Source organism: Lissotriton vulgaris, chromosome 3_1 (genome assembly GCF_964263255.1).
Source record: "Lissotriton vulgaris chromosome 3_1, aLisVul1.2, whole genome shotgun sequence".
In the NCBI taxonomy this organism is placed as follows: Eukaryota; Metazoa; Chordata; class Amphibia; order Caudata; family Salamandridae; genus Lissotriton; species Lissotriton vulgaris.
The window spans coordinates 538,389,936-538,462,024 of record NC_141689.1 but is presented as its reverse complement, the minus strand read 5'-3'; positions in this window follow the sequence as shown (position 1 = coordinate 538,462,024).

The following is a 72,089-nucleotide window of genomic DNA, read 5'->3' as shown; positions in this document are numbered from 1 at the left end:
CGGACTGGGAACTGAAAGCAGCCCTTGCAAATTTTTCCAGACCACCCCCCGTCCGGCACATAGCGAGCGAGCGTAGCGTGCAAGCCCGACCACTAGTAGCAGGGTTTGGGGGGTTAAGCATGAACTCAAGAGTATTGGAATTGGATTTAAATAGCACTTTTTACCCCTACAAGGTGTTGAGAGGTTTTACAGAAAGGGGTCCGCCAGTCTGGAAAGCAGGGTTAGTGGTTAATGCAGTAGTTATTGAATAAGGTTCATTCATAGGGAGCAACCAGGGACGTCAGACTTTCTCCCAGCATAAGCAAAGTGAAGAACAAAGGAACATTCACTTTTTTTTTTTAATAGGGTGCATAAGGAGAGCAAAACACTTTTCGAACACGGAGTATACATTTCAAGCAGGCAGTAGCAATTGAGGGTACTCACACATTCCCTGGAACCCTTGCTGCCCATCACAGCCCTGGAAACATTCTTGCAAGCATTCCTCACACTGAACAGGTATAACATGAGCAGCAGCAGAAGGTACACACACACACACATCCACTTACCATGACGATGTGCATACCATCAAGGCACATATATGTTGAATTGAGAATAGCAATATGCACTTACCTAGGTTATGTTGGCGATATAGAGCTAGGGAACCTTCTTCCGTCTACATACTTGTAGGTCGCAATTAGTAACTCTATACTGTATTAGAACATCTATTATGTCTATCATCAGCAAGCAACCCCACACTGCAGACCAGAGCTAATATTAGCAAAAGACACCCTGAGCTGCGCATTAGAACTACTGTGCATTGCGCTAGAATCAGCATCAAATATCCTGCAACGCTCAATAGAACTAGCAACAGCATAGGATACCTGCTCTCTGCATTACAACTAGTACCAGCATCAAATACTCTGCAATGTGCTTTAGAGCTGGTACAACAAAAGAGATACTCATTATGTATCAGAACTATTTTCAGGATCAAATGCCCCACACTGTGCATTAGAACTAGCAAGCATCAGTAATAGATACCCAATGAGCGGTGCTGGTTGTAGGGGTGGAAAGGCTCCCCATGGAGGGCAAGCCTTCTGACCAACGGCGACAACGAGACTATGTACCTGATAAGTTATAACCTCAGTCTCGGGCCGAGACAGGCCTGAGATGAGTTTATAACTTAATCAGGTACAAGTCAGTCACGTCCACTGCCACCAGGGCCTGGTCACGTAGCGCTGGAGAAGCAAGCAGCGCAGTGCTGCTTGCTTCTTTACTTTCTCGGGGGGCCGGGCAGAAATTAAAACGGACTGACTCACTCACCTCACTCAAGCGGCGGCCTGCTGTCTAGTGTCTGCTGACTGCTGTTGGTGTGGGTCGGTCAGTGTCGGTCACGGACGGTGGCACAGGCCCTGTGGCAGACACAGGGGGTCGGGCTAGGCCTAGGCGGCGCCTGGCCGGCGCTAGTAGCCAGTCCACTGCCAGTAGCCAGCCACTAAAATAAAATTAATTTATGGGCCTGGCGGGACTCCGACTCCGTGCGCACCAACTGCAGATTGCTCCTCTCGTCAGTCACGCGCAGTAAATTGCCAATGCGCATGCGGGAAGGAGGAGAATTACACCAGCCACAGTGCCGCACCCTAGAGAGGCGCGCCGCGCGCAGACAAGGGGGCAGGCATAATTCTGCGCGCTGCGCACAGGCACCTCCCCCCTCCTCCTCCATTTGTTTATGTTACTTTTAGGTAACGGCTATGGACCCGGTTGCAGCTTGCACACTGCACATACAATCAGGCTTGCAGCGCTTGCTGGGGGGGGGTGGGAGTGGGAGTGTTCGTGCAGGCCTGCATGCTTAGAGTCAGACATGATTGATGTGCGAGTGCGAGTGCGTGCCCCTGCCCTGAACAAAGTGAGTGAGTGACGCACGCTGCCGGGGGCAAAATCGGCCCCCAGACACAAAACCGGCCCCCTTTTCAGAAACCGGCCCCCAAAACCCTCCAGCCGACCGGGGGATTGCCCGGTGCCCGGACTCACCAGTCCGGGGCTGCCCGGCACAACCTCTCCCTCTATTAACCCAACACGGACACATGATCCAGCTGGGCTTTCTACCTTTTAAAAGCTCAAAAGGCGACTTACCTGTCGTTGACTGTAGAGTTAACCAGTACACTCTTACCTTCTCCTTCAACTACTCTACCCAACTTTTACCACAAACCACTGCACTCTGAATGATCTCCTTTAAAACTTTATTAAACCTCTCAATAATCCTATTGGCCTTGGGATGATATTGGGCAGCCTCCCTATGCATTACCCCTTTACTCAACATAAATTCCTCAATTTTTCTTAGTGTGTTGCACCCCATTATCTGTTAGCTAGGAGGATGGATTTCCTTCCCTACCAAACTTTTGTATCCAAAGAAGTACTGTCATGGATAGGTAGACCAGGAGCCAGATATGCAGATAAGTAGATTAGTTCATGTAAGATGGTACAGGGTGCCCCACCGAGAGCAGCATCCTGCTGCTCAGCCCCGCTCAATCTAACTGAGCACTCATTCAAAGCATGCACACACACCCAACATTCTATGACATCACATTCATGCAGGCTGAGCAGCCAGGACTAGGAAGCATAGGATATAACACAAACCATTTGTCCAGATAACAAATGACACCACACATCTCAATGAAATTCTCAATTTTCATCTCCAGCCACTGGGAGTAAATATCAATGCAACTCAGGATGTATTGATCCACAATAGATATCCGTATGGGACCCACAATGTCCAATGCTATTTTCTCATAGGGGGCAGAAGGCAACTTGCATAAACTCATGGGTTGAGTTCTACATTCCAAAATCTTATCACTACTTAAACGCTCACCACAACCCCATATCATTCTCTCAACCATCAAATCCATACCCAGCCATCAATAGTTTCCAAGGAATCTTCTTTGATCTTGGAAGTGTCTAAGTTACTTTCATGTGCACTAATCATTATCCTCTCTCTCAAACATATTGGAGGCACTAACCTTACATCTCAACAAGAACACATCCTTCCAAAAATGTTCATCTCTCACATTCCAAAATGCCCATAAAGATTCATCATACTTCTTTTTAGGACTCCACTGAGCACTTAACAAGTGCACCAGCTTTTGTAAAGTTTTATAATTTTATATTGTTCTCAACCATTCTTCTACTTGAATGATACCACTTGTCACCTCACAAACTTTCCATTCTTCTCCATCAAATTCTTCATCCAAAATATCACCCCATCCTTCCTATCACTACCACCACAAAGCGTTACAAAACAATCAAATTCTTCACACCTGGAACATACATTCAAACTCCTGAAGAGCTACCACCTATTTACAAATGCCCTTGCTTGTAAAAAAAAATCCTTCAAGGGCTTGTGATCAGTCTTGATCTCAAAAAAACTTCCCCACAAAAATAATACCAACTTCCTTACAACCCAATATATTGCCAAAGCGTCTTTCTCAATGACAGAGTAATTTAAATCCGAACCTTTCAAAGCCCTCGAATTAAACAATATAGATCTCTCTCGATCATCACTACTTGTAAAAGCACAGCACCAGGGACATTGGAGATAGCATCACTCATTAAAATCGTCTTTTGATCAGATTCAAAACTACTTACACATGGAGCTCCTTTATTCAAGATTTCAAACGCTTATATTCCTCTATGCATCCTGCATCCAAAAGTCCTTTTCTTTTCTTATCAATTCTCTCATGTTTTTACTCTTGTCTGCAAAATTTAAAATGAATTTGGTTTAATATTATGTCATTCCAAGAAATTACATAAGATCTTCTTTATTAGAGGCACTAGGTATGTAGTTAATCGTATATACCAGAGCTTTCTTTGGTTGAATTCCTTGGACAGAGATACAGTGGCCTAAAAACTCAATACTGGAGACATTAAGTTTCACTTCTCTAGACTAAATGTGAGTCCATTAGACTTAATTCTTCATAGAAGCTCGCACAATCTAATGTCATGCTCCACAATCATATTCCCATACATTGTCCTGATAGATTGTAACCACTTGAACACCTATCAATATATTATACATTGCCGTCTAAAAAACAGATGAAGCAGAAATTAATCCAAAAGGCATCCACACATACTTAAAAGTACCAAATGGAATAACATAAAATGTCAGTTCTTGGGGCAAGGGATGAAGTTTACCCTGATGGTATGCTGAGGTTAGATCGATAGAGGATAAATACTTTGCCTCACCTGGAGAAAATAACATCTCAGTTATATTTGGCAATAGGTAATGATCCACAACCACACATTTTTAAACTCTGGGGGGTCTATACACAGTTTTGCCTCTCCTGCTTGCCACAACCATGGGATTACCAATTTGTGAAAATGATTGTATTATGGGCAGTAGATTTAGTCATGGGCAATTCATACAAGTACATGAAGGTCAAGTAAGCATGAGGACATGTCGTTTTGTGTAGGATTCAAATAGGGAAATGCAATTTGGAATTATTTTGAAAACATTTACTATGGGACCACAATATTTTTTTTTCATGCTTATAGCCTGAATCACACAGGGGTTGCTAGAAGAGTTAAAATTGCCTTCCACAGTGTTACTTCGAATTTGGGGCATACTTTCAGTTAATGGATTTCTCAAAGAGTTTTAAGAGCAATCCTAGAATTCTCTGACACTCACAGATTTGTAGACGTACGTGCATGTATAAACATTTGTAAAACTCGCTTGTGTAAATGTCTGCGCATAATGAAATGTTGTAAACCTATATTCTCACATCCATAAATTCAAGGAATAGATTTATGTGCCATTTTCTTTGTTGTTTCTTTACCAGGAGAAACTCCGTCCTGTGCCTCCCATTTTACACTAAAAACACAATTACTTCTGCCCCTAATGAGTGTAAATTTCCAAATCTTTTCTGGATGAAAAAGTACCTGCAAAAGGTCTGTGAAGTGTCCAGAGGAATTGAGGAGATTTGCAAACATGTAAGATTCCACCGTACTGGTTGAATTTCAAGAGTGTGTGCATTAATTTAATAGAGCAAAATCCTAAATTGCTTCTCTACAAACGGGTCCTCTACAGGGCTCCATGAGAATATACACAAGCTGGCAAATGTCACCTGGGAGTGGCGCTATTGGTTAGACGAGTGGAAGATCCTGCGGAAATGATCTACCAATGAATTAGCCACTCCTGTATCAGACAAGCACTGAAATGTCGGCTTTGCCATTGAGCAGACCTGGCCACTCTACGATGTGATGATTGGGCTGACGTCCATTTAGATCAATTGCACTGTGAAGAGAGCTTCCCAAGGTGGCATAAGACTTCTGTTGTCAGAATCACTGGAGCAAGATAAAACGAACGAATACCTCTGGAACAGTGTTGTAGTTCTAGTTACCATTTTGATTCTGGTGTGGGGTATTGTAGGATGGGTCTCGCTAAAGACTCAAGAAAGGTTTGAATCAAGAGACTGCAAACATTGCCCGTGCATGTTAAACATACAAACTCATCTGTAGTTTTCAATATGGCATTGGCTGAGTTTCCGGATGGCTATTCTTGGTTGGCAAAACTAAGAAATGGTTGTTTTTATTTATTCTATTTACACATTTTTTTTATAGGACGGAGTTCATTCCATAGATATCAAAATGCTTTAAAGGCATTCTGGAATAAATACATGGTATCCACAGGTAAATAGAGGGACTCTGACTCTTTTAAAAGTATATATGTGGGGCAAAGGACACATGCGGCATCATACCAAGAAAGAAACATATCAATGTACAGGGTCAGATTGGGTAATGATAAACACAAGTATGTTGGAGGAAGATTTAAAAGATGATTTTGGTAGATGTGTTAGCTTGTATTTGAGGACTTTGAATGTTTTGGCTAGTTTAATTCCTGCGGACAGATCATTCAAGACCTTATGTGTAATGCTGGAGAATGTGCAAGAGATCTGTGAAAAGGAAAACTGTGAACAACATAGAAATTATATAACTAATGATGGCAGCATGCATGGAGGTGCCAGGCTAGAAAGAACTTACACATATGGAGAGGTAGGATGGAAACCTCAGAAGTAGTAGAGATGCTGGTTCAGGAAAGGCAATAGGAAAAGGCAAGAGAGAGACGTGCAATGGTGAATAAAGCAGTGGATTAACAGGACAAAATCAGTCCAGGAGTAAGAGCCAAGAGGTGGAGAAGATCAAAGAGTGGGGGCAGACCCAATGACAGCAGAGTTAGGAGGTGCTGAAGATAAAGGGGTAGAAGAAGAGGCAAGCACGGTGAGGCCAGGAAATGAAGACCTATTCATGAAGGCACTGTAGCAGCTTACCATCTAGATGACAGACCGGACAGGCAGGACCTGAAAGAAGGAGGGAACTGATAAGGACAGTGCAAAAGGCAGAGTAGCCCTAACCACCACCAACAGATCCAGCTACTTTTGGGAGGATGTTGCTGAATCACTGCTCGCCACTGTCTGGAGAGAGGATCCTAACCTCAGACCTTTGGGAGACTGGTGACTTTAACTAAGGGCCTCATTTACAAGAAAGTGCCCCAGCATGGCACCGCAAGCCCTTTGGTTGCGCCACGCTGTTGTACTTTCAAAGCACCGGGATGCGTCATATCTGCAAGAATATAACGGATCCCTTTGCTCTCCCCTGCGCTGGTGCACAATTCGCTTGCATGCGCTGACGCAGGCACCCTTGCACCATGGTGCAAGCATGCCTGTGTCACGGGGATGATTGTTTATGTGCAGGAAGGTGTTCCTTCCTGCATATAGACAATCTGAGATGGCATTTTTCAACTTCTATGTGTGCTGCATTAGCACACATCGAACTTGTAAAACGTATTTTTTTTAAATGATTGATCTGAAAGAAACAGTTTGTTATAGATTACTTATCTTAGAATTACCCACAGGCGTCAGACTGGATTCGGACAATTTTTTCGTCAACAGTACCCCTGCGTGTCGAACGGTGGCATCGTGGTCGCAAGGATGATGTCGCTGCAGCTACTTAGACGCCGCCCTCGCACGCTGACGTCAATTCTTTCTTTTTCCGTGCCAGCCAGCGCAGATCCGGAGAGAGCGGTATCTCCAGTCACTTTTTGGCTGACTTTTTCTTGACTTTTGTTGACACCTTTTTTGCTGATCCATCAACTTCTGGTGCATGAGGGATGCCCGGTTTCAAGGCTTGCGGTTCCTGTAGCTGACTGATGTCGGTAACGGATCCGCACTGCGTGTGCCTGTTTTACCTGGAACGCGAACCTGATCCCAAGTTGTGCTGCAGCTGCCGGACCATGAATCCGAAGTCTTTGCAGGAGCGATCCCGAAAGCTTCTCGAAGGCCCAGCAGTCGGCTCCGCGCTGTTCGAGGATCTGGTCGCATGGGAGGTCGAGGGACCGGTCGTGGAGCCACCACCACCAGTGTTCTTCCAACTCTTCGCACTCCTCAGGTAAGTCGAAGCACAAGAAAAAGTTGAGGAATCATCTTCGCTCTTCAACTTCTCCCCGTCCGTCGGCCGGCGCGACAAGGGATGCAGATGGTGCCCCTCTGCGGCTACGCATGCAGAGCCCCGAAGGGCCGACTCTTAGTTTCCCTCCCTTCCCGGGACCCAGAGCGACCCCTACCCAGCTTTGCCAATTTTAGGAAGCGATGCATGCCATCTTTTGGCAGCATAACTCTGCCAGCATGCCGTCGGGCCCCGTGTACTCGGCTGGGGGCTCTTGGACTTGGGCGCCGGGACCAGTACCACATACTTTTGTGCCCTTGTTCTACCCAGGCTCTTTTTGAACAGATTGGCAGCCAGGGGAGAGGGAGGGGGAGGAGGACTGGGAGGGGTCTGGTCCCCTTTAACTGACCAGTTGGGCTACGAACCAGACTGGAGAGAGTAACAGGGAGAAGCCAGTGGTTTGGATACCTCACCAGATCTTAGCATGTTGTCTCCTCCTACCGTGGCTAGGGAGGAGGGAGCATCTTATGCTGTTATGTTGCGTAGGACAGCCAAGGCTCTCCACCTCAAGCTACCTACGTGGCAGTCAGGACTAACCTCCTGACAGAGGTGCTTCAACCGGCAGCAAGCTCTTTGGAGCACCTGCTACTCACTAGGCAGGACGATTTCCACATTGGTAGCCCTTTGACGTTACACCTGGTTGAGGTTGACTAGTTTTTCAGGGGATGTCTAATTCACTATTATGGACATGCCCTTTGATGGCTGTCGCCTATTCAGCAACAAGGCAGAATATGAGTTGGAGTGCTTTAAGGACTCTCGGGCTATGGCCAGGTCCTTGAGCCTCCCTACCATCTGCCCTGTGCAGTATGATTTTTGCTCTTTCGTGGCTACAGAAGGGGTGCCCCACCACGTCCCGCCCAGAGCCACAGGCCACAGCAAGCTGTTCAGCCCCTGCACGGCAGGGGACGTAAGAACCACCGCTGTGGTTCTGGGGGACAGCGGGCGGGCCAGTCCACCACAGCCCCCTCTACAGCAGTCTCCAAACCCTCCTAGTCCAACCTTTCAGGGCCACCAAACGCCAGTGGGGGGTCAGGATTTGCCATCACCTCCCCCACTGGTGCACCATCACTTCGGACAGTTGGGTTTTGCAAATAGTCTGAAGGGGCTACTCCCTCCCCTTCGAGACTACCCTTCCATTCATGCCACCTCAGCACCATCCCATGTCAGAGGATCATCTGGAGATTTGGAGATTTTGGAGATTTGGAGGGGTATTTGTAGAGCGCGGCGTTCGCTCCGGAAGGAGCATCATGGCGCTGAAAGTCCTTGAGGCCAGGTCACAGCGTGGTAGGGGGGAGGCTAAATGGAAGCTTTAGTCCAATCGTCGGAAAGATTGAAAATCCATGTTTTGAGAAGTTTTCTAAAAGGCTTCTCAAGTGTCTGAAGTCTCAGGTGTCTGGGCATACTGTTCCAGGCTCTGATAGCCAGGGTGCTTAGGGTTTTTCCGCCTTTAGACTTCAGGTTGAACTTGGTGGAGGTCATGAAATTTTCTTGTGAAGATCGGAGGGAACGACTAGGGTTGTAGTGTGGGAAGCGTCTGGTAAGATAGATGGGACCTGTTTTGTTAAAGGCTCGAAAGGCAACGGTGAGAATCTTGAAGAGTATTCTCTTGTGCAGGGAAAGCCAATGTAAGGTCTTTAGGGCTGCGGAGATTGAGGATCTACGAGGTAATTTCAAGACAAGGCGGGCGGCAGTGTGTAAAACACTTTGGAGTTTGGAGAGAGTGGACTTCTTGGTCCCTGCCAGGAGGCCGTTACAGTAGTCTACACGCGAGAGAATGAGGGCTACTGTTACCGTTTTTCTAGAATCGAGGGGGAGGAAGTCAAAGAACTTTCACAGGGATTTGATTATGCCGAAGCATTTGCCTGCTACGGTCGTGGCATGATGGTCAAATGAGAGATCAGAGTCAAAAAGAACCCCGAGGTTTCTGGCAGAAGTGACGGTCTGGGGGGGGGGGGCAACAGAGTTGTCAGGCCACCAAAGGGCAGGACAGAAAGAGGCGTTCTTTCCAATGGGGAGGATCTCAGTTTTATTTGAGTTGCAACGGAGGTGGTTAGCGTCCATCCACTGGAAAACAGCAGTTAGGCAGTGTTTAAGATTGAGCTCTGCCTTGTTGGAATTGTCGTCTAGGGGGATGATCAACTGAGTATCATCGGCATATGAAGTGACAGTTATGCCGAATGATTCTATCAGGGTGAGAAGAGGGATGAGATAAATGTTAAAAAGGAGGGGGCTTAGGATGGACCCTTGGGGGATTCCGGAGGACACCTTTTTCTCATTGGATTGAAAAGGGCCCAGGGTGACAGTTTGGGACCTATCGCTGAGAAAAGATCTGATCCATGATAGGGCTGAGTCAGAGATGCCGATGTCCATTAATCTGTTGATCAGGATGGAGTGGGATATGGTATCGAAAGCTGCCGTGAGGTCAAGAAGGATCAGAATGGCCTTCTTCCTTTGGTCTTGCAGTGATTTAATGGTGTCGGTCAGTTCAATTAAGGCAGTTTCGGTTGAATGTTTAGACCGGAACCCGGATTGCTGGGGATGGAGTATGTCGTGGGTTTCCAGAAAGGTTTTGAGTTCTTTGTGGACTAGCTGTTCTGTTATTTTACCCAGGGCGGGGAGAAGGGTGATGGGACGAAGGTTGGTCAAGTCCACTGGGGATTTATTAGCTTTTTTCATAAGTGGTTTGACAACACCTTTTTTCCATGAGCGAGGGACAGAACCAGAACTGAGAGACAGGTTGATAATGTCATTGACGATAGGGTTAATCTCATCAATGATTAGATGGAGAATCTTAGGGGAGGCAGGGGTCGGAGGGGGAGCCGGATTTGCGTGAAAGGATCGCTTCTCTGGTTTGGGCCAGAGTGACCGGGGTGAAGTTTTTGAGATTGTCAGCAGACAAGCAAGGTTGATCGGGATGGGGAAGTTTGTGGGTGGTCGGGGGAGGGGGGAAGTTTTTTTGAATGGAGGTAATTTTATCGTCAAAGTATTCTGAGATCTGGTCACATAGCTCTTGGGATGGGGGGATTTCGGGTTGGAGAGCTTTGGGATGGGTGAAGGTCTTTACTATTGTAAATAAAGTTTTTTGCTTTTGGCTGGCTTCTTTAATGGCATTTACGTAGAATGTTCTCTTGGCCGATTTGATGGCGGAGAGATAGTTTTTCCTCTGAAGTATGTAGGCGCTTCGGTTGTCGTTGTCATAGGTTCTACGCCATTTACGTTCCGCTTTCCTGCAGAGTAGATGTGCGGAGGCTAAGTCAGGTGTAAACCAGGGAGCTTTGATTTTAGTTTTCTTCAGGATTCTATCCTGATGATTTGAGGGGCACCGTTTAGCAATTTCTTGTGAGAGTCAGTTATGGAAGCGGTCTGCGTCTCTGTCGATGTTACCGGATAGAGGGGGGGAGTTGGTTTAGGAAAAGGGATTGAGAATGAGATTTTTCTGGACCGTTTTCCAGTTTGTAGAGTGACCAAGATGAGGAATGCGTTTATTGATGGTTGGAGGGTGGCAGCTAGAGATGTGGAAGGGGATCAGGCAATGATCAGTCCATATCTGGGGTAGGGGGGGCAGGGTGGTGAGAGAAGGGAAATTGGAGCAAACACCATCTAAGGTGTGACCAAGAGAATGTGTTGGCAACGTGACACTTTGTTGTAGGTTGAAAATTTCAAGTGTCTGAAGAAAATTACTTGTTTGAGAGTCGGCGGAGGTCTCAAGGTGCAAATTAAAATCTCCTAGCAGGGTAAAGTGTGGGTAACGAAGTAGGAAGTGTCCCAGGGCGTCATTAAGAGAGTCGAGAAATTTAGCAGCATTGCCGGGTGGGCGGTAGATCAGGCCACCTGAGAGGGAAAGGGATTGGCTGAGTTTGATGGAAAAGCCCATTCCCTCTGCGTCGATGAGAGGGTCGAGGCAGAAGGTGTGACATCTGGCCATTTTCCAACAAGAAGTTTCAGCACTCTTGGCCAAGGAAGCCATTGAGCACGTTCTTGTCCCAAAAGTAGGTTGTAGTTGGTATTCCCACTACTTTCTGATGCCCAGAAAGACAAAGGCCTGCAACCTATCTTGGATCTCAGGAACGTAAACTGCTTCCTCTAGAAGGAGAAGTTCAAATGTTGACGCTGGCTCAGGTCCTGTCTGCCCTCGACCCTGGAGACTGGATGGTAGTGTTGCACTTGCAGGACGCTTATTTTCACATCCCCGTCCTGCCGGCCCACCGGCGTTGTCTGCAGTTCACGGTAGGCCACAAGCACTTTCAGTTTACCATGCTCCCCTTTGGCCTTACCAGCGCCCCTCGGGTGTTCACGAAAATGATGGTGGTGGTCGCAGCTAATCTGCACAGATCAGGGTTTCCAGTCTTCCCCTATCTCGACGACTGGCTGTTGAAGGCGGGCTCGCCCCGGCTGTGCCTCCTACCTCCAGACTACGGCCGACCTCCTGCATTCGCTGGGGTTCTCCATCAAATTGCCAAAGTCACACCTGACTCCCTCTCAGAAGCTCCTCTTCATCGGAGCGGTTCTGGCACAACGCAGTTTCGGTTCTATCCTCCTGAACAGCGAGTCTGGTATATTCGGGCTATGATTCCTATCTCGGGTTTTGGTCAGGATGACCCTCAGGCTAATAGGGTTGATGGCCTCCTGCATCCTGCTGGTGGACCATGCCAGGTGGCATATGCAGCCTCTGCAGTGGGACCTGAAGTTCCAGTGGGCACAACATCAGGGGAACCTGTCCTATTGCGTCCAGATCTCGGAGGGCACTGCACACCGATTGTAGTGGGGGCTAACGAACCAGGATTGGGTCGATGGCAGAACCCTCTCCCTTCCCCAACCAGAGTTCACAGTGGTGACCGATGCATCACTTCTGGAATGGGGCGGCCATGTGGGGGAGGTAAAGATTAGAGGCCTCTGGTGTCCGGCGGAGTCCGGGCTCCACGTCATCCTTCTGGAGCTTCAGGCAATTTGTCTTGCACTCAAAGCATTCCTCACTTCTGTCTGAGGAATAGTAGTGCAGGTGTTCACGGACAACACCATCGCCATGTGGTAGTGCAACAAACAAGGTGGGGTGGGATCATGGACCCTATGTCAAGAGGCCCTCCGCCTCTGTACATGGCTGGAACATCAGGGCATATCCCTGGTGGTTCAACACCTGGCAAGTTCCCTGAACGACCGGGTAGACGAACCCAACCACAGGTGCATGATGGCTCACGGATGACATCTTCACTTGGAGGTGGTGCAAGGTCTCTTTCAACCGTGGGGAGAGCCTTGGTTTAGATCTATTCGCCACCGAAGAGAACGCAAAATGTCAGCAACTCTGCGCATTGGAATTTCCAAGGTTGCACTCGCTAGGCAACGCTTTTCAGCGCGAGTTGAGTTGCGGTCTTCTATACGCCTTTCCGCCTATACCACCGGGCCCAAGTTTTTCTTGTGGCTCAGGATTGGGCACAAAGAGTCTGTTATCCTGAGCTGCTACACATGTCCATCGTTCCTCCGATCAGACTGCTTCTTCCGGAGGCTCTTCTGTTACAGCATCAGGGGACGTCCTCCATCCGAACCTGTCCAGCATCCACCTCCTTGCATTGCGATTGAGCGGCGGCAGTTGACATCATTTGACCTGCCTCCCAAAGTATGCGATGTTATCTTGGCAGCCAGGCGTCCCTCCACTAAGACGGTATACGCCTGTATATGGAACAAATTTGTGGCATGGTGCGCAGTAAAGACTTTGGATCCCCTTTCTGCCCCTCTTTCTGAGGTTCTCATGTTCCTTCTTTCTTTGGCCCAGCAGGGCTCTGCTCTGGGCACTCTTAAGGGCTTCCTCTCTGCCATTTTAGCCTTTATTAGGCTTCTTGATCAGCCTTCTCTATTCAAGTCCCCTGTTGTAAATCGCTTTCTTAAAGGAATTACTCATCTTTTTCCTCCTGTTCCATTTGTAATGCCTCAGTGGGACTTGTACTTGGTCCCTACTTACCTTATGTGCGCTCCCTTTGAGCAGCTTCATAACTGTCCTCTCAGACTTCTTACCCAAAAGACACTTTTTCTGGTTGCCATCACCTCTGCTCGCAAGGTGAGTGAGCTACAAGCTCATTCTTCAAAGCCTCCTTTTCTGGCTGCTCATCCGGACAAGGTTGTCCTGAAAATCAGACCTTCCTATCTTCCCAAGGTAGTTACTTCTTTTCATATTGGTCAAACCATCCCTTTGCCCACCTTCTTTCCGCCTCCGCATCCTTCTAAGGAGAAAGAGAGACTCCACCGTCTGGACCCAAAAAGTGCTCTTTCATTTTATTTGGATCGCACCAAGCAATTCCGGGTGGATGACCAGCTCTTTGTTGGCTACCTGGGTGCCAAGAAAGGTTGGGCTGTGCACAAACGGACCATCTCTAGGTGGGTCCTTTAGTGCATTAAGGCGTGCTATTTTTAGGCATAGAAGGAGCCTCCAGTGGGGCTGCGAGCACATTCCACCAGGGGGACGGCAGCTACTACTGCTTTGGGATGAGGAGTCCCCCTCAATGACCTCTATCAGGCAGCTACATGGGCATCTCTGCACATGTTCACTAAACACTACTGCCTGGACAGTCAAGTCCGGAGAGACTGCTTTATTGGCCGTCTGTTCTCCAGGACTTTCTGGTGTGACTTGGTTCACAGACCCACCTCCGTGTTGGTATTGCTGGGGTTTTTATTCTAAGGTAAGCAATCTATAGCTAACTGTTTCTTTCAGATGAACAAGTTACTTACCTTCAGTAACTATATATCTGTAAGAAACATTGGTTAGTTATAGATTCCTTACCGCCCCACCTATCCTCCCCGTTCTTCAAACTGACCTCTAGGGTTAAGGATTTCCTTTGAGGGCCCTAGTTTGTGCACCACTGGTCAGTGTCTTGCATGGCTCTGCGCTTCTGGTGTGGAAAGTCGTGTACAGAACTGACGTAAGTGCACAAGAGCGGCGTCTAAGTAACTGCTGCGATGTCATCCTGGCGACCACGACCAACGCTGAGCCGACCGACGCTACCTTACGACTCGCAGGGAAAAAAATTCTCCGGATCCAGTCTGAAACCTGGGGTAATTCTAAGGTAAGGAATCTATAACTAACCTGTGTTTCTTACAGATATATTGTTACCAAAGGTAAGTAACTTGTTCTTTTTGTGCAGGAAGGGACACCTTCCTGCTCTCAAACAATCATAAGTTGCGCTTGGGGAGGCGTAGCATTTAGACACATTTCCAGGTTTACGTTTTCACGTAAATCTGGAAATGTTTCCGGTTCCATGAGTGTTGAGTGGGAACACCCACAGCAACACCCATGGAACGCCCCTTTCACACAAAGTGCTGCGTGTAAAAGGGTCATATTTACAAGGACAGAAAAAGATACGCAGGGTGTCTTTTCGTGTCCTTGTGAATAAGGGGCAGCAGAATGCTCCGCCGATGCATCGGAAAAATTCCCTAAGAATCTTATTAATCACTAAGAATACCCCCTAACTCTATGGCTTTGATGTGTAAAAGAAAACAATTTAGCTGTCACAAAAAATGCATGCCTGGGAATCAAGGGGACACCAAAAGAGGGCAATGGTCCTATGATTTGTGATTATAGGATATAATATAGTTATCAGACAGTATCTCTGAATCACTAAATCAGACAATTTGCAATCAGTAAATGGGTTTAATAAAAATGGATTACGAATCAGAATTTAGAAGTAGTGTATTCTGGGTGTCTCTTCAAAACTGCGATTCGTACACTGATGTATCAAACGTTTATGATCTTAATTACAGTTGCAAACCATTGAAAAGTTACTGTCTCCCAAGTTGGGATGGTGTAAGAAATTCGATTATTAGTTGAAGGGATGAAAACCCATTAAAAAAATAATAATCACATCCCTTGTCAGGATGAACCACCAAAGTCACTAAATAAAACTGTGCTTAATCCTGTGGTACCTTGGCACAAAGCAGTCAGCTTTAACTAAGAGGCAATGTGTAAAGTATTTATGCAGCACACAAACAGTAATAAAGTAAAAACACAATACAAGAAAAATTCCAAACCAATTAATAAAAATAGAGTAAATTTGAATGAATAAATTAACACCAATAAGACAAAAGTCCAGTTAGTAGACTCAGAGAATTATTATTTTTTGGTAAAACAGATTTTATTTGTCATAGATCACATATAATGCAGAGCTCCGGAATCTGGAGTCTACTGCACACATTAATAGGTTGGCAATAGCATCTTAGACTGTTATAGAAAAACAAACAACACCCCCCACCCCCTCCCCCCGTTTGCACTGATGTTGCCACTTATTCACAGTATAGTATCTTAAAAAGCATGTCAAGTCCATCAAGACACTCTATTCTCTCCACCAACGATCCATCTGTCAAATCGTCAGGAGGGCGGCCCTCTCTGGCGGTGGGTCCAGGTCCAGCCGACGGTAGTCACGCCACCTCTTCCAGATCTTAAAATGCTTACGGGGGCACAAGTCCCATGCAAAAGTCCATGCCATTTTCCAAGCAGTCAATGGCGGAGCTTGAGGCTCCTTCCAAGCTTTGGCAATCTCTCTTTTGGCCAGTGTAAGGCCCAGCAATAACAGGTGACGCTTGTACCTATTACCCCCAATCCCGTCCATCACATGCAACAAAGCCAATTTTGGAGCGTACAGGAGCTCCCATGCCAACACCTCAGACAAGCAGGCGAATTCCCCGTTCCAGAATCTATGCAATGCCGAACACCCCCAGACAGTGTGCAAAAGTGTACCCTCCTCTGTACCGCAGCGGAGACAGTCGGGGGAGCTAATCATGCTCGCCCTCCATAGTCGCTCTCGTGTAAAGTATGTGCGATGTAAATATTTAAACTGTATCAGTCGCAGGCGAGTGGAAATTGCCGCCCCCCTCGGGCTTGCCAAGGCCTCTGCCCAGTCCTCTTCCTCTAAGTCCCCTACATCCCCCCATGCAGTCCTGAGTCTGTGTAGGTCAGTGGAGCAATGATGGACTAACATCTAGTAGATACGTGAGATTTTCTTATCTGGTAGTTCGCCCATAAACATTTTGGCCTCTAGCGGACTGAACTCGGGAAGGGGTCCTAGGTCCGTCAAGTGTGGTGTCAGTGCGTGCCTAAACTGAAGATATTTAAAGAACTGGGAGCGAGGCATCCCAAATTCGTCTTGCAAATTCTGAAAGGACTTCAGGGAACAGCCCAACATTACATCCCCCAGGGAGGAGATTTCTATTGCGTCCTAACCCTGGAAACCCTGAAAAGCATCTACTTGGGAAAGACGACCATTTCGCCAAAGAGGAGTCTCTTGGTTGAGCATGTTCCACCACCCCATTCTGCCCAACGTTTGCCTCCAGACATAAAATACCACCTGCGTGATGGAAGGAAGGCATCTCCGAAGCAAGGCGAAGTACAACAGCGTATGAACAGACGCTGAGCCCATTAGGTGCCGCTCGACCGCGCAGGCCGGGTCACCCCTATCGCCATACCACCACTCGATGAGAACCAGCAAGTGTGCCACCTGATAGTAAGAGAGAACATCTGATGTGGCTAGCTCCCGTATAGGAGGATAAAAAGCACGTACGCAACGCCACCCGTGCGGTCCCCCCCTCCCACAGACACCCACCCAGCGCCGGGTTGACCTGCTGAAACCAACGGGGCGGAATCCGGTATGGATGATTTTGTAGTTGGTACACTAGACGAGGGAGCACCACCATTTTAAAAATGGCCGATATGCCATATATCGTTAGTGGCATTCAGGACCAATCCTTCAAGTCCTCGCGTGTGAGGTCCCATACCGGGGCAAGGTTGCGATCCCAGGAAGCGGCTGCCTCCTCCGATAGATACACCTCCAGGTATTTCATCCCTCCAGACTCCAGCTGAAGGCCCGATGCCCATGCTCCCACCCACCGCTGCCCACCCAATACCCACAACGTGGACTTACCCGGGTTCATATAAAGGCCAGAGGTTTCACCAAAAATCTGCAGAATACGAAGCAGCCGCGGCCCCGACCGGTCCAGGTCGGTGAGAAAGAACAAGGCATCATCAGCATAGAGTGCTATTTTATCAGCCAGGCCCAGTGACCACCTAAAACCCTTGAGCAGGGCATCTATACGCACCCACGCCGCCAGGGGCTCCATGGCGAGCGCAAATAAATAGGGGGAGAGGGGACAGCCCTGTCGCGTACCCTGCTGGACCCAGAAAGAGCGAGAGACTGCGCCCCCCACTCGCACGGACGTCGCAAGGTCAGTGTACAGCAGCTGTAAATAGGCCATGAAGCGTGGGCCAAAATTAAGGCGTCGCAGCAGGGCGAACAGATATACCCAGCTCAGAGAATCGAAGGCCCTGTCCATATCTGCCAAAAACAGCGCTGATTGTTCCCCCAAACTCCTCCAAGCCGATATCGCGACGTGGGCGTGTCTAACATTGTGGCGAGTCGCCCCCTGAGGCATAAACCCCGCCTGATCGAGGTGGACCAAATCTGCTATGTGAGGCTTGAGTCTATAGCGAAGGCCTTAGCTTGGAAATTGTCCTCAGTATTGAGTAGGGAGAGAGGGCGGTAGGACGCGTGGCTCTCGGGGGTTCTGCCCGGCTTCAAGAAGACCACCACCTCCGCATGTCGCCAATCCGGGGGGAGCATGCCGTCTCCACACGCCTCCTCCACAACCGGACCGAGGTGCGGGCCCAGCTATACGTAGAACCACCTAAAGAATTCGCACGGAAAGCCGTTGGGGCCTGGAGCCTTACCAGGATTCAGCTCTCCCAGAGCGGCGCCCAATTCGTCATCGGACAGGGGCCTATCTAATTGCTCTCGCACTTCGTCTGAGACCGACCGTGGGGGAAGATCATCAATGAACCGCTGTAGGACATCGTCCGCCAGGCATTCCCTTGGCGCATATAGCTCCTCATAGTACGCCACAAAGCTCTCCACAATGGCCGGAGGCTCAAGTACAGGCACCCCCTCTGGATCTAATATTTGGGGCAGCGGCTGGGCATGGAGTGTGCCCTGACACAAGTGGTGTAGCATCTTGCTGGATTTGTCCCCCCCACTGATATACCCGACAACGAGTGGCTAATCAGGCCTGCCGTGCCTCCTCCATCAATACCGCAGTGCACTGCTGCTGAGCCAGCACGAGCTGACGTCTGGTGGGTCCACCGCTCGCTTCACGACCCCTTCGCTCCAGCACCTCCAGATCTGCCTCCCGTTGCACCAAGTCCTGCTGCCGCTCCCTAAGCGCTGCCGCACACCAGGATATATCGATGCCCCGCAACGTGGGTTTTGAAGCTTCCCAGAGGGTAATTGGGGAGTCTACGGAGCCTAAGTTAGAAACCAGGTAATGATCTATTTCTTTGGTCATGTGCTCCCTGTACTCGTCCTTCAGCAGGTGCCACCCCGACATACACCACCAAAATGGCTGCCTATCTGGGCCCATTCTGAACGTGAGGGCCACTGGCGAATGGTCGGACAAGGCTCTCGGCAGAATGGCCGCCGATAGTATCCTATGTGTCAGCCCCCAGAGAACAAAGATATAGTCCAATCTGGAGAACGAGTCATGTACCGTGGAAAAGTAGGTGTATTCCCTATGTGGGCCATGCATGTATCTTTAGACATCCGTCCAGTCGAGTCCCGTGGCTAGAGCATGTAGTTTGGTAGGTGGGCCCCTCACCCCGTCAGTCGCCCCACTCCTCCATCTATCGCTACCCAGTTCCATCACATCGTTTCAGTCCCCCCAACCACAGAGAGGGTATCCGGTATGTCACTCCAAAGAGACATAAGCCTCTCCACCAAGGACCACTGTAGTGGTGGTGGAGCGTAAACGCTACCTAGGGTCACCCTATCCCCCCAACCCTGCCTTGTACAATGACATATCTACCCTGTGTATCCGTCCAGAGTTTTTCGTGTGTATAGAAGACCCTGCGGTGTATAAGGATCGCAACCCCGTGAGCCCGTTGTGAATCCCGAGTGGAATACCTGATGGAACCCAAACTGTTGCAGGCATAGCGCCTTCGTACCAAGCAAATGAATCTCCTGGAGCAGGAGTACATCCGCCCGGCTCTTTTGGTAAACTGGAGAACCGCCCCCCGTTTCACCTTATCCAGCACCCCACGCACGTTCCAACTAAGTACGCCAGGGAGCCGGGGGCTACCCGCCTTCCCCCCTCTACAGTGGACATGATGGAATTATTTTATGTAAGCTGCAGGGGTCTCTGACTCAGCATGTAAACAATGCGGCATACAGGTAATATCAAAACATGTGCAAACAATCCCCCCAACCCCAGACCCCCATGCCAACCTCCTCCTCCACCCCCAACCCCGTACCTTACAAACATGGAAGCACCTGTCGCGGTCGGATCGTAGCCTAATCCCCAACGGGGGAACAAGAACCACCCCCTCCAATGGATCCCTAATTGACAACCCACAACTATAGGACTTCACTCCCACCCACCCACTCCTGCGGGGCCAGGCTCCCAGCCCTAAAGAGACTAGCCCACCTAGACATCCCTTAATACCATACTTTGAGATCTGTTCAAAAGTCCCATACATCATTTCACTCCAGATTGCTGCTCTGGTGTCGGATCTTGCTGTCGGAGAGCGGAACCAGAGCGTGAGCTGCGTCCAGACCTCGATCTCCTGTTGCGTCGCTGCTGACTCCTGAGGCCCTCGCGGACCATTCCAATCGAGGAAGATTCTGAGTCTCTACCCGGGGGCGTGTTGTCTAGAATTTTCACTGTTTCATCCAACCATTTAAACACTTCCCCAGGGAGTCGAAAAACAGTGTGCGGGACTTGAAGATGACTCTCAGCCGCACCGGGTAAAGCAGGGCATACTGAAGTTTGAGGCCTCGAAGACGGGCCTTTGCCGCAAGGAAGGATTGTCACTGCTGTTGCTGCACCAAGCGCGTATAGTACGGGAAGATGAAGAATGGTTGCATTGCCACACGTGAGGGAGGCCTTAACCCTCGCCTATCGCAGGATGGTGTCGTGATCTGAGTAATTTAGGAATTTGGTGATGAGCGGCCGCTCCTCCACCACAAAGCAGCGAGAAAGCACGCGCAACATTATCCCCCTCGCAGCTCTCCAGAAATCTCACAAAGCGTAGGTTGTTCCGCCGAGCCCGCCCTTCGGCATCCTCGACCCGTATGGCCAGGCCCTTCTGTATTTTCTCCATGTCTGCGATCTTCTTTTTTAGGATGGGCACGTCGTCTTCCACCTCCGAAATGCGAGTCTCCGTGCCAGTGATGCGCTCCACCGCGTTCCTCAGGTCCTGACGGAGCAACATGACGTCGGAACCCACCGCCCAATCTTGGCGTCTAACATATCTCTGGACTGGGTTATTGCCACCAATAGCGCTGCGTTGTCAGGTGGCTGGTTCTGCGACCCTGCGGCCCTGGCTGCATGGCTCGCCTCCGTGAATTTATTGATGGTGCCCTGCTTGGGGTGGTCGCCACCCACACGATCCCGCGTCATCGTGGCATGGTCAGTTCTCCCAAGCGATAGTGCTTACCCCAGAGTCCGTCACTACCAGCGACACAGGAGTCGGGCAGAACAATAGTTACGCCTGCAGACTCTCTCCAACAGTCTCCAGGCGGATTGTGCTCAGTGCGGCGGGTCTCATGGACGGTCTCCCGGTCTCCATCGTGTTGGGGCGTGCGCCCACGCCCCACTCTGTCAATGACTACCAGAGGACGATATGGCCCCAGCCGCAGGCCACAGGGGTCCCCCGCAAGAGGAACGTGGCCGACAGGCCCGAAACGCAGCCACCAATCCACCTTCACTCGGGCACCTCTCCGCCAGCCCCTGGAGCCCCTCTGTTCTCAGCTGCCACCACTGAGGCCCGATCTGGCCTCCGTGCCTCCCCACCGCAGTGGTCAGCAGCCACGAAGAGAGTTCAATGCGGTGGGGGCGGAGGAGGGAAGGTCGAGTCGCCCTCACCGCCCCACACAGGCCCTATCCAGCTCACCACACTGCTCTTGGGTCCAGGCCGAGCTCGTCTACCCCATGGGGATCCCCCTGCAGCTACTGCAGTCTCAGACCTCGCCGGGCAGAATCAACCAGTCCGACCAATCCGCCACCTACAATGTCCACAGGTGGGCCACCCAGCTCCATGCCGCTGTCAAGGGGCACACTCCTCAGGGCGAGGGTATAGCGGGCTCCTTCTTCCCAACGCCTCCTCAGGGTGTTTGATGTGCCTCAAAATGGCAGCCGCTCCCGCTGGGCCGCCTTGAAGTATTTCACTGCCCGGCTCTCTCAGGCGCCACTGCACTTGCCCATCCGCCACCACGGCACCGCCTCCCTGTGATCCGCAGGGCCCGGGGGGGGGCACTCAGCCGCTGGGCGTTGGATTGAGCCACGCCCCCTCCATACCGGCCTCATGCCGGATTAGTGAGGAAACAGAGGTCCAGCCTTTCACTTTGCCGACTCCCAGTAGGCCGCTCCACTTTGCTTGATCACTGCGCGCACCACTGGAGCCTGTGTCTCACCTCAGCCACCACCGGAGGATCCCCCCGGGACAGACGATCTCGAGGGGATAAGCAGCGTCACTGTGGATGCCCAGGGCCAGGATATTTGCTCAGGATAATTGTCGGCTGGTCGGAGCTCTCACTCTACATGACCGCCACCATTGCCAGCTAAGCCACGCCCCCCCAGAGAAATTAATTTTTAAAACTTGAATTAAAAATAGCAGCAAAAAGAACAAAGAGCTACCACTGTTATCTGGTCATGCTAACCATGTCAAAGACCAAAATTAAGGCTGATTGCGATGGAGAGTCGCTGGGATACACAGGATAGTTTCGTCCTGGTGGAACGTTTACCTTTCGACCTAAAAAGGTTTATGGAGAAAAAGTGGTTGTTGAAGAGTCATCAGCAGGGCAACTTGAAAGCTGGATCGAAAGCAGGGCTTGACAACAATGCTGTGCTGCATCATGGGGTTCCAGTACAGTCGTGGATGAATGCATGAAAGCTCGGAGCTGGCGAAGTCTGTGCCCAGGAAAGCCCCAAGGTCAATCGGTATCAGTCTCGGTGAAGCCTACCATGTTCGGACTTAGAAACTTTTCTGGAAGTCAGATCTCCGTTAGAGGGGAAAATCTGGAACCTTTGGCTGATCGGCAATTTTATATTGATGGCTACAGCTTTGAAGGCCGTTCTGGTCTCCATCAGTTCTCCAGGCAGATTGTTGGCAAAACGTTTTGATGTCCTACTTCTTGCAGTTTGGAGGACAGAACATGTACTCTCTAACGGATAGCACTCGTTACAACGCATGCCATTACAAGGCAAGTCGTTACAACGACTTGCTGTAGGGGGGGAGCTGGAGTTTGGAATATTATACTTTAATATTCCAACTCCAGTGTGTGCAACAGTAGGGAAGGAGTTGGATTGAAAACCCAACAAATTCAACACCTTCTTCCCCCTATAGCAAGATGTAACGACTTATTTTGTAAACGTTGCTTACCCTCTCTAACACCAGTCAAGGGTTCAAGACTTGGGTGGCACCACTTGGGGAATAGGACTCACTCCAGCAGACGCCAGAAGCAGGGTCCAGGGCTGGTCCAATTGGTACTGGTCAGCTTGGCAATTGCAGGGAGAGAGGCCTCTAAAGCTTGTTGTGTCCCTGTAGCTCAAACAGGAGGACAGCCTACTGAATATTGGAGTCACTTCTGGGGTCCTGGGTTCAAGGCAAGCAGGCCCTTCTTCTATTCTTCACTGATCCAAGAGTGTTCTGATAAGAGGTCCTAGGGTCCAGTGTTATGCCCAGTGCCAGTCTGTGAGTGGAGGACAAGCCTTTGTCCAACCCCCTAAACTAGTTATGGTGAATTCCTCTACCCCACTGGGATTGGTACCAGCCTCACTGGGGAGACAGAGGGGAGCTTTGTTTGCCAGTGGCAAGGTAGGCATTCTTTGTAGCTCAGGAAGGAGCTGGGCACGGCTCCCAAGCCATCCTTTCAAGGAGGAAGCCCCTCCTCTCTCCAAGGGCCCTTTGTCTACTGTCTAGGAGCAATACACAGCTCACCATAGGGGAGCCATCAGGGATCATGTGATAGCTGGGCATTGGCAGGAAAGCCTTTTGATTTTAGGCAGGAAAATGACAACTTTATCCATGCAAGCCAAACCCTCCTGGACTCCCTCCGGTGTTTAGTTTTCAGAAATGTCTGAGTTTGGTAGGTTTTCCTAGATGGCCGCCGTGCCCAGGACCAAAAATGCAGGTGACTCCCTTGCAAAAGCAGATTGTTTTGTGATAGATAATTTTGATGTGCCCACAATAGGGTTTTGCCCTTTCCCTGTCACAGACATTTGGCCTACCTCACGAGTGAGGTACCATTTTTATTGGGAGACATGGGGGAACGCTGGGTGGTAGGAAATTTGTGTCAGCCCAGTGATCTTACATCTTTCCCACACAGTAATGTGAGGAAAATGTGATTTTTTTTGCTAAATTTGAAGTTTGGAAGGATGCTGGGTAAGAAAACTTTGGGGAATCCATGCAAGCTACACACCCCTTTGTACTTGTTAACCTCTAGTAAAGTGGTACTACATGTTCCAAGGGCCTGTATATGAAATGCTAATAGTGGGCCTGCATCACTGAGGGCCCTACCTACTGAAGTAGCACTTTAAACATATCTCAGGGTTGACATTGCAGCCTGTGTGTTCAGTTTTTAAAATGCCATTTCGACCTGGCAAAATAAACCTTTTGTCAGCTCCACACCTTACTTTTCAATACATATAAGTCACCCTAAGGTGAGTCCTTGACAGCCACAAGGGCAGGGTGTAGTGTATTTAAAGTTGGACATGTACTTTTGAGGTTTACATGTCCTAGTGGTGAAAAACTCTAACATTCGTATTTCACACTGCAAGGTATACTGTTGTAAACGTATCTAGGACCCTAATTAAATAACCCCGATTTATACCCTTATAAAAAATTATATCCTTATAAAGGCATAAGCATCATATCCATATTCAGTAATAGCCAATGCAGTCCTAATACGGCAAGGCTACTTCCTTAGACTCCTAGAAAGTACGAGTTCTCTGAACAAACCAAACCTCCAGCAACCTGGGAATTCCCCATGCTTTTGTTTTGATTTGTCCTAGAACTCCTGCGAGTCCTGAAAGAACTGCCAGTTCCTAGTGACGCTACTTATTGACGTCTTATGTCCAACCTTACGTCAAAGACGGCACCTTCAAGGTATAAGTTTACCAGCATTTGCCTTAAGCAACACACGGTGGTTTGGAGCAGAGCGGCTATCTACTTACCCGAAGCCCAGCTGATGCGAGTGCCGAAGGAAGCCGTCCCTTCCATTTGACGCACTGAGAAAGACGCTGTCTTTTCTCCTGCCGAGAAAATCCAGCTCCAGTGTTTCCAGTCACCCTTGCGGGTTACTGGGAGATCGAGTCCTGAGAACGAGATACAAGACCTCCTTCTTTCTAAAACCAAGGTACGGAGATGATTAGATCCTTAGAGAATTCTTGATTTAGATTCTTGGCAAAAACTAACTTAACTTAAACTGCAACTCCCTTACTCCTTCCCACGTACTAGGCTTAGGTTAGGTACACTTGAGTAGGCATATTTAGAAGCACCAGTTGAGTACGTTTAGTCAAACTTTTATCATTGTATGTAATTGTATATATTTTATCCGTTTTAATTATCATATGGCTCAGAAACCATATCAATGCTTTTACAGTATTATTTCATAATACTCCTTTTACTGTACGCACTTTACTTTATGACAAGTATTGCAATTGTGGCAATTCACTTCTCTTGCATGAGAAAGAAGACTGCTCAATAAACAACACCTTTTATTGAAAACGCCCGTCTCTCTATTTCTCTGCACTCTGGTGAAACTAAGTATGCACGATTGACTGGGGGAAATAGCTATCTATTGTTTTCACACGACTCTGGAGATATACTCCTTATTCTGGAGGGAGCAAAGTTGTCATGTTTATGCGGTTGTCAGAAGCTAATCCATTCTTGTCTAATCAGGGAAGTTAACTCCTCCCTGTTCATTCGATAAAGTTTCTAGTGATCTCTGCGCTAGCTGGCATACCTAATTAAGTCTAACATATTCAGTAGAGACTTAGTCGACTTCAGTCCTACGTCTAAACTACTGTTTATGTTATTCCAATGCGCAGAGCCTATTGGAAATATAGGAACTACACTACATGGCGCCCAACGTTTGGTAAGGCGATAATCTATCGCAAGATACTAGAGTAACTCAGTCTTGCTTTTCACACAGACCCCTTTTTCCTGTAAAAACTCCAATAGACGTCTGGAGTGGGTGAAAGGTTAATATCCGCCGAAACTTAGCAGGAAGAGATTCCTATGTATTAGTTTTCGATATAGTCAACGTTGAAGGATACTGTGTTCCAAAATATTGTGCATCTAATCTTTTTTTCCTTGAAACTTACTGTGCAAACTTTCTGTCAGTAAAAATGTCAGATAGTGAGGACGAAAGGGAGAGAGCTACACTAGCAGCTCAACTCGTAGCGGACGACACACTTGTCCAAAATAATGACCCGGATGCAATAATCATCCTGGTCAATATAAGAAAAACCATAACTATAAAACTTATAGAAAATGGAGAAACATCAAGAGGTGGTACAGTCGTATTTGTGGTAGAGGCACATGAATTTCGGCAGACAGAAGTATTCTATTCCTGGATAAATTTTCCAGCAGCACATGCTGTAATACATGAGTTCCACTACTACAAAATAGCGGAAGCTCCAGAGGAATACTCTCCTTTCAAGGAAGTTGAAATTCTACTAACATACCAAGAGCACCTGCTCTGGTTTAATGGCGCCCTAAAACATCAAAATCACATTACCAGGCTCGGTCTACTAGGTAGACCAGGAGCCACATGGCCTGTTCTAGCCAGCTACACACCACATCCGGACATTGAAACAATGTCAGACAGAGAACTTTTAGTTCAGTTAAAACAACTAATTAAAATACATAGACAATTGGTCCAATATGTCATGCGGACTTCAACAGTCCAACCTGCAATTAAAATTCCACAAAACACCCTCAACAGGGGAACACAAATAAAATTACACCGCAGAATATACAATCATGTCTTGGTAAAACACCCTCAAAACGGGAACAAATTCCATTCTGGTTAGCTCAAAAAATCACTCAGATAGAGGCAGTATTTCCTGATACTACCCCTCACGAAAAACACAGAATTCTGACTATCTGTCTCCCAATGGGGATCGCACCACATGTGAAGGACTGTGACACTTGAGGCACAGTTTTTGCTTCTTTCTACACAAAAACACATGGTGTTCCGTCTATGGCCGTTATACCAGATGTACTTAGACAGATTCAAAATGAATACGGTCCAGAACCTGCTTTAACTCTGGGTATGAAATTACTGAAAGACTTTAAGCAGGTCTCGGCTATATTGTTAGCCAACAAAAAAAAAAGGAGAAGCAGCATGTGTGGCGATTCTCCAAAAATTGAAAGAGACGGATATAGCAGACCAACCTTTTGAACTTGCTAAAATAATTGAAAAATCCTATGAAGAATTAGGCAGAGATAGCTTGGGTGGTAAACCATTAAAACCCCAACTAATTGAAAATCCTGAAAAGACTTTCATTAAAAATAATCTCAATTCTCAAAAGAAGAAGTGGGAGGGTAATAAACAAACCACTCCCAGAGAAAAACCGTTTCAGTCCAGCGGGAGGTCTCCCCAACGAAGAAATAGATCTTCAGAAGGGGGAGGCAAGTCTCCACAACGGGAGCCCTCTGAAAAAAGATACAACCTTAGAAATAGGGAAAATTTGAAAAAACCTAACAGAATTCAAGATATTGATACACGTCCCTCTCGATCTTTTCAGAATTCTTCAAAGAAATAGGGAAGAAGAGGACGGTCAGAACATGAAGAAGAGCACGTCAAGTCCAAAGACAAGGAACCTGCTCATCAAAGTAAAAAATTACAATATCCCAGAAAGAAGGTAGCCAGTATTAAAATAAAACATGCCGAGAATCCTGAGGACACAACTGAAAAACGAAGAGTGGGCCCAGACAATGCTAGACAGCGCAGCAGAAGTGACCATAGCTTGCAAGATCCTGATGAATCTTCTGGAGACAGTGGACACGAATGAATACATTCAAGTGGAAACTGCAGACACCAGACTTAGCGTGCCTCATAAACTATATGAAATAACATTACGTATAGATGGAGATAAAACTAGGAAAATAAGAGGTCTCTTTTGGGAGAATCTATCTAAAGGCTATGATATCCTTCTAGCAGAAAGGGACTGGCCACCAGAGTTTGTCAGGGAGTGCCCACATGGCGAAGAAATGATTATGCCTGCCTTCTCAAATCACTTTCCAATTCATACAAAATACACATTTGCAAGAAAATGGGCAGTGGCCCAAGCCCCTGCATTATATAAAAATCATGTAGGATGGGATGAGGATTCTCCTCACCATAAAATCCAGTTAAAAAATCAACCTACTGCACAGAGGCAGTATCCTGTTAAGCAAGAAGCTAAAAAACAAGTAAAAGAAATTTTAGATCAACTTGAATATCAAGGGGTGATTGAAACATGCACCTCACAAATGAACAATCCTTTGTTTCCCGTCTCCAAGCCAGACGATTCATATCGTCTAGTTTTGGACTACAGACACCTAAATTCCTGCTGTAAAACATTTGCAGTACAAAACTCACACAGTGCAGCACTAATGAATAACATTGTGCGCAAGAAATATAAAACGACATTAGATATTTCAAATGGTTTCTTCTGTCAAAACATAGCACCTGAAAGCAGATATTTGACCGCTTTCTCCAGCATGGGGACCCAAAAACAATTTTGTCGTCTCCCACAGGAATTCAAGAATAGCCCAGGATTATTTTCAGCCAGGGTAACAGAGTTACTACAAATTTATGATGATGAGGCATTATCCTATGTCGATGATATCTATCGTACAGACGATGACCTGGAAACTCACTTGAAAAGAGTGAACACCATAATACTTGGGTTTGCATCTGAAGGGTACAAATTTAACTTTAAAAAATCACGAATTGCCCATCTAACTGCCCTATTTTTAGGATATGAATTATCAAGTGAGGGCAAAAGCCTAGCATACAACTTCTTAGAGAAGTGTGCTGTACTCCAACCTCCAAAAACGCTGAAAAACTTACAATCAATACTAGGTTTCCTGAATTTCGGAAGAACATACATTCTAAATTATGCAGAGAGGGTTAAACCTCTCTACGAACTAATAAAACCTGATTTTAAACCAATTAATTGGACTAAAAAACACAGAGAAATTTTAAGATCATTACAGACAGACATGTTAACTAAAACAAAACTGCAAACATGCGCAAACGAACGCAACCTTGTAATCCGAGTCATCCCAGGAAGATGAGGATTCACATACCTGACCTCTAATGAGGTAGAAACGGTACCAATAGCTTACAAATCACACTTGTACATACAAGCTGAAATTAAATTCAGTTCTACTGAAAAAATTCTAAATGCGGTTCAAACTGCTGTAGCAAAAGAAAGAGCCCTAGCCCAAGGGAAGAGGATATCTGTTTTGACAGCAGTATCAGCCCTTGAGGCAGTAACAAGACCAGGCATTCCAAATGCTATAGCTCTAGATCCAAAATGGATACAATTGGAAAATTCTCTTGCTACAGAAGACGTGAAACACGCTTTTGATCCGAAAATGAAAAAACTAGAAAATCTGGAATACGAATATGAATGCCCACTGTCAGTAGAAATTCTGCCTCTCGAACAGTACACCTATGTAATCTACATGGACAGATTTGCACAACACTACGTTGTGGAAAACAAATCTACAATGCTGCGTGCGCGATTGTTAAAGGTCGTTGGCGCTTAGGTAAATTCAGACCGGTGGTCACTAAAACTGAATCACTCAGAAACTGTACAGCTCAGCGAGCTGAAATAAGATCTCTAAAGATGGCGCTTGAAAATGCAGATTGCGAATTCCCCACACTAATAGTGTGCGATTCGCATTACTGGGTCCGGGCTTACAATAATTCCATGCAGACCTGGATAAAAAACGGTTACAAAGATGAGACAGGTGCCACAATAAAACATAAAAAACTATGGGAACAAGTAGTTCTTTTGCAGAAAGAACTACGAAAGACTCACGTGATACATACGCAGAGTCTTCAACGTGATGGTGTTCACGTTGCGGGGAATTCATTGGCTGACAGAGCCATAGCGGCAGCCGATCACTCGGCTTCCGTAGCTACAAAAAAAGTACGGAAAAACAAATAGATGGCGAAACGCTGCTTGCAGTAAAAGCTTCAATGGAAGGCAATTATGCAGCATTACCTCTAAACTATCCACTCGGTAATACATACATAATTGATGCAAACTCCGTTCCGTTTGCTCAAATCCCTGGAGTGGGGGATAGAGTCATTCCAAACACGAACCGGAGAGTCTTCTTGATACAAGAAGCACACACAGGATTGGGTTTGAGGCATCAAGCGATCCTGAAATCTCTAATAAAATTACAATCACGATACTGGTGGCCGGGGATGAGCGTGCAAATTTATAACTTTGCAATGAATTGTGAGGACTGCAACAGAGATCGCAGTTGTGAACCGGACCAGACACCAGCCCAGACACCACTATTCGACAGCATCAGGCTATCTATGCGCAGACATCCAGACGGAAAAATGCGATCATATAATTATTAAGACGAGATTCATTTGGATGTGGCCCCAACGCTCGGCTGAGGCCAGAACTGGTATAAAAGATTTGCGAGTCTTTATCGGCACATACCCAATTGGCATGCTACATTCTGACCAGGGTCCTGCGTTTAGCTCTCAGGCTTACAAGGAGGCCATGGCCAGCATGGACATTGCATTGCGGTATTCTAGTCCATTCCATCCCGAGGGAAATGCGGTAGTGGAGAGAAAAAACCGTAACATAAAGCAATCTATAACAGCGAGGGTATTAGGTTCGGGTGACGGGGGGGGTCAAACATCTAATAAGTGTCCAACGTAGTCTTAATAACATGCCAAGAAATTCTCTAGGAGGTATCAGTCCGTACGAACTTTTATTTGGTACTAGAATGATCATCCAGGATTTGGATTGTCAGACTTCAGTGGTGAAACAAAAAACCTTTGATATCAAAGATCGTTTGGCTGTTTTACAGGACTTAAATGAAACAAGAAAAAGTCTAAGTAACGAAAAGCTAAAGCCAACGACCACTGAAGAAAAACCACCTGTCCCAGCAAGACCTGTCTGGATTCCAAAGATTGGGGATCTGGTCAGAGAAAAGAGCGCGGTGAAGAAGGAATTTGGGCCTTCTTACAGAAAAGCAGTACCTGTCTTAGCTGTCAGCGGAACAAGATCAGTAGTACTACCGCCACTTGCTGGAAAAAAGGAGAACCAAGTTGTATCAATCGACCTGGTGAAACCACAACCATGTGGCTGATAATAAGTAGTAGGCCCAGTGGACTCCCAAGAAATAGCAGAAGACCAAATCTTGCTAAAATCCAAGATGTTTAAACTGAGAGACTAATCACATTTGATAAACCTTCAGTGAATAAAAAAGGACTATACAACAAAGCCATGGAACTTGTACCTCTTGAAACCCAAATTCCAACAGTTCGTCAAGAAACACCTGTCTACAACGATGTAGCCTCGGACTATACAAATATAACAAAAGAAAATCCAAAGATCAATGGAAATCTGGAAGCAATTCCACCAATTGACAGAACTGAATCTGGCTACTTTATCAACTTTGATGACTTTTCCGATGGTCCAAGTGAACATGGAGACAAGCCAGCAAACAAAACTTTCAAAAAGAAAATCACAGAGCTCTTTCATCAACTCAGAGAAACACATCTAACTTCACCATGGATTAAATTATGGATTGTGTTGGGCGTATTCTTCCTCCTTCTGTGGCTCATCTTGGTTTTAAGTTTGGGTATATTTATTGATGGAAAATATAGCACAATGGACACAGCAAGTCAGAACATCAGCTTAGTCCTGAAACCACACAGATCCTCTCACATCGAAAAAAGAGAACTATCATCAGTAAACACCACAGCCATCCCTATACCTGGTGGTATATCATGGGGCAAAACTGACTATGAAATTCATGGCCCGGTTGAGCTCTTGAAATATCCACACCAATTTAAGATCTCCTTAAGTGACTTTGTATCACCTGGTACTTTCTCTGATGATTGGGACTTTGAAAATATTAATAATATGATGTCAGATAAAGAAATGTCAGCAAAATTTAAAGAACATATATATTTACAGGGTTCGTCGAATTATGAAGAAATGTATTGTTACAATCACTTTGGGCATCATTATCTGCATACATCTGCTAATCCTAGAAATGTTTTTAGTTATAATCAGTGGGAACATTGTCCAACTCCGCCAAAAGGCAGTCCAAAAACTTTTCATGAGAAATTTCCATACTTCTCAGGGTTTAATTACACTAATCCAGAAACGTTTTATTACAAAATGTTAAATAAGACAGGAGTGAAAAACATGTTGACAAATACTAAACTGATTTATTCTGAAAAATGTTATGAAAAAATGTCTACATTTGGTTTTGAATTTTGGAAAAATAACATTGAGAAAAGGCCATCTGGGGTACAAAAGAGTGGCAGCTACAAGGTCTAGAATCATTTTTTAGAGCCTGCATGATCTCAGAACAAATAATGTTCCTAAATGACACCATTCAACAAACAACCTGTCTTGGTTTAGCCAAGATAAAAGATTTAAACAACCCGTCTATACCAAAGCCTATGCCTGATAGAAACACCACTACAAATGAGGGATTAGACGTGTCCTATATTTTAAAACAAAACAGAACACTTCCTGATTGGAACAATTGGTTGATCTGGCCCACAGACACTAATAACTGTTAAAATAGATTCCTGAACAGACTACAGGGGTTCAAACAGAATAGGCCAGACCCAAGATATTCCCAGAGACAACATCCAGGGATAGTTACAACATACAGTGTAGGAAAACTATGCCTCGACTGGCTACAGAGATCCACACTTCCCGAAATTAAGCAACACTTAACTTTACTTAAAGAAGGTGCTGACTTGCGAGATTTCTTACTGGGACCTCGCAAACAGCGTCAAAAACGTTTCATATACGCCGGTATATACGCAGCTTACAATGAAGCTTGGAAAGTAACACAAATTGAAACTGCAGAAAAAATACGAGAAATTGATCCTATTAATTTGGAAAAATCCCTTTCTGTGGTGGACAATGGGTTAACGACTCTGTCCTCCAGAATGTATTCACTGGACAGCATTGTATCATCTGCTATTGATATAATAGAACAGGATATGCTAATGTTACAACATGGTCAATCCCAATTAAGTTCTATTGTACAGCTAGGCTGGATGTTACAAAACCTCAGTTCAGGCCACGAGCCATGGCGTCTAATCAACATAACGTCATTATTTTCTATCTTTAACCTTACTGATAGACAAATCTCGTTGGCACAAAAAGGAGCAGACTATACAGTGCTGAGCATTGAAAAACTAGAAACATTACCATTGACAATGTCAAAAAGACTGTCATTGAATGGATAATACATGGCACCATTACAATCCCGATAACAACTTTTCAGTTTCAATACTGCCAAAAATATATACCAGCAGGCCTGTATGAAAGGTTGGGTAAAGGATACATCAAATCAACCTGGAATTTACCTTTTGCACATAAATGTTATAGTGAAGGGAAAAAAGAGGTATTTCTTAGTGGTAACAATCGTAAAAAATCACTAAGGGGTACACTTCTGTGTCAAGGTATTAACTTGCATGGAGCCTGAGAAGGTTCATCAAACAACCTTTCATGTCATCTGCACGGCACCCCTGCTACACAGATAGAGCCCTTTTTCAGACAACTTTCCAACAGTAGCTACGTTATATTAAGTGACCACAGCTGTTGTGGCATGATGCCAGGAAAAGGCCTATCTCGTGAGCGTCACTTCCAGGGTCATTTGTTGTATGCAAGTATTGTATCCAAACAGCAATTCAGACATGGAGGCAGCAATATGGCCTTCTGTGAATATCTCTTCTATTCGAATTGATACTTTAAGCAGAATGAAGTCTATTCTTTTACAAACAACAGTGCCTTTAACCTCGTCCAGAGAAACGTATGACCTGCAAGTTGCAAGGACAGCGGCAGAGATACATACCCTATTATCGACAAATTGTCCCGTGCATTTTGTAGAAATGTTAAGCCAAATCTTAAACATGTCGGATACCAGTGGCATCGCACATGTATTTAAGACAATTTATTCGGGACTATTAGCACCCTTTGAAACAGTTCTGGGCATCTTCCCGAATTTTGTGTATTCTCTTTTCGGTGGCCTGCCTCTTATTTTGGGACTCGTAGCAGGAATTTTATTTTTGTTCCTTCTGCTCCGATATGGCAAGCCAAGTCACAGACAAAACTCAGGCTACGATGGAAGAAACTATCCTAGCAATACGATACCGAGACCAGTATCACTAAGGTCCTCGGATTGGCCCGGCTAAGAGACCTGAATACTACCTGGTTTCTTTCATTCAGACCAATCTGGCAAAATTGCATCTTACCTGTGCTTCGATGTCTGCTATGCGGAGAAGAATGCATGTTGGACGTCTGTCTTACACTACCATCAGCAGTACCAATGGATATCGATGCTTTGCTTTGTCCGGTAACGACTCATGCAACGTGTTGTCCCCAGCGGCTACCGATTCTGATGACGTAATTCGTTGAGATTTCACCATTCCGATTAGATGGCGGTGAAGTACGAGATAAAAGCGGCACCACACAGGTACAACCTTCTGTGAACATTGCTGATCTGAACACCGATGATGGCAATGCATCGCATATATGCACTATTTCTGATTTTTCAGCGTTGGCCCAACTTTCACCTACTGTTGTAGACAAACTTATTGCTGGTCTAGCTGAGGTAATATTCTCTCCTAACAACGAGAATAATATTTGAAATAGCGAGCACACAGAGTTCCCTGAACTCTGAATTTGGCCTTCAGTTTTGATAAACAGCACTGCTAAAAACATTTGGAACTATTTTTTCCCATGAAAGCGAAATACTTTTTTTCCCAATTTCCAAAATAATAACTTTTTTGGGCACATGATACTCTGCTTAAAGTAGAACTATTCTTAGAGAACAGAACTTCTATTCTTAGAGAGTCTAGAGACAATATTTTGAAATCAGCCTCTAGCATCTGTACAATCTTGTATGAATATGTGATGAAATGGTCTCGACTTTTTTTCTGTATTAAGAGCCATTTCATGAATGTAATTTTAGTGATTCATTCAGTCAACATTCTAAATGTTCAAAAGTTTATCTGAATGATACCACTGCTTGAAAGCGCACAGTATAATACTCATTTTTCGTGTATCTATACCATTTCAAATGCATTTGATGTACGTTGGGGTGGGCTGGAAAACACATGCATACCTATATGTTTATATATTGCTTAGTATTTAGTAATGATGGACATTATACGTGGAGTGGGTGTTGTAAACTTATCTAGGACCCTAATTAAATATCCCCGATTTATGCCCTTATGTGGTTATAACAAATCATATCCTTATAAAGGCATAAGAATCAGATCCATATTTAGTAATAGCCAATGCAGTCCAAATACGGCAAGGCTACTTCCTTAGACTCCTAGCAAGTACAACGAGTTCTCTAAACAAACCAAACCTCCAGCAACCTGGGAATTCCCCATGCTTTTGTTTTGATTTGTCCTAGAACTCCTGCGAGTCCTGAAAGAACTGCCAGTTCCTAGTGACGGTTCTTATTGACGTCTTTTGTCCAACCTTACGTCAAACACGGCACCTTTCAGGTATAAATATACCAGCATTTGCCTTAAGCAACACACAGTGGTTTGGAGCAGAGCGGCTATCTACTTACCCGAAGCCCAGCTGATGCGAGTGCCGAATGAAGCCGTCCCTCCCATTTGACACACTGAGAAAGACGCTGTCTTTTCTCCTGCCGAGAAAATCCAGCCTCAGTGTTTCCAGTCACCCTTGCGGGTTACTGGGAGATCGAGTCCTGAGAACGAGATACAAGACCTCCTTCATTCTAAAACCAAGGTACGGAGCTGATTAGATCCTTAGAGAATTCTTGATTCAGATTCTTGGCAAAAACTAACTTAACTTAAAATGCAACTCCCTTACTCCTTCCCACATACTAGGCTTAGGTCAGGTACACTGGGGTAGGTGTATTTAGTAGCACCAGTTGAGTACGTTTAGTCAACTTTTATCATTGTATGTAATTGTATATATTTTATCCATTTTAAGTATCATATGGCTCAGAAACCATATCAATGCTTTTACAGTATTATTTCATAATACTCCTTTTACTGTACGCACTTTACTTTATGACAAGTATTGCAATTGTGGCAATTCACTTCTCTTGCATGAGAAAGAAGACTGCTCAATAAATAACACCTTTTATTGAAAACGCCCGTCATCTCTATTTCTCTGCACTCTGGTGAAACTAAGTATGCACGATTGACTGAGTGAAATAGCTATCTATTGTTTTCACACGACTCTGGAGATATACTTCTTATTCTGGAGGAAGCAAAGTTGTCATGTTTATGCGATTGTCAGAAGCTAATCCCTTCTTGTCTAATCAGGGAAGTTAACTCCTCCCTGTTCATTCGAGAAAGTTTCTAGTGACCTCTGAGCTAGCTGGCATACCTAATTAAGTCTAACATATTCAGTAGAGACCTAGTTGACCTCAGTCCTACGTCTAAACTACCGTTTATGTTATTCCAATGCGCAGAGCCTATTGGGAATATAGGAACTACACTACAATACTTCTGCCATAGGACAACATTGGAGTAAACTTATTACATTTTGTAAGTGTCATTTTCATATAGGGAACAGGTAACCAATTCATCTTTGGTGTCTCTGGAACGGTATTTAAAATTCCTAACTTATAGTGAAGTCGGATTTTAAATTACAAAGTTGAAAAGGCCACTTTTAGAAAGTTGGCATTTTCTTGCCTTAGCCATTTGGTGCCTACAACCTGTCTATGGGTCACATGACTGGGTGTGGTTGACAGTTGGGCTTTGTGTATTCCTCCAGCCACATACAATGGAAAGCTGAGGTGTGACTGGATGGGCCATCACTGGGTCATCACTGGCAGAATGGGAGGGAGGAACTGGGCCAAGCCCCACTTACTCTTGAATAGGCTGTTTACTGTCTCCACAGAAAGGGCTGCCTTACCCCTGTAGTTAGTCTGGAGCCAGGGCCAGAAAGCCAGGGGAACTGTGCACTTCAAAGGCATGCCTGTAGAAGCTCCTCCCACTTCAAAGGCACAACTGGATATAAATAATGGACCTCAGACAGTAAATCTTCACTGCTCTTCTGGACCTGTAGATACTCTGCCAGGAAGAAGGACTGCTGTGCTGCTGAAAGGACTGCCACTTTACTGGACTGCTGTTCTGAAGGAAATGTTGCCCTGCTATGCTGACCTGCTGACCTCTTGCCCGAATAAGGAGGACTGGACCTGCATTTCTTGTACCCAGAGTGACTCCAAGACCTCGCTGGTTGGCTTCCTGATGTGAAGCCTCAGGGACATAACAGGCTTCCAACAACCTTACACCTGCACCTGGACTCTGCCATCTTTCAGTCTATCCTGCCCGTGGTGCCCCCCCAATCCTGGACCTTTGGAAGAGGGCTTAAGGTGCACAGCCAGCATCTCTGGATACAGTGGAACAGATGCTTCTCTTCTGCTGAACGTTGCAACCCTGAGCAGAACCCACGCATCTTGTCTGCTGAGTGGACTTGACCCATCTCAAAAACCTGCATCACTGTCAAACCCACAATACCTTCAGAACTTATAGTGTGTGCTGCATCCTCAGCGCTGGACCTTGCATTCCTTGTCAATGGCATCTTTGATGAAGACGACAGTTTCCGCATCACAGCCTGGGAGCTCCTAGGAACTCACGCATCGCCCCGACTGTGTGCCACATTCTCTATGCTGGACCTTGCATCACATGCCCTGTTGACGGGATCCTCAATGATGACGCAGGCCCTTCCATCATAGCCTCATCTCTGAACTGGCGCATCGCTCTGGCTGTGTGACACATCTTTGACGCAGATAGTCTCAACGCTCCTCATCTAGGATATAAGGTACTGTGTTCAGCTTGCCTAACTGGATCCCTGTAGCCAGCCCTTGCTCCAACACTGTCAGCCTGAACGTGTGACTTTATCCCGATCCAATGTAACCAGATACCCTCAGTTGGCGCTTTGTGATTTTTGTTGCTTTGTTAACAAAATCTTTAAAATTGCATATCTCTGGGTCTACTGATTGGATTTTGTAGTGTTGGTCTTGTTTTATTTATTGAAGAATGGTCTATTGTTTCTAACTTGGTGTGGGATCTTGTGTGGTGTTTTCACTTTATTACTATTTTAAGAGTTACACAAATTCTTTACACATTGCCTGCAAGTTGAGCTTGACTCCGGTGTGCCAAGCTACCGGAGGGTTGAGCACAGGTTAATTTAGGCAGGAAGGGGTGGAAGCACACTGCTTCACCTCCCATCACAGTTCGCCCCTTAGCATTCTGGTCAATGCAGTTCATGGTACATGCTCACTTCAAATTTCAATGGAGTATTCCACCAAAGTTGGTGCAAGTTAGTGCTGTAAATCTGTAGACAAGTGTTTCTGGATAACATCCGACATCAGTACAGATAAAAACAAATTTAATTTGGGTTGTAGAAGGGGGTGGGTGCACACTGCCTCACACTCCAGCACTCAGTTTGCCCCGATGCATCATAATAAATCCAGTGCATGTTAACACGTTCTTCGGAAACAGGCTTTAGTTTTTCACTCTTGTTGGTGCAGCCAGTGCTTTGTATCTCTAGACACGTGTTTCTGGAAAGTTGTCCTTCTTCAGTAGAGAGCTACACATTCTTTTTGTGGTACAGAGACCTGAGAAGACTTTGGGGAGCATTTCCAGCACCCCCAAAAAGAATCTGTTGCTCTATACTGAAGAAGGGCGATTATCCTGAAACATGTGTCTAGAGATATACAGCGCTGGCTGCACCAACAAGGGTAAAAAACTAAAGCCTGACACCGAAGAAAGTGTTATCATGGACTACATTTATTATGATGCATCGGGGCAAACCGAGTGCTGAGGTGTGAGGCAGTGTGCGCCAACCCCCCTCCTACAGGTTAATTTAGGGTTGGCTTGTGCCTCATTCTGACAAGGATTTTGGTTAGTGCTTGACCAGGGCACACACCTTAGTCAACCAACAACCCAATTATTCACAGGTACCAACTCTCAACATGGTTACCAATGGTTGCAGGCTGTTATTTCATGCACCCGGAATCTTGAGCACAGGTGCAGATACATATGCACTTTATAATTAGTAATTGGACTCTTGAATAATTGTGAACCAGAGATACTTATCCTGAACTTGATCTATAACTCTGTATATGATACAATTGAGGTGATAGCAATTAATACTAGCCCTGTAGAAGCTCTCTTTTTTGAAGAACTAAACGCGTTGGCTATAATGTATGTTCATTGATCATTAATTGAATAAGCGAAAAAAGTTCAGGTTAATGCGATCCAGTGCAAAAGAGGTATTTCTGAACGACAAATTTGATTACTATATTTTTTAAATCATCTGTTGGTGCCTTCAAGTGGTGTACCTTTTGGAATTTCAGGGCTGTGGACAACGAGCCTTTGGAGATGGGCACAAACGGGATCAATAAGGAAACACTTTGGATAGTGCAGTTAGGAAGGCAATAGGTTTTCTGATCATAGTTTGGCACTTGGTTATTCCAAGTTAGGTTGTCTCCTAGAGGTAGTCAATCAATAGTGGAAAACAGCGTTTTGTGGCATATTCAATTAAAGCTTCGTACAAAGAAGAATATGGGAAATTAAATAAAATCAATAGTTTTACTGCGAGGTATTTCCAGACATTCTAAGCATTAGAATTGAACTTCACAAGCCCCCCTCGGTGCAGCAATGGAGGAGGGGCTGCTCACACTAAAAATGCAAAATTACAATAACACTGGACAGACCCTCTGCTGCACCTATAGGGGCTTGGAAACTGTTGTGAAAGTGTGCAGGGGGAGGGAAGACAAAAAGGAAAGGCAGAGGGACTGATAACCGAGTTTATATGCAAAAAGTGTGGAGTGAAAAAGACAGAATAAGAAACAAAACACGAGAGGGGGAGAAAGACCGAGGAAGCGATAGCGGAAGAAAGAGAGAGCGCACACGTGAAAGAGATAAAGAAAGAAGGAGAGAAGGAGGAGGGAGGATGAGGAAAAGTGAAAAGAGAGAAAAGGTGGAGGCAGAAAGAAGCAAAGGAGAGAGTGAAAATGATAAAGAGAAACAGAAGCAAAGCAAGGGGGAGAAAGAGAGAGCAAGAGACATAAGATAGATAACCAGATGGAGTGAAAATATAAGAAAGTGAGTGCGAGCACACCAATTATTTTGCGGATACAGATCGTTTTTCCCTTTTAGAGTCAAGTATGACCTCTGGCTTGTGTCTTCCTGTGGATTCTCTGTGGCTTACCCTCTGCTACTTGAAAACTAAGCATAGCATGCACAATCAGTATTTAACACACTGAATTGTGCATGGTTAGCCTTTTTTTCTGGGCTTCTTCGAATACATTTCACACTGGTTTGATGAATTCGATCTCTTGGCAAATGCTTATTTGTACAGGGACTGAAATTTAGTACTGAACTTGACATCAGGGTCCAGGGCCCTGAATATAAGTGCCCTGGAGGGAAGGTGCTATTTTGTGCATCGAATACAACGTGACGGTCCCGGGTTCAGAATTTATGGGGTGTGATGGAGTGTAAATGTTAACTGACAGTTGTCTCTATCAATTCTCCCTATTAAAGGATCATTACAAAAAAAACATTCTTGATAAAGACATGTTAACTGGTAAAGTCGAAAAAATAAGTGAGATTTCATACTGCATCGTAAAAGCATACATTGTTCTAAAATTAAGATACGGAAATGTAAACAAACAGAGAAACAATGATATCTGCACATGAACGTATTTACGTGTTGTGAGTAAATAAAATACAGCCAACGTAGAGAGTTTTGTGATAATATTCAAATATGCATTGAACATGAGTTAAATACCTGCATAATGAGATTCTAGAAATGCTTAAAATGCTTATTTAGAAAGAATTGATGTAGTGCAAAACTGAACTTACTGTAACATTTGTGGTAACACGTGTATTTCAAAATGACACGTAAATAATTTGCTATTAAAATAATAACGTGCAAATAATGTCTAAGAAGTGGTTTTTAGTAGTACCTAATATTGACACGTAGTCTCTGAAGAGAATAATAATTGAATTAATTGAGAAAAGTCGAAATGTATGTGATTGTGTGATTTATAATAATATTAAACGGGAAGTGATTTAGCTAATTTTCATGTAGGCCTCAAATGCTTTTTCTCTCCTGTGCAAATGTAAAATCCTAGGAAGCAGTCACTTTAGCCCCTGTGAGAACTTTTCGTGAAGTTTCTATTCCCAATTGGTAAACAATGGACTCACTTCTTTCTAAGAAACATATTTGATAGAAATGTAACAATGTTATTTCAAGCCCAGGAAAGGCTCTTGGGAACGGATGGACTGTGAGCAAAGTAGAGTTCCACCTACTTCAGTGGAAGTGATGGAAGAGAAATACAATTGAACTTAATGAAACTAATTAAATTTGCAAAAGGAATATCCTAATTCTTCTGGATTTTTCTATGATTCACTGATCACACCATTAAACGGCCCACTGTGAGTGACCAATGAGAAACCCATGGACTGATGAAATTGATATGTTAAGGGATGTAAACTAAAAACTATTTAAGGTATAAATGCCCCATCGGAGGAGGAGTCGGGCTGTCTGTAATTTTTATTTTCCCTGCCTGGCATGCTGTTGGACTGATCTTTGACTCTCTTATGCCATTTCCTTGAACTGAACAATCCTTAGCTGCAACCCTGCAACCTGTACTTTGCCGGCTGGTAAAGTTGAGCAGGAAATAATTTTTCGGCTAAAGGTTTACCAGACTTCTTCTGTGGTACGCAATGCTGCAGTTCAGACTTGGCTAGATCCATATTGAAGACGGACAAAATCTCCCAGCCTTGCCTTGGTTTGTATGATTGATAAATGAGACTCAAATTTCCTTTTGCTTTCTCTCTACTGATAAACTTCAACCTGTCTATTATTTTCTGTGCTGTATTGTGAGGCTACTTGTAATAATGATCTTGTCATTATATCTGATTTGAAATGAAATTTCATGATCTGTCCATTCAAAAGGAGGCTTTAGATAAATGTATTTCATGAGTTATTTTGACTGGTTCTGTCACATTCTTTTAGTCATTTTTTTGTCTCAACGTATTTGTATCGTTGTCTGAGAAAAGCCATGAAATAGGTCTGAGTTGATAATTTTTTTATTCCAGGTCCTCATAAAGTAATTGTTTCACGTTCTCTAAGTATTCTAGTACCTGTTAGCTCAACAAAAAATCCATTGGAGGGTCATGAGTTTTGATAATCAGGCTGATGATCAGGGTATATGATGTTTCAATGGGAATTCATTGTAATGGGCCTAATGAGGGGGGTAAAAATTTGAAAAAACGTGTTTTCAATCTGATGGGGAGATATGCTATTAAGGACAAAACTATGAGTAAATATTTATTTTTGTGTGGTTTAAGGAGAGACATTTTCCACTTGGTTTATTACTATGTTGTTTGCTTTGCTTTTAAATGCATAAAATAAAATGTCTTGCATGGAACGTCGCGGGGCTAAACAGTACAAATAAGAGACGGCTTGTGTCGGAAGAGCTGAGATTATATAATCCTCACCTTGTGTTGCTATCCAAAACGCATGTAGCCGGCAAGGATAAAAAACTCCTTTGTCAATTAGGATATGATATTGTAACTTGCTCCACTTTTGGGGCTTCAATTAGAGGGGTTGCAATTCTTAAGGATAAGCGATTCAGGGTAGAAATTTTGTAAACTGCTCACGATAAGGATGGTAGATGGGTCATTGCTCAGATGAGCATTGAAAACTATAGATACGTCCTCTGTGTGGTGTACGGCTCAAACCAAGATGAGCCTAGGGTTTTTGACTATTTAAATGTAAAACTTTTAGACTGGGAGGGGGAGCTCATCATAATGGGGGACTTTAACTGCATTATGGATTATCAACTATATACTACTAGGCCCGGGAGTTTCCAGCGGATGCTCAAAACCAGAGCTTCTATTTTAGACATATGCCGCACTCATAATATTAGAGATGCTTGGCGGTATCTACACTTAAACACTCCTGGGTACACATATTATTCTGCACCCCACAAACTATGCTCTCGGTTGGACATGGCTTTAGCTAACGTCAACCTACTGAATACTAGTCTAATGGAGGTATGCCCCCGAATTTCCTTAGATCCCAACCCCATAATGTTGACATTTGACACTCCACACAATCGCACATCTCCTAGACCATTCTCTTTTCCCAGATATTTAGCATCAGATTCTGTCTACATCTCACAGCTAAAAACTCACCTTACTGATTTTATAGAAATCAATCAGAACTCTGCCACATGTAACACGGTCTGGGACACCTGTAAGGCAAGCATTCGGGGATTCACGCAGGAATACGTGTTCAGACGAAACTCTGAGCGTCGAAAACGTAGTGAATCCCTGATTTCTAGCATTGCCGCCCAGGAAGCCCAGCTGGCTTCAGCGCTACGCTTAAACTTGCCAACGGTAGCAGAAATAGGTCTTAAACTAGGCCAATTAAAATCTGAAACTAAAGCAAAGTTTATCCAAAAAAGTAGCGCCAACATTCACAAATTTAAGATTGCGCAATACGAGGGCGGGGATAAAATTGGCAAAATCCTGGCGTACAAAGTGGCGGAAGATAGAGCTAGCACCATGATCGCTAATATCCGAGGCTCTGATAACAAGCTATATGACCATCCGCATGATATATTGGAACAATTCGTGGATTTTTACAGGTCCTTGTATACTCCGGAATCTACCCCTAGTGCAGTTACAATACAGAACTATTTAGATGAGAACTCAACAACTTTAGATGATACTTCAGAAATAGATCTACTGTCTGAAGATATCACAGGGCAAGAACTACGCCAAGCTATTGCTGCCTTACCTGCAGGGAAAGCTGCAGGGGAAGATACCATCCCTCTTGAGATCTATAAAATCTGTTTAGAGGAACTAGTACCCTTACTACTACAGGTTATACAATCTATCGGGGTAACTGGAAAGGCTCCCAACTCGTGGAATAGGGCCAAAATAATATTTTTTCTTAAAAAAGGTAAACCAAAGGAGGAGAGAGGGTCATATAGACCCATCTCTCTGATTAACACCGACGCAAAAATATTTGCGAACATTTTAGCAACTAGGCTGGCTCCCCTTATGCCCAAAATAGTTAACCCACAGCAACACGGGGTTGTGACCGGAAGAGACACTACCACTCACGTCAATATGTCCATAACGGCGTTCGACGTGGCTGAGACTGAATCCACCCCACTCGGCATGATCTTGCTGGATGCTGAGAAGGCTTTTGACCGAGTGGGGTGGGACTATCTCTGGCACGTTATGACAAAAATGGGGTTTAGGGGCATTTTTTAAAGTGGATACAGGCACTATATGATAATTCCTCAGCCCGCATTAGCTATGGGGGACTGACCTCTTCAGACTTTATGATTTCCCAGGGCACCCATCAAGGCTGCCCCCTATCACCCTTATTATTTGCTCTCTCACTTGAACCATTTCTAAATGCTCTTCAGGCACAACCCAGAATTGCACCTTTCAGTTCTAATGCACAGGTATTGAAAATCACGGCGTATGCCGACGATATTGCCATCTACTCTCCTGATATTATTACGGCATTACAAGGGATCACCACTGAGGCTTGTAAGTTCGGCAATGTATCTGGCTATAAGCTAAATTTAAATAAAACACAAATTATAGCTAATCATGTACCAGTGGCAAAGGTCCCTGAGATTTGCAAAATTGCTACATATCTAGGTGTCAATATTACATCTAAAATACGAGAAGTAAATAACATCAACTATAATGAACTAATTAAATCTACTACCTTATTGTTAAAAAAGTGGCACAGATTGCCTCTGAATCTAATTGGCAGAATTAACTTAATTAAAATGAAGGTACTACCTAAATTCTTATATCTTTTTCGCTCCATCCCATTAGCACTAAATAACTCTTTTTTCAAGCAATTGGATGGAATATTTAGCAGCTTTATCTGGGGGTACAAAAAAGCTAGAAGAGTGCTGAAACTCCTTAAAAATAGTACGGATAAGGGTGGTCTAAACTTTCCTGATGCTAAGCTATATTTTTGGTCCTCATTTGTTAGGCGCCTCCGGTCTTTGTTAAATAACGAAGACACATACTTCTTTCACTTATTTATGCTAAAATCTGACTCAAACATGTTTTTACTCCGAGTTAACGATCCTAATTACCATAAAAGGGTGAAATTTAAGACTGCCAAAGATATTGTTAGGATATGGGTTAATATACTAGCCCATTGTAATACCTCCTTTTACCATCCGAAACTGCAGCTATGGGGCAACCTGGGTCTTCTGGGGATCTTCAACGATGGCATGGCGCTCAGATGGTCTGCTCAGGGAATTAATGTTTTGGGAGACTTATACGGCACACAAGGGTTTTTAGACTTTCACACACTTCAAATCTTATATGACTTGCCGGAAACAATGAGATTCAAATATTTACAAATTCATGACTTTTTGATAAGGAAAATGTGATATATGGAATTGTTTATATTCTACCAAAAATAAATCAGTTATAATGAGGCTTACAGGCATTTTTGTGCTATTAAAACCGACAACTGTCTAAAATTAGCTGAAAAATGGAGCAGCAAAATGGGCCTAAATATAACACCCAAACAGATAACATGCTCTCTATCCAATATGAACAACTTCGTACGATCATCTAGCTTAAGGTTGCAACAGTTTCGAACAACTTGTATGTTATATTATACATCAGAAAGGATTTCCAAGTGGTCCCTTAATAACATCCAATGGATCGCACTAAATGTCCCAAATGCTCTGCTGTCGCAGCAGATTTGGAACACATGTTGTTTTGCCCAAATTTGAGGGATTTCTGGGAGAAAGTGCAGAAAGTTCTGGAAATCAAGAAGATCTTTCTACCCTCTCTCACTGCTTCAATAGTACTACTTGATATACATCCTGTTTCCCTTTCCCGGCCCGCTTTGGTGACGATTCTTATATCTTGTGCTAAACTCACATTGGCTAGAGCTTGGATCTGCCCTAAACCCCCTAACATCTGGGAATGGTGGTCACTAATTAATGAAATTCACTCTATGGAGCTAGCTTTGGCAAAACTCAGAGGAGCTCGTTCACTAAAAAAAATTGAGAAAATTTGGGGTAATTTTATATGAAGGCTTTGCAGTTACCGTAATATTATCTACTCGGTAGATACTTCGATTTTGTATACAATTATATTCTTGCTGTTTTGTCTCTGCATGAACAAAATGAATTATGTTGCAATGAGTTCCAAGTGGAAATTGAAACAAGTCCTCGTTTGGGAACGAGCTACATTTATTTTGTAAACAACGTTTTTTTTAATTATATGCACATTGGTATGTCTTCCTCATCAGTTTGTCAATAAAAAATTTAGGAAAATGAAATGGGCCTAATGAAGTATAAATTTGTTTCTGGTAAAACAAATTTTTTAAGCTTTCCGCTGCATTATGTGGAATAAATTGTTGCTATTAGGAGTTTTTGGGGACTAAATTTAGATGTTTCCTCTACCAAAGTCCTCATGTCACTGTAAGTACTAATGCAAAAAAACAATTGATGGACAGAATGCAGAACAATGTCATACATTCACCCCAGTACAGAGATCTGGGCCTGAATCCATTTTTTTTGCTTCCCCATGCCATTCCAGTTTGGAACCAGCCATATGCAAATCAGTCTTGAACCTGCGCCCAATGCCCGAACTGCCAGGCCAGGTCCTCCCTGGACTGGAAACAAGCATCCTAGGACCCGTTCTGGGGTTTCACCCCTCAACAGCCAGGATAGCTTGACTCCAGTGGCATGGAGAGCACGGGACCCACGCCTGGGCATATCCGTGCCACTTGGGGTGACAAATGCAAAAAGAACAATTGATGGACAGAATGCCGGACAATGTCATACATTCACCCCAGTACAGAGATCTGGGCCTAAATCCATCGTTTTTTTGCTCCCCAAGCCATTCCAGTTTGGACACAGCCATATTCAAATCAGTCTTGACCCTGCACCCAATGGGAACAGTCCAGCCAGAACTGCCAGGCCAGGTCCTCCCTGGACTGGAAACAAGCATCCTAGGACCGTTTTCGCGTTTTCACCCCTCATCAGCCAGGATAGCTTGAGACTCCAGTGGCATGGAGAGCATGGGACTCACATCTGGGCATACCAGTCCCACTCGGGGTGACAAATGCAAAAAGAACAATTGATGGACAGAATGCTGAACAATGTCACACATTCACCCCAATACAGAGATCTGGGCCTAAATACATTGCGAAACCCCAAAACTGGTCCTAGGATGCTTGTTTCCGGGCCAGGGAGGACCTGGCTTGGTAGTTCGGGCTGGACTGTTCCCATTAGGCACAGGGTCAAGACTGATTTGCATATGGCCAGGTCTAAACTGGGGTGGCATGATGAGCAAAAGAATGATGATTTAACCCAGATCTCTTGACTGTGGGTGAATGTTTTGATTTGTTCTGCATTCCGTCTATCAATTGTGTCTTTTACTGTAAATACTAAAGCCTTTTACCACGTAGGGTCCTGATTACAGATGTTAGGTTCTGGCATAAAAACCTGTTTGCGTAGAGGTCGCAATTACAAGCGGTACAGTATAATTGTACCTGGTAATTGCCAGGTGTGGGGAAGACTGCATCCTTTCAAACCGGCCAGAATTTAACAAGGAGAAAAAACTGGTATTTACAGATCGATATGGATTTTTGAGATAAGTGAGCACCAAAATCTACATGTTATTCCCAAAACCTCAGAATATGCAATAATTATCACATCCAATACATTCTGAATACCTTGATGTTAATTTTTTTCATTTCTGATAAATATTGCATCTGACAGGGCATTTTCTAAGTCAGGCTCTTAAATTCAGGCAGAGGTGTTCTGCTGACTTTTTGTTTTGCATAAACCACATTGTATCGTTTTTTATTAAGAAAGCAAAGCAAACCAAAAATGAGGCAGTGCAAATAAGCCACAACAGGTGTATGCTGACAATCACATGAGTAGTTAACATATTATGCCTTGTAACCAATAATAGAGTGGCAGAGTGGGCTAAAGAACGGTGATGGATTAAACCCAGATCTATTGACTGGGTGTGAGTGTTTGATTGATTCAGATGCTCCGTCCATCACCACCCCCTTTTGTACCGCTTTTGGCCGCCATAAGTGTGGCAGGGTATGCTCAGTGAGTCCCTTGCTCACTGGATTCAAGCAAGCCGGGCTGAAGGCGGCTGGAATGCCAGAAACCGGTCCTCAGAAGCTTGTTTCCGGTCCAGGGAAGACATGGCTTGGCAGTTAGGGCTGGACTGTTCCCATGAGGCACAGGGTCAGACTGATTTGCATATAGCCATGTCTGAACTGGGGTGGCAGAGTGGGCTAAAGAACGGTGATGGATTAAACCCAGATCTTTTGACTGGGTGAGAGTGTTTGATTGATTCAGATGCTCTGTCCATCACCACCCCCTTTTGGCCGCCATAAGTGTGTCAGGGTATCCTCAGACGTGAGTCCCTTGCTCACTTTGCCACTGGATTCAAGCAAGCCGGGCTGAAGACGGCTGGAATGCCAGAAACCGGTCCTCGGAAGCTTGTTTCCGGTCCAGGGAAGACATGGCTTGGCAGTTCGGGCTGGACTGTTCCCATGAGGCACAGGGTCAGACTGATTTGCATATAGCCATGCCTGAACTGGGGTGGCAGAGTGGGCTAAATAACGGTGATGGATTAAACCCAGATCTTTTGACTGGGTGAGAGTGTTTGATTGATTCAGATGCTCCGTCCATCACCACCCCCTTTTGTACCGTTGTAACCAATAATAGTCCCACCATTTTCCCCAGATCGTTTTGTGTTTATGAGGGCACCCACATGCAGTATAGATTAGCACCTCCAGTTTCGTACACCAGTCCATAACTGCACTCCACGCCATCACTGTGGGACAGGTGTAGGTTGAAGTCTGCCTGCTGGTCCTGAAAAGGACTGCATATATGCTCCCTGCCAAACGCCTCCTAATCTGGAAATGCCTGTGAGGTCCCATGAGCCAAACCCAGCCACGTAAGCTATTTAGTTCGAACAATGGCCCCTCCAAAGGAGGGATCTGCAGCATAATCTAGCCCACCCACCCAGCCCATCACAATGCCAATCTCAACGCCATGAACACTTCTCTAGTGAGGTCATGGAGGGCATGAGGTATGGCAATTTCATGAAGCTTATTGACTAGGGAGTCCCAGCCCAAAGGCATTAGTTCAACCTTGTTGGCCGGGTAATCCCCACTTCCATGAAGCTAGTCATTAAGGACCACCAGCTAAGAGGCCCACTAGTATAGATGCAAGTATGCTGCTGCTAACCTTTATCAAAGATAGACTGTGTACATTTCCCAAATGCGATGCGTGGAACCCAACTGGCCACAGAAAGGAGTGCACTCTGGAGTGTATACCCGTAAACCAGTGTTTCAGAAGGGAAAGTTTTGCAGGATATATAAAAAGTGTTGAAAGACTAAAATCTTGAAAGGAGCTACCCTCCTGAATATATTAAGTGGCAGGTGATCCCGGTAAACAGCGTTTACAACGCTGTAAACACAACACAGTAACTTTACAACGCGGTCGTTACAACGCGTGCCATTACATCGCAAGTTGTAATAACGACTTGCTGTAGGGGCGTGCAACACCAGGGAATGTGTTGGATTTTAAATCCAACACCTTCCCTGCTGTTGTACAAACTGGAGTAGGGATAGTAATTAATACTATTCCTAAGTTCAGCGTGCCCCCTACAGCAAGTTGTTATTACGACTTACGATGTAATGGTACATGTGGTAACGACTGCGTTGTAAAGCCATGTGTGGTGAATGTCTGCGTAGTAATGTCATACATTCGGTGGTTCAACCTCTCGAAGTCTTCCTGTGTCCTATTAACTAGTGGCATCAGGTTAAGTGACCAGGTGAGTGTTGAGAGCAATGATATATAAAAGCCTAGGTAGAGGAAGCTCAGTCTGCAGATCAGTATATGAGTTTTCCTTATAGTACCTGTGAAGGGTTCAGTCAAGGGAACTAGAAGCAATTTGGACCAATTGACAAGTAGGCCAAGGACCATCCTTATTATTCTAACATATGAAGTAGTCTTGGTCCTGTGGTCTCTGGTTTGGAGATGAAGAGTAAGACATCGTCTGCATATAGTGCTATCCAATCTTCTATGCCATCACCCAACTGAAATCTTCTATGCGATCCCGCCACCAGAATGCATGAACTTGTGTATCACATCGTACCCATGACACCAGCGGTTCTATCGCCAGATTGAAAAGGAGGGGCAACAGGGGGCACGCTTGTCTGGTGCCACATTGTATCGGACAAATCTGTGACCATTAACCTGTATTTGGGAAGTCGGGCCTGCATATATATTGCCCGTACATACAACACAAAGCGAGGCTCAAAGCTGAAACATCTCAAGGTGTCCCACAAAAGTCCCAATCAAGGGAATGAAAAGCTTTTTCTAAATCAAGATGTAAAAAGGAATTTGGCCCCGTGAGCCACTATCAATACACTATGGATGCAGCCTCATGAACTGGGTTGCAGCAAAAAGCCACATTAGTGTAAGTAAATCAGCTTATGAATGGACTTGAGGAGTCTATTGGCCCCGACCTTCGTGTATATTTTGAGGTCACTTTTGATGAAGGAGATCGGGTGGTAGGATGCACAGTTCTCGGGCGAAGGGGGAATCCAACTTTGTGGAAAACTACTATAGTCACTACGTTCAGCCCGTCAGACTATTGACCTTTTGCTATGGCTTCATTATATAAGCCCAGCAGCAGGGGAAGGAGTAATTAGCAGAGTTTCTGGAGGTATTCAAACTGGAATCTGTCAGGGCCTGGTATTTTGCCAGGCTTTATGTGGGAGAGAGCCACAGTTATCTGATCAAGGGTAATCAATTGTTCTAGTTCAGCTCTGTTAGTAACTGGTAGGGTAAACAGCTGTAAATCCTCTATCAATGGGGTGGCATATTTCTTGGAGTCCTCACGCGTTTCTTGTCTCAGGAGCAGGAGTATTTGTTTGGGTGTCTACAACTCTCCCATGGGCCAGATGCATGAAGGAGTTTGCTTGATTTATCCCCCCCCATAGACACTGCTTTGGGATGCGATCCAGCAACACCGCCTTTCGTTGAGGCAAAGTTTCCTCAGGGATGCTCTGTCAATGCCCGCATGGCGGGATTAAGTTTTGTCCTATCCTGTTCGCTCTTCCGAGCAAGCAAAGCGGACTTCCAAACCCCCCACCTGGTATTGTTTTGATCTGGCTCTGAGGTGTGAGTGAGCAATTCCGAGCATATAGGCTTTGCCTCTGCCCACAGGGTCCCGGGTGTCTCCTAAGAGCCCTCATTCAGGGCGAGGTTCCTGTGGGAGGAGGTCTGGTCTATGATCTCAGTATTTGACACATACCATGCATTCGGATGCTTTTGGAGGGATGAGTTTTGTCACTCCGGATTAACACCTGGCAGTGGTCAGAAGTCCCCCAGGGGAGGATGCAGGCACCTGTAGTGTAGTAAACATCACCATATTAAAGTCCCCTCCCCTCACTGTAATACTCCATGGGAGTTCTAGTAGTGTGGCCTTTACTACACTCGGGGTGCTCCCAAGCATATGGGAAGAACGTGCACACACACACACACACACACACCAGTTTATACGCTTGACCTGCAATTGTGCCTTCCATTACCATGTACCTCCCATGTGGATCGGAAATGCTACCGGAGACCACGATAGGCACATATGAATGGATAAGGACGGCCTCATCTCTGGACCCATTAGAGTATCCAGCATGGAACACCTTTTCGTGTGCTTATCGGGCCAGAAACGGGCACCGGGTGCCCAAAAGGTGTGTCTCCTGTAATAGTAGCAAAACCAAAGGGGATGATGGACGTAGTGTTGAACATTGCAAGCACTCACCCCCAGTCAACTGATCTGGGTTTAATCCATCATATTTCTTTAGCTTACTCCGCCACCCCAGTTCAGACATTGCCATATACAAATCAGTCTGACCCTGTGAAACATGGGAACAGTCCAGCCCGAACTGCCAAGCCATGTCTTCCCTGGACCAGAAACAAGCATCCTGGGACCGGTTTCTGGCTAATCAGCCGTCATCAGCCAGGCTAGCTTGAATCCAGTGGCAAAGTGAGCAAGGGACCCACGTCTGGCCATACCCTGCCAATTTAGGGCGAACAAAGCAAAACCAAAGGGGATGATGGACAGAGTGTTGAACATTGCAAGCACTCGCCCCCAGTAAACTGATCTGGGTGTAATCTATCATCATTCTTTAGCTCACTCCGCCACTCCAGTTCAGACATGGACATATGCAAATCAGTCTGACCCTGTGCCTCAAGGAAGCAGTCCAGCACGAACTGCCAAGCCATGTCTTCCCTGGACTGGAAACAAGCATCCTGGGACCGGTTTCTGGCTAATCAGCTGTAATCAGCCAGGCTAGCTTGAATCCAGTGGCAAAGTGAGCAATGGACCCACGTCTGGGCATACCCTGCCCACTTAGGGAGAACCAAGCAAGATCAAAGGGGATGATGGACAGAGTGTTGAACATTGCACGCACTCACCCCCAGTCAACTGATCTGGGTTTAATCCATCATCATTCTTTAGCTAACTCCGCCACCGAACATTGCAAGCACTTACCCCCAGTCAACTGATCTGGGTTTAATCCATTCTCATTGGCAGGGTATGCCCAGACGTGGGTCCCTTGCTCACTCTGACACTGGATTCAAGATAGCCTGGCTGATGAGGGTTATGAACCCGAAACCCGTCCCAGGATGCTTGTTTCTGGTACAGGGAAGACACGGCTTGGCAGTTTGGGCTGGACTGTTCCCATGAGGCACAGGGTCGGACTGATTTGCATATGGCCATGTCTGAACTGGGGTGGTGGAGTGAGCTAAAGAATGATGATGGATTAAACCCAGATCAGTTAACTGGGATTGAGTGTTTGATTTGCTGAAACGCTCCGTCCATCATCCCCTTTTGTATCGCTTTGTTCGCCCCGAGTTGGCAGGGTATGCCCAGACATAGGTCCCTTGCTCACTCTGCCAGTGGATTCAAGATAGCCTGGCTGATGAGGGTTATGAACCCGAAACCGGTCCCAGGATGCTTGTTTCCGGTCCAGTGAAGGCAGGCTTGGCAGTTCAAGCTGGACTGTTTCCATGAGGCACAGGGTCAGACTGATTTGCATATGGCCATGTCTAAACTGGGGTGGTGGAGTGAGCTAAAGAATGATGATGGATTAAACCCAGATCAGTTGACTGGGGGTGTGTTTGATTTGCTCAAACGCTCCGTCCATCATCCCCTTTGGTATCTCTTTGTTCGCTTTGAGTTGGCAGGGTATGCCCAGATGTGGGTCCCTTGCTCACTCTGCCACTAGATTCAAGATAGCCTGGCTGATAATGGTTATGAACCCGAAACAGGTCCGCGGATACTTGTTTCCGGTCCAGGGAAGACATGGCTTGGCAGTAGGGGCTGGACTGTTCCCATGAAGCACAGGCTCAGACTGATTTGCATATGACCATGTCTTAACTGGGCTGGTGGAGTGAGCTAAAGAATGATGATGGATTAAACCCACATCAGTTGACTGGGGATGAGTGTTTGATTTGCTCAAACGCTCCGTCAATCATCCCCTTTGGTATCGCTTTGTTCACCCTGAGTTGGCAGGGTATGCCCAGACGTGGGTCCCTTGCTCTCTCTGCCACAAGCTAGCCTGGCTGATGAGGTTTATGAACCCGAAACCGGTCCCAGGATGCTTGTTTCCGGTCCAGGGAAGACATTGCTTGGCAGTTTTGGCTGGACTGTTCCAATGAGGCACAGGGTCAGACTGATTTGCATATGGCCAAGTCTGAGCTGGGATGGTGGAGTGAACTAAAGAATGATGATGGATTAAACCCTGATCAGTTGACTGGGGGTGAGTGTTTGATTTACTCAAGTGCTCCGTCCATCATTCCCTTTGGTATCGTCCTGTAATAGTAGGACATCTGGGGCCAGATGTACGGTGCTTGAATTTTGCGATTCGCAAATTAAGTCATTTTGTGGCTCGCAATTTGCAAAATACAATGTACAACAGTGTCTCAGACATTGTTTGCGATTCCCAATGAGGTCGCAAATTGCATGCCTCATAAATATTCATTAGACAAGTGCAATTTGTGACCCCTTTGGGAATGACTAGCACTTACAGGGATGGTGGCCTGCCGGGGTCAGTACACCATGTCTGAGACTTAAAGGAATGCATTAAAAAAAAAAAGGATGGGGGCATGGCTTGGCAGGCCAACAGGGTGGATGTAGCCTGATCGAGCTCCGTCCATCCGCATCGTAATCCGCCCAAAATCCTACCTTGATCCTGCTCAGAGACATCTCACATGGAGGTGACTGCTGCCCCTACGTCCTGGTACAGGGACAATCTTCCGGATGAGGCGGGGAGCTGCGCTGTGGTTGCTGATTCCTTACGTTCCTGCTTGGCACACTACAGCTGTCTTTCATCTTGGCGGCCTGACCAGAGCCTGTGGGTCGTGGCTGCAAGGGTTTGGCTCGCCCGGTGCCGGAGAGAGTGGTGCCGAGGTCCACTGCCATGCGCCTTGTGCCACTTGTGGAAGCCGGCGCCGGAGAGCCTGCACTGGGGAGGCAACGCTGCTGCCCCTCCCCCCTTCTTCTCAGAGCCGCCATCTTTCCCGCGCAGGATGGAATGTATATGGGGAGCGGCTCCCTGGATTCTGCCCGGGTCCCATAGTCAGAGCCACGCTGGAGAAGATTGAGGGCTACCTGGCGCCCTCAGGATGGTTGTGCTGTGGCTCGGCTGAGGGGGACAGAACGCCTGGGCCCTAGTGGACTAGATCGCGCACCACTGGTGCTAGATGCCACTGGAGCTGGGTCACGGCCTCAGGGGGTGGGCAGGAGGCTCGTGCCCTGTGGCGGCCCGGTAACTGCTGCTTCAGCCTCCCCCTTCCCTCTCAGATCCTTGGATTTCTCTCCTGCAACATCCCAAGTTGGGACTGCCGGTGATCGGGAGCGCCTCAGGGCTGGCTTTGGACTGCCTACTGAATCCTGTGGCGGGGATGGCGGCGGACTCTTTATTGCACAGGCTGCCCTTGGCACGTGCTGTGGAGTGCCTGCGGTGTTCTGCGAGAGCCCCCACTGGTTTTCCTGCTCTGCTGCTAGGCCCATGTGATTGGCACAGCCATAATTGCTGACCTGCTCTGTGTGGTGGCAGGCGCCTGCATATTAAACGGGTGTAGAAGGTGCGTATCGGCCTCCCACGTGCCTCCACACAAAATACAGATTTAATTCAGGGCGGGGGCACTGTGGCTTCTCCCCCAGCTGCCCGGGACTCCGACTTGTTATTTACTGGTGAGGCGCATGACAGCTGTGTGTAGGGCCCAGAAGGACTGCATCGGGGCCTGAGACAGATCGAGGCACAGAGACTGGCGTGCTGATCCTCTCCCCCTACTGGCGAGTGCTGTTGGCGTCCTCCTGCTTGGTGTGGACCTCGTGGGTCTTGCTCCTACGGCTGGCGGCGAGGCTCGTTGGGGAGGAGTTCTGAGTACGTGTGCCATTATAGCGATTGGGGCGGCCGCTATCTCCTAATCCAGCGGCACGCCTTGGGAGCTGAAGGGAATTCATTCTTTATTGCCGCTGCTGGGCTAAAGACCCAGGCCGGACCCTCCACCGTCTCATTGTCTCATCTCGCACCCGGGTCCTCTGGAGATGGGCAAGGGTGAGCCCGGGGGTTCTGGACCCAAACAAGGTACAATTGATCAATTTATGACACCTGCTGGAGGGGCCAAGGGTGGAGATGGGGGCCCTGCTGCACCTGACAATGCGGTCCTCCTGGCGGCAATCAATCATGCCAGAGACACTCTCAATGCCAAAATAGGGGCGGTGGTGACTGAAGTTTCATTCCTACACCAATATCTCCGGAAGGCTGTGGACCGGATTACGGAGGCTGAGACCCGGGTCTCGACGGTGTCCTCCCTTCAGAAAAAAGTGAACAAGCTCACCGTGGTGTTGCAGGAGCTGGCCTCCAGGGTGGAGGGATGCGCGTGGCACAAAAATCTACGCTTTGTGGGCCTACCTGAGGGATGCGAAGATAGATCGATGACCACCTTCATCGCCAAATGGCTCACGGACATCTTGACAAAGTCCTTTGAGGTGGAACAGGCCCATCGAACTTTGACACAAAAGCCTCCTCCAGGGGCAGCCCCAAGGCCGGTTATTTCCAAGATTCTGAACTATGCCGACCGTGATGCGATCTTGAGGTTCGTCAGAACATACAAGGTTGGCCTTCAGTATGATTCTCACCCCATCATGGTGTTCCCAGATTATACGCGCTTGGTCCAGCAACAGCGTCAATCCTTCGCGGATGCGAAGGGCAGGCTACGTGAGCTGAACTTGCAATACATGTTTGTCTATCCAGCCAGGATGCGGGTAATCTACAACTCCAAATCCTTTTTCTTCGATACTCCTGAGGCCGTTTTTGCATGGACCGATGAACGCCCACAACTAAGACCTAACTCTCCGCCTGTAGTGGTGAACTCAGACGCTTCTCGCAGCTCACACACTCAATGCCCGAGGTGCAATAAGTCCTAAAAAAGACGCGGTTCTGGGTCCAGCAGAAGGTCGGCAAGTTCGGAGCGGCCACCTTGATGATCAAGAAGTCGTGTGTACATCTTAATTGCAAGTTGACTTGGGGTTGGTCTATATAGTAACTCTTTCCTATTGGCCCCTCTGGGAGATTATCCGGAAGAGGGATTTTCTTCCCCTAACTGCAAGTTAACTTTGGGGCTGGGCTATATAGTTACTTTTTATTCTTAGTCTCTGCTGGGCGGGAGTGGGACATGGCCATGGGGTTGCAGGGCCACAGACTTAGTGCCCCCCCTTGTTGGGTATGTTTATGGGTGTGAAGGGATTCATTGGCGTGGGCATCAGGGCCCCCCAGTTGGGGCCTCCTGGGTCACACGCCATGGCAGATACTCCTATTTTTGGGCAGTGGGGGGGGGGGGGTTTATGCAGGAAATTTGGTTTTATTGCATTTGTGGTAATATGTTTTATTTCACAGACAGGTCATGCTCTCCGTCCTCCTTTCGATGTGATTGTTATCCTAAGGGGTGTCAGTGTCAGGTGAGGCTACTTCAGTTAGGATCTGTTTGTGGTATCTTGGGACATCAGGGGCCTTCTCAACAAGGTGAAACGGGGTGCAATCTTACGTCAGGCCAAAAGGTATGGGGCTGATATCCTATTATTACAAGAAACTCATTTATTAGGCACCAAGACGCCCTGTCTAGTCTGATTGGGCTTTTATCATGTGTATCACACCGGCTTTGTTTGGGGATCCAGAGGGGTCCATCGTAGTGTCCCCTTTCAATACATTACACACCAGGCAGATTTGGGGGGCAGATTCCTTTTTGTCACATGCACATTATCAGGGGAGCGGGTCACCATAGGCAGTAAACGCGCCCCCTCCACTAGGGACTACATTTATTGATAAACTAGTCCCAACATGGGGTTCAGTAGACAAGAATTTGACATTGTTGGGGGGTGAGTGCGATGACACCATGGGTCCACTGGATCGTCAGCGCAGCCTGGTCATTGCACCCCTACAAGGCCAAAGATGCATACTGTGGTCAGTACCTTGGGGTGGGCTGACATATGGCGCGAATATCATTCCTCCGAACTTAATTTGACCTATCTCTCCACGGTACCTGGCTCACAATCGCGGCTAGACTATTTATTTGCTCCGCAGATACACTTGTACAGATTCTCTCATATAACCCATATGCCCCGGGGGCTTTCTGATCACTTGCCGATTTGATTACATTTTCATACACTCTCCCGTAAACCCCCCTATCTGTGGCAGATGTCGGCATGGCACCTCCGAGACCCAGCATACCAGGATATGCTGCACGCCTCAATTCATACATATTTGGAGGAGAACGGCCCCACAGATCCCTCTCGGACTACCCTATGGGAAGCCCTAAAACCGACGGTTCACGGGTTGAGATCAGTTACCGCACGAATGAAAAGCGGGCGCGGCAGGAGCAGCCAGAGGCTTTAGAGGTGCGTCCAGTGCCACTGGCTCTGCAACTCAATACTGACCCTAGTCCAGTTATTCACCGGAATCTGCTGCAGGCGCAGCAGGAACTTCGGCGGCACCTCATAGATGAGGCAAAAGAGATATGGGAGGCCTACCAACATCTATCAATGGGGCGATAAGTCCAGTGACATGCTCCATAGACTATGCAGAGCGGATGCGTCTTCAGCAGTGGTCCCCGCCATTCGTGGTACCGATGGGTTCCTCCACACAACACAGTTTGGTGTCGCTACGGAATTCGCCAGACATTTTACTGCCCTCTATACAAGGCATGAACAAATTTCACCGGCGCTGATCGCCGAATTTTTGGTGGATATCCCTCTCGGTTGGCTCCCCGTTCGCCTCCAGGAACAACTGGACGCTCCCATTATTCTCTGGGGGCCTCAATGCCCTCCATCCTGGCCGCGCTCTCGGGCCCAACGGGTCCCCTATGGAATTCCTGAGGTCCAATATACACACGCTGGGGCCCCATCCATTGGCAACAATCCAAGAAGCTGTGAAGTCTACCATCTTACCTAGGGACTGGCGGCATGCGGAAATAGTACTATTTCATAAGCCGGGCCGGCCTGGCAGCCGGAGGACCTTCCTCAAATTGCCCAATCTCCCTCATAAACTTTGAACCTAAATTGTTGTGGAAGGCGTTGGGCAATCGCCTGCGGAGCTGCATCAGTGAATTGATCGACCCAGATCAATCAGGCTTTATGCCACACAGGGCTACTTGACATAATATCAGACGGGTACACAATGCCGTGGCGGCGGCTCTGATGCTGGGTCGGCCAGCTGCCATGCTTCTTGCCAACATAGATAAAGCATTTGACTCCCTGAGTTGGGTGTATCTCTTTCAGCTACTTGAGGCAATAAACTTGGGGCCTCTTTTCTTGGCCTACGTGCGATTGTTATATATGGAGCTGACGGCGTCGGTCCGAGTTGGGGACACCATTCACAGCCTTTTGTTATCCAGTGGGGCACCAGACAGGGCTGCCCCCTGTCCCCACTGTTATTTGCCCTTGTGATAGAGCCCCTGGCGGCGTGGGTTCGGAGTGATCAGGTCATTTGGGGGTTCGACTGGTCCCAGTCAGGTTCGGACTGTATAGCTTTGTATGTGGACGATGTCCTCTTTTTCATGACCGATCCCTGGAATTCAGGTCCTCGCATACTCAAGATCCTTAGGGTTTCCGGGGGTACCTCAGGCCTCCATGCCAACCCCGCCAAATCTATTTTATTTCCGGTGTGCAGAAATCAAGGACGCGACACCTGGGCATCGCAGCTTTCCCGGGTGACGGAGTGCTTCAAGTATCTTGGCATATATATTTCCCCTTGTCAGACAGTCTCCTGGGTTCACAATATCTCCCCTTTAATTGCTAGTCTTCATAATGAAACCACTGTGTGGTCCTCTCTCCCTCTCTCCCTGTATGGGCGCTCAACCATTTTTAAAATGGTATTGCTGCCCCGTATTTTATATCGGCTCCAGAATTACCCGTACCCCATTCCGGGTACATAGTTCGCACAAGTAGCAGCCATACAAAATAAATTCATGTGGAACGGTCAGTGTGGTGCTCCACACATGTACACAATCCACATATTGCGGCGGGATCGTCACATCGTATGTTTATGCCTATTATGTAACGTCTCATGCGATGGTAGTAAATGAGTGGTGGTACAGCTCCCCCACGAATTCAGCATATTCGATGGAACATGCTGCTATGGATCGGGTCCCGCCTCCTTCATTTATTATACAGCATGGTTCGCCTGGATCACCTACCACCGGCCGGCAGAGTGGTGATACAGCTCTGGCGGACCAAGACCCGACAGATGGGCTGGAAGGGGATGCTTACTCAAATGACCCCCTTATAGCAGGGCACATATCTCCGCTCCGTATCAGCATTAACCGCGTTCAAAGGGTGGGACCGTGTCAGGATTTCGACTCTTGGCGATGTAATGCGTGGCACCGATTCAGAAAAGGGGGTGGTGATGAACAGAGTGTCTGAATTAAGCAGACCACTCTTACCCAGTCCAAAGATCAGGGCTTGATCCATCACCGTTATTTATCTCACTGCACCATCCCAGCTCAGAACCTGGCTATATGCAAATTAGTCTGTCCCTGGCCCAGTGCATCATGGGAACAGGGCAGACCAAACTACCAAGCCAATTCTTCACCAGAAAGGAGACAAGCTTCCCGGGACTGGTTTCTGGCATTTCAGCTGTCGTCGGCCCAGCTTGCTTGAATCCTGATGGTGCAGTGAGCAAGGGACCATCATGAAATCTTTTCAGCAATTACAGACTGATTTTGATCTACATAAAATACAATTCTATAAGTTCCTTTAGCTCCGACACGCACTTCAACCTCAGATGCATACATTAGAATCCCTCCCTTAGTTTCAACCATTGGAGGGGCGGTTGCTTACAGGGGATCTCGGGTCTCACGAGATCAAACAGGTCTATAAGACACTGACAACACATTCACTAACCACACTGGACAAGACAAGGCTTGCTTGGCAGGCACACATACCTGAACTCCCTGATGATGATTGGGCTGAAGCCTTCGCCAGCCCTAGGGGCGCGGTGGTGTCCATGCGCTTGAGGAAATATAAATTTTATGGTCAAGTTGTGTTCCCTAGCGTGTACCCCACCGTCTCCATGTACCAGCTTAAAGTGCATGTAACTTCCCTCCTGCGCCAGCTATGAAGACGCAAATACATTTGCGTCCAACGTTAACATGTCCTCTTTCAGACCCACCCTGGATGGGTTGAATAGTCCGTTCCTAAGTATGCTATGCCAACGTCTTTTTGTAGTGTACTTTACACGTTTTTCAGCTCTGGCAAAGTAGGCCCTGAATTTCTGCCATCGAGCCTTTTTTCTGGCTTCCGAATCTGAAAGCCTCAGCCCAGGCTGCCTCTGTACCCGTGAACTCTGACTTACTTCCAGCGCGGCCCACCGCGTTTAGCTCAGCCTGCTGCCTGCCAAGACTGACTACAACCTTCGAATTATCTGTTCCGCTCCTCGAAAATACATTCCTGCCTACTAATTTAAGTAAACATTCCCCAGCTGTGGAGCCAAAGGGCCGGCCTGTCTCCATGCAAGTAATTCATCGCCACTGTTACCATGCTCCCATGGAAGGCCCATGCCCCCACGCTTCTCATGCAGACACTCAGGCGTTTATACACGCACTTACAGTCAGTATAGAATAGCTTCTGCCCCAGAGACCTTTCCGTTCAGATAATATGGTTCCCAAACATCAGATATCAGATATGATAGAAGTACGAGTTGATCTGACATGCCAGACTTCTGTCTCTTTCCGTCAGTGTAAATGTCAAGCCCCCTGCACCCTCCAGTTTCACGTCAATCACACGTCATGCAGCTGCGCGCGCATCCAAGCTTCCGATTTCTGCTGACATTGCAACCTTTCTGTTTAGTGCCACCCCCTTGTGACACCTACCTGTGACGTTTCTAACACACACCTCTAGTTCACGCCTAGTCCACGCCTTCTGATTACGTACTAGTAACACGTGGATGCTGTTATCTTGTCTTCTCTCAGCTGTTACGCCTCCTATATTGGTTTCTATGGTGTAAATTAAGTATATAAGCTATGTATTGTCAATAAAATATTGCTCTATCCCTTCCTGGACCCTGTGTGGTGCCAGGAACCTGATATCCAGTTCCGGAACGATTCCTTTTTAAGGAATAAAACCCCTAAGAACTCTAACACCACGGACTCTGTTTCTTTCTTTCCGATTGAGTTATTATTGGTTAAGTACTTACCTGCATAGAAATTAAGACGGTAAATTATATATTTACAATATTTTGGCGCCCGAACAGGGACCCCTCCCCCACCTCACGCGCCGGTTGGTGCGTTGCAAGCTCTGTCCCCTGCCATCAGTTAGAAGGAAACTACGCGTACCGGCAGGATTTCCTGTATCTCCCTCTGGCCCACGGAGGTGGCGAAGACTGCGATCAGCACCCAGACGAGGCGGTGAGGAGTGCGGAGGATCCCGACCAGAGCCTAGTCGAAAGAAGCAAGGTCCGAGGTGTCAAGAGGCCCACCAGTTTTCCGAAGTTTTCCGAAGCTTTCCGGAGTATCCACGTGTCGAGTCGAGCCCAGTCCAGTCGAGTTTTCCGAGGCCTTCTGTTTCCGTGCTTCCCGGTGAGTACCATTGCTGGGACGTATCTAGACGGGTTTGGGTACACAAGTCCGGTCTGCACTGTTTTTAGACAGTGTATCTGTACTGTTTTAGCAGTACATCCGTTACTTCAAGTTTCTGCACTGTTTTAGCAGTGTATCTGTGCTGTTTTAGCAGTACATCCGGTATAGGGGGTAGTCATATATGTCTCAAATGTCTTTTCGTGTAATTAATGTCGTGGTATGAGTATGACTGTTTTTGATGTGTATTATTGTGTTCTTGTGTAACTAGCTGTATTCAGTATTAAGTAGCAAGGATTGAGCATTCAGTACTAAGTAAACAAGATGCCGTTTTTCAACAAGTTAAAGCAGATAGGAACTAGGAAAGGGATACTAGAGGAAGAAATTCCTATCCCCCCTAGGGACACTCCTGGAAATTTTATGTACCACAAACATGGCATAGATGCTATATTATATCTAGACTTATGGGCCGAGTATACTAAACATCTAGACGAAAGACACAGATGGCCCGTTACCGGAACATGGGATGCCGAGTGCATCATGAAGGTAGAGGAAGCACTATGGAAAAAGAAAGCCAGACAATCTCAGAAAGACGCCATAGAGTTTTGGCGTAAGGAATCACATAAGCGTGCTGAAAAAGAATTACGTAGAGAAGACAGACTTAGAGAATCAGATAAAGCACAAGAAAACGAATTAGTTTCTGAAGGGATCCGAGTAAAATCAAAGCAAGTAGACCGTGCATGAAACAATCTCGTAAACGGTATGTATCTCGTGGCCGAGGGTTCGCCTGAGGCCATTTCAGAAATACCGAAAAATCTGCCGCCACCATTGGTTCCAACTAAAGTAACTCACAGGACCACTAAAGACATCTTCCTGAATTCCTATCTAGAGGATGTAGCACCCGCTTACACCAATCTGCCTGTCCGCGCCCTGCCTAACGACAGGGACGGGGGTGGTAACCCGCCCCAAGATCATATTCCGCCAGTACCACAACAGATTCCTCCTGTTCCACCACCTCCCCCACTTCCCGTACCTAAAACTGATCTACCGAAATCACGTCTGCCTGACCCTGCTAGAAGACAAAGTCAAGTTCAGATACAGACTCCACAGAGAGATAATGTCCAAGCTTCCGCCTCAGGGGGTGCGATGGGGGGTCTTAGGACTCCGCCATTAACACACAGAGTACAACTTAGGGATATGCAGAGTCCTTTCACGTTCAAATCACCCCGCCTCGACATACTTAAAGAAAACTTTTCAGTTTGCAGATATGATCCAGTACCCGGCAAAGACGATAGAATGATGATGGCATCACTACGGTTAAGATCTGCTACTGATTTCCTGCTGCACTTTGCAGGAATGAAGGAGCGCCTAGATAGAATATATCAGTTTGTTCAGACTGGGAAAGACCCTGACAGTATTAAGGATGCCATGGAGCACCAGAAAGTTGACGTTCAAGCACAGATACTACGTTTTTTCATAAATTGCCTAATAAGAGAACGAGACAGGCCTGGGACAGATCAGAGTGAATTAGATGCACTAAACAAGTGGGGTCAAAATATATCTGAAGGAAAACACGACAAGGGGACTTGCATAGCCAGTATGTACAGGAAAATAAGAAAGGACGTGATAGACATACACAAAGAAGAGAAAGAAAAGGCTTCCTCCGAGGAGGAAGAAGAACATGAAGAACCAGAAAGGACTACAGACACTATAGCGTATGTAGGTAAGGGAACTTACCTTAGGAAGGGCACTCGTCCAGAAAGCAAGAGAGTTTTTCTCTCTGCCTTAACAAACCCGAATTCTTCTGAACATCAGTTCCAGGAGACTGATAAAAGGCTCCGAGAGAGAATGGGGTACCATGTACTCAATTCTATGGATGAACAAGAACTAGCCCGGTCAGTCATATTATGGACTGAAAATCCGGATATATATAATGATGACACCGTAGCGCAGACATTCCTGAACCTTTCCCCAGATGAGCAGAAATTAGCAGGTGTATACATGATTCAGCACCTCCTCACGAAATACAGAAACCAACATTCTGATCCAGGTCCCTTACATGAAACATTAGAAGCACTACTCATGGATAGATGGAGAGGTCTCAGTACCAAGTTAATACAAATAATTCTAGAACAACGACATAGATATAACACTTTCATAAGCTCTGAATATGTTCCCGCTCCGCCCCCAGAAAGAAAAATGTATCATATGGAACGTCTGAGTGGCATTGAAAGTCAGAACCCCTTACGAGAAGTACACCCAGTTATGGGTGAGGATCATAACTTGAAACGTTTGTATGTACACACGCCACTGACTAAGTTAGAACTGTTAGAAATGAAGAAACTAGTCCCGTGCCATGATAAAGACCCCGCAGGGTTTCACAGAGAGCTTAAAGACATGTTACTAATGGGGGATTACACATATGAAGATATCATGAAAATGTTAAAGGTACTGCTGCCCACGGGCATCTACGAGAAACTAAAGGAAAAAGAATGGGAGGTGGGAGAGAAAAAGATTGTATGGGCGGAAATAGAAGACGAAGAGAACAAACGTGTCCCAGGGGTAGGCCTTGGGGACAAAACTAAAGCATTACCAGGTTTGATAGTACAGGTTCTGCCAAGATTGCTGACAACAAGAAAGGAAGACTGGGATGCAATCTCAGCATGTAAACAGAAACCCGACGAAGATACTAGTGACTTCTATTCAAGATTCGAGAAATGTTTTATTATTAATAGTGGTCTTAAACCAAGTAGTGAGTCATACCCGCATCTTTTTGTATCCAAGTTAGTTGAGAATTCCCTGTTAGCAGTCAAAAATCGTGTATACAAGGTTGAGAGTACATGGCAAGCAAATACGCCATCACAGATGTTACAAATGTTACAATACCATCAGAACAGAATTAGAGAAGAACAGGACCAGGAACAGAAACGTATGAAAGACACGAAAATGAAAATGTTAGTAGCCCAGTCGGTCCCAACCGACGGCCACAGAAAGGGTATGACCCAGACAGGTCACCCCGCAGCTCCCGTTAAAGGGACATGCAACTATTGCAAGCAGCCAGGTCACTACGTACATGAATGTCCAGTTCTGAAACATAACATATCAACAGGTAAAACTAAAGAGAGACCGCATCCACCAAGACAAGATCAGGTCCAGCAACAGACCTCACAGAATGTACAGCCCATGCAGAACACGCAGCCTATGCATGCTTCACCTCATACAGCACAGACAGTAGCGGTATCACAGCCACAGCCCATTGCCGCGACTCAACAAGTTTCTCAACAGATGTACCAGTATGCCCAAGCTGCTTACCCCGATTACCAACGATACGCATGAAACAGCCTAGAGAGGGAGATGGGTTTGCCTCTTATTGAAATTCCTGTAGATCAAGAAGGTCCTTATGTACACAGTCAAGTATTGGGAAAAGACAGAAAGTTTTTAATTGACACAGGGGCAAGCCGCACCACAATAAGCCATGACGAAGTCCCAGGGGCACCCCTCTCGGGCTCACAGAATGTTTCCCTTGGTTTTTCAGGACAGCCCATTGTAAATGAAGTATCAGAACCAGTCCCCCTGGCCGTGGGTCCATTATCACGAGTTACAGACTTGTTACTTACGAAATCATGTCCAGAAAATCTGTTAGGAATAAAAACGTTGAAGGCTCTAGGAGCCATAATTTGCTGTTCCCCGGAGGGAGTTAGACTCTTTCTGCGGGATTTCAAGGGTCATTATGTTTTACGGGAGTTTGATGTCAGATTGAAAAATGTACCAGATTACTTGTGGGCAAAAGGCCCAACTGATGTAGGCTGTATGCATATCACACCATACCGTGTTACACTCAAGACAGGAGTTGTTTTACCACGAATCAGACAATACAAGTTACCACCAGATGCTGTAGTGGCTTTACTGGAAATCATTGAAGAGCTCATTGCCCAAGGAGTGGTCGTAGAGACCGACTCCAATATCTGTAATTCACCCATCATTCCAATTCTTAAACGTACTGACCCCAATGCACCGCTAGTATATCGGCTGGTGATTGATCTGCGAGAGCTGAATAAATGCATTGTACCACAGTACCCTGTGGTCCCTGATATCTCTTCCCTATTGACTGCTATTGATTCAGAAGCAACGTTCTTCACTGTAATTGACCTTAAGAACGCTTTCTTCAGTGTACCTATTGATCCAGAGAGCCAATATCTCTTCGGATTCAGTTTAAATGGACGAAGTTTCAAATTTTCCCGCGCACCTCAAGGATTCACAGAAAGCCCCAGCATCTATAGTCAAGCACTGAAAAGACAACTCGATTGTATTCAAATGCCAGTTAACACCACTTTACTGCAATACGTCGATGATCTGCTGATCACCGCACGAAGTGAGCCCGAATGTGAACAAGCATCACTGACAGTTTTACATTTTCTGGCCGACAAGGGACACAAGGTGTCTCCTTCGAAGCTACAATTCTGTGTTCAGCAAGTTGTGTACTTGGGTCACTTGCTGTCCAAAGTGGGGATACAGCTCACTCCCGATCGCATTCAGTTAATTGTAAATATGCCACAACCCCAGACACAAAAGGAAGTGCGGGCCTTTATAGGCCTCACCTCGTACTGCAGACAATGGATTCCTCAATATGCATTTCTAGCTAAACCGCTCATCCAGTTAACGACACAGGAGGCAGCGACTTCGACTGTCCTCCCTTGGACTCAGGAACACACACAAGCCTTTGAGGAATTAAAGAGAGCATTATGTCGAGCACCAGTTTTAGCGACACCATGTTACAGCAAACCGTTTACACTTTTTGTTACAGAACGTGATGGCACAGCATTGTCTGTCCTCACCCAAGATCAAGCAGGTTCACATAAGCCTTGTGCTTATTTTTCAAGTACATTGGATTCAGTAGCCCAGGCACTCCCTGCGTGCTTAAAGTCGGTAGCAGCAACAGCATTAGCAATCAGACAGAGCGATTCAATTGTTTTAGGCCATCAGTTAACAGTACAAGTCCCACATTCTGTAGAGGTTCTTTTAAACAGAACCCAGACTCAGCACTTGACTATAGCACGACTGACAGGTTACGAATTAACGCTATTCCAGCCACACATAGAAATCAGACGCTGCAGCATTCTGAACCCCGCAACGCTGTTACCTTCAAATATGACAGATCCAGCCCCGCATGATTGTTTAGAGATCATTAATGCAGTAACAAAGCCTCGACGAGACTTAACAGATGTTCCACTGACAAATCCGGACCTGACACTTTATGTGGATGGTTCATGTATGAGAACAAGTACAGGAGAATTAGTGGCCGCGTATGCAGTGACCACTGAAACCGAAATAAAAGAAACACATCGTATTGACACACTGTCCGCTCAAGCGGCAGAGCTTATTGCTCTGACCCGAGCCTGTATATTAGCCAAAAACAGAAATGTCAACATATACACTGATTCCCGTTATGCGTTCGGAGTTGTACACGACTTCGGAATGTTATGGCAAGAACGAGGTTTTCTGACCTCTCATGGTGCCAAAATCCAACATGGCCCCCTCATTCAAGCACTGTTAGAAGCAATACATCTGCCTTCAGGCATATCCGTCATGAAGTGTAAAGCACATACTAAAGTTACAGATTCTGTTTCCCAGGGTAACGACCTGGCAGATCAGACAGCAAAACATACAGCATTGACTCACACTCAGACAACTGACATGACAAAGACAATAGGACCGACAAATTGTATGACAGTCAGAGATCCCACACTAGATGTTATCGATATTCAGACACATGCTACCCCAGATGAAATAAAGAAATGGATTGAACTAGGAGGGATCCAGACAGATCAAGGTTGGATGACGAAGGGAAAATCTACATGGTTTCTCCCTGATTCTATGGTTCAAGTCATGATCAATACAGCACATAGTCCAGCACATCTAGGAGAGAAAGCGATGTTAGACAGTTTACAAAATCTTTGGAGCAATAAACACTTACGAGCAGCAGCAAAACAGAAAGTGCGTACTTGCATGATCTGTTGTCAGTTCAATCCAGGTAAAAGCGTCCCTGTAGAGCAAGGTGGATTTCATCCTCCCGATCACCCTTTTGAAGTCCTCCAGATGGATTATATCCAGATGGACCGTTGTCGAGGATTCAAATATGTCCTCGTAATTGTTTGTGCACTGTCCCGTTGGACCGAAGCATATCCAGTCCCAGATTACACTGCTCCGACCACTGCCAGGCAGCTGGTTCGTGAATTCTTCCCACGGTACGGCATGCCTCGTGTCGTGTACTCAGATAACGGTCAGCCATTCTCATCCGAATTAATGAAGCAAGTTTCCTTGCTGCTAGGATATCAATGGAAATTCCATTGTGTCCGACATCCCGAAGCCGCAGGCCTTGTAGAGAGGCATAATCAGACATTAAAAACCCGCCTTGGAAAAATATGTCAAGAGAAAGGGGTCGACTGGATAGTCGCCCTGCCAGTGGCACTGTTCTATATGAGAATGGTGGCCCACTCGAGATCAGGACTATCCCCGTACGAAGTGGTTTTTGGTAGACCACCGAATATGTGGGGGACGCCCATTCCTAAGAAAATTACTGATGTTGATTGCAATATGTTGACAGATTACCTTGCCTCCTTGATGTCTGCACTCCAATCATGTCGTTCACAGGTTGCCGCAGCCTTCCCTGACAACACTGATGTAAAGCCGCATGATGTCCGTCCAGGCGACCTGATTTTAATAAGGAACTTTGACAGGAAAAGTCCGCTGGAGCCCCGCTGGAAAGCACCGAAGACCGTTCTACTTACTACGAGGACAGCGGTGAAAGTGGAGGGCAGAAAGGGGTGGATCCACACGAGCCATATCAAACTATGCAATGAACTGAAACCAGACCCAGGCTCGTCCACCCCTTCCAAAGACTGTATCGAGCCCAGTGACTTTAAAGTTTCCGACCGAGAGAAAACTCCCCAAGAAGAGTACAGATCAAAGCTCCGATCTAGCAAGTCAGACAGTTTAATTGTTTAAGTCCTCCCCTAGGTGAATCGGTTAAATAGTTTCTGACATGTATCCCCTAGATCGAGATAGAGAGAGAGAGAGACAATTCAAGAAACGTACATACTGCAAATCACTGCGTAGTCACTGTATAGTGACATTGTTAATAATGTTTTTTCTAAGTATTCTGATTATTGTTGCAAGCATATTACTTCCTATCTACTGTCCTATTTTCAAGCGTGAACAATCTGCTTACAATGTTTCTGCTGAACATTCTTTTAGCGAGTTACCTCCACATGAACTCTCTTACAGACTTGCGCTGCGCAACAACACTTTCATTAGTATACTACATCATTCCCATCAGACTAATAATGCTACAAATTGCTGGATATGTGGCCGACTCCCTCCCTACCAGAATTACAAGGGAGCTCTGCCCCTCTTTCCGTATCCATTCACTCACAACGGCTCCTGTGGTGCATGGTTTAAAATAATTAATTCCTTAGATCCTGATATTGCTGTTTCCGACGGGAGCTGGGTTTGGGGAAACTTGAACTTAGTTCTGCTCAACGTCTGTTACCCTGATAAGGAGGGACTCCCCACTAGAATAGGAACTGATCTAGAAAATGAAGTATATGGTTTAAGTAATTACACAATTAACCTTATGATTCTTACAGTTGAATCCGAAGCTGCACCAGTTCTGCCCGCTATGTCAGTATTACCAGTCACTGGTGAATTATGTGTCAGGAAGAAAGGTTCAGTACACTTAGGTCATAGTAAATGTAATACTGTGGTCGAATTCAGTGATCATGGTAAATCGTCCTTTAAAGCTACCCGTCATTCTTATTTTGTTTGTGGTCATACCGCATACATACGTCTACCTCCAGATTGGGATGGTACCTGTTATATTGCATTCCTTCTGCCACCTGTTTTTCTAGCTCCTCCTGATTATCACAGAAATACAAATCTAGTAAAGAATAGACTCAGAAGAGATATTCCGCTTGTCGACTACACCGAAACGGCATGGGAACAGTACACCGATTTTAATAAAGGATTCTTTTTCTTTTTAGGCCCTGTCCAAAATAGTAAACTAATACGCAGATTAACTAGAACACTTGAAGCAGTAGTGAATGAAACTGCCTCCGCCCTAGGTAACTTAACCGAAGAACAGTCCGCCATGCGGGTTGTTGTCCTTCAGAATCGTCTTGTTATTGACGTCATCTTGGCAGATAGAGGTGGAGCCTGTAAGGTCATCGGGTCAAGTTGCTGTGTTTTCATTCCAGAAAACGCGCCATCCGTATACAAAGCTATTACCCGTCTTCATAAAATTGCCAATCTGATACACCAGAATCCAGGCACCTGGACTTGGTCCGGTTGGTTCTGGACAACGTTAACAGCTTGGGGATGGAAGATCCTATCCTTCCTAGGCATTGGCCTAGTCCTAGTATTCAGTTGCTGCCTGTGCTTACAGTGTGGGCCAGCGATTTGTGGACTGTGCGCCACTTCATGCATTGAACATTCCAGTTTTCTTTCAAGACGTGAAAGAAAGAAAGAAGAGCAAATAATGTTACAAGAACAAACTGATCGATTCATGAGGATCGATATTTCATGAAGGGTCCGTCGGGAACAAGGAGGGAATGAGGAAATATAAATTTTATGGTCAAGTTGTGTTCCCTAGCGTGTACCCCACCGTCTCCATGTACCAGCTTAAAGTGCATGTAACTTCCCTCCTGCGCCAGCTATGAAGACGCAAATACATTTGCGTCCAACGTTAACATGTCCTCTTTCAGACCCACCCTGGATGGGTTGAATAGTCCGTTCCTAAGTATGCTATGCCAACGTCTTTTTGTAGTGTACTTTACACGTTTTTCAGCTCTGGCAAAGTAGGCCTTGAATTTCTGCCATCGAGCCTTTTTTCTGGCTTCCGAATCTGAAAGCCTCAGCCCAGGCTGCCTCTGTACCCGTGAACTCTGACTTACTTCCAGCGCGGCCCACCGCGTTTAGCTCAGCCTGCTGCCTGCCAAGACTGACTACAACCTTCGAATTATCTGTTCCGCACCTCGAAAATACATTCCTGCCTACTAATTTAAGTAAACATTCCCCAGCTGCGGAGCCAAAGGGCCGGCCTGTCTCCATGCAAGTAATTCATCGCCACTGTTACCATGCTCCCATGGAAGGCCCATGCCCCCACGCTTCTCATGCAGACACTCAGGCGCTTATACACGCACTTACAGTCAGTATAGAATAGCTTCTGCCCCAGAGACCTTTCCGTTCAGATAATATGGTTCCCAAACATCAGATATCAGATATGATAGAAGTACGAGTTGATCTGACATGCCAGACTTCTGTCTCTTTCCGTCAGTGTAAATGTCAAGCCCCCTGCACCCTCCAGTTTCACGTCAATCACACGTCATGCAGCTGCGCGCGCATCCAAGCTTCCGATTTCTGCTGACATTGCAACCTTTCTGTTTAGTGCCACCCCCTTGTGACACCTACCTGTGACGTTTCTAACACACACCTCTAGTTCACGCCTAGTCCACGCCTTCTGATTACGTACTAGTAACACGTGGATGCTGTTATCTTGTCTTCTCTCAGCTGTTACGCCTCCTATATTGGTTTCTATGGTGTAAATTAAGTATATAAGCTATGTATTGTCAATAAAATATTGCTCTATCCCTTCCTGGACCCTGTGTGGTGCCAGGAACCTGATATCCAGTTCCGGAACGATTCCTTTTTAAGGAATAAAACCCCTAAGAACTCTAACACCACGGACTCTGTTTCTTTCTTTCCGATTGAGTTATTATTGGTTAAGTACTTACCTGCATAGAAATTAAGACGGTAAATTATATATTTACAACACGCTTTCAGCTTATCCAATTTAACTGTCCACTGCGCATATTTTACTAGGGTACGTCTGTTGCAGATGGGGGTTATTCAGTCCCCTGTGTTCCTGAGGTGTGGGGGGGAGGAGCGGTCCTTCTTACACACGGTGTGGAGCTGCTCAGTGTTAAGCCGTTCTGGCGCCGAATTTGCTTGTGTCTCCACGAGGTGCTGTCCTGTTACATTCCACGGAAGATATAGAGGGGAATAGGTATAAGCAACACCTCTTTTAGCTCTAGCAGTGGCCAAAAGAGACCTCTAAAAATTGTCTCACTGTGTTATTCTGTATTGGTATATCCCCAAAGAGAGTTTTTTTTAAATATGT